Below are 72,089 nucleotides of genomic sequence, written 5' to 3' on the forward strand. Positions count from 1 at the left end.
AGAAATATATATACCATACATACTTTACTATAGGGAAAGTAAAGTAAAAATAGTAGAATATCAAACAGTATGCATATTTTGTTACTAAATTGGCTTTTTTAAACAAAGGCATCATAAAAGTAACCAGAGAAGCCTAAAAGAAGATAAACCAAAATGTTAATAGTATGTTTTTATGTATTTTAAATATTTTAATGTTGAATTAATTCTTTAATAAATTTTTTAATGTGAATAATGTTTTAATTTTAATAAAATATATTTAAATATATAAAAATAAATAAATATTAAAAGTAAATATTTCATTCTAATACAATATATTTAAATATATCACATGTTCCACACAAGAACTTGTACATGAATGTTTATAGCATTCATATTATGCAGCATAATGCGTAATAGTCAAAAGGTGCAAACCACCTAAATATCCATCGACTGATGAATGAATAAATAAAATCGGTATATCCGTACCATGGAATGTTATTCTACAATAAAAAACAATGAATTACTGATACACGTTACAACCTAACGAACTTTGAAAACATTATGCTAAGTGAAAGAAGGTAGTCACAAAAGGCCACATTTTACGTGCTTCTATGTATGTGAAATGTCCAGAATAGGCAAATCCATAGAGGTAGAAAGTAGACTGGTGATTGCCAGGGTCTGGGGAGAAAGAGGGCTGGGGAGTGAGTGCCCATGGGTACTGGGTTTCTTTGTGGGCTAATGAAAATATTCTGGAATTATACAGTGGTGATGATCGTACCACTTTGTGCAAACACCAAAAACCATTGAAATGTACACTGATTTTATGGTAGTGAATTATATCTCCATTAAAAATGGAAAGATATGCATATCATATTTACTGTGAGCAGTAAATAGTTCATTCAACAAATATGTAGTTTTTATAGAGATCTATACAAATGAGAAGCTGGAAGAAATCTACAAAGTCTACAAAGACGGTGGCATTTGTGAGGGGTCTTCAATGTGAAAGCATGGCAACAACTCCCCAAATTTTAGCAAGCATGACAAATTACTAAAGCTAATGTCATAATAGAAATAAAGACTTGGTTAATATGATTTGTAACATTTTTAACCTAACAAGGATTCATTTTTAAGCCAACCCAACTCGAGGCTAAAAATTTCTGCCAAATATCAGGTATCGATAAGCCCCCCAAAAAATGAGGAATTTTATAGATTTTATGTCTGTTTCTTAACCCAAATCTCTGATTCTCCTTCTAAATTTCCATTGCACAGAAGTAATGTCAAAATGATACCCAGGCATGCCAAAGCCTGCCGAGTGTAAATGCATTTTTATCTTTTGGAAATCACATCATTTTGTCTTAGCAGAACGTGCAGAAAAGCATGCATTCTTTATAATGTAAAGCACAGTGAGCTTTCAGCAGTCCAGTTGGTTTACATAATGGAATTTGCCTTGAGCATGGCAGCCACATGTTTGCAATCTCATCCATCTCGGATGCACATGTATCAATCACTTTTCATACGCTGTTAGAAAGAATGAAGAAAAGCTCTAATTTTGTCTCCTTTAATCAGTGTTTGTCTCAAGTAAAATTCAACACGGACTTTTCCCTTCTTCATCCACACAATCAAAAGTGAAATGTTTTTCAAAATATTTTCAGAAAGTGTGCCCATTTAAAGATTGACTTACAAACCTAGAGGTAGTGGATGGTATGAACAAAACATTGACTTGTTACCAAAAATACAGCTTCTCAGCTATTATGATGCAGTTACAAATGTATTTCCAAAGGTAGATTTTTCAACAAAGGATGCATTTTTTCAGCCATCGGCCTGGTCAACAATTTCTTGAGTAATTCCATTCCTCAAGCCTGTTGAACGTTTATACCAGGTACGCGTTGTGGTTCATTTTCTGTTTTCTTTCCATTCTTTTGATGGTTAATGTACATCTTTGCCTTGAATTGTAGACTGTCCAACCTCCAAAATTTGCTTTGACCTAACTTGCAGGGATGTCTTAGGTCTCTGTGCCACCATATTGTTTAACTAGCATACACATCATCCTTTAATACTCTAAGTACTATCAGAAAACAACAATGAAAGGTACAGGAGATCTTTTAAGATGGCACTAGGAAGTCATCCACATTACAAGCTCTTCTTAAAATTCTCCAGAGCCTCCCTCCACCACTTCTGGTTAAAGTCTTAAATCCTTAGCATGGTTGAAACCAGCCATCCTCTGGTCTCTGCTTAGCTTCCTTGTCCTCTTCCCACTTTACTTGACACACTCTAGAATGTAGTTGGACTCGCATTTCTCAAATGTTTAATCTCCCTTCTCTATTTTTTTAATGTTTTCTTCTCTCTGCGGGGACATCTATCTCTTCCCGGTTCTCTGAGTAATTCCTTCTTGCTCAAGATTCAACATTGGAAAACTTCATTCATCTTTCTTTCCTAATTAGCTGGTCTGAGTCAGATATGAAGGCCAATACCACAATCTTTTATCTTATCTTTCCTTTGCTCAAGATACTGCTTGTGCTTAATATTTTTTTCTAATTGAATGAATAGTGAACTAACAAACATATATTCAGCAGCATATGTAGTTTTAGTGGCAGCATGGGCTCTGGAACCAACTGAACTTAAATGCTTACTAGCTGTGCTGTTAGAACAGGTTTCTTCACCTCTCTTTGACTCAGTTTTCTCATTTATAAACTGGAAATAATATAACTTGACTGCCTCATGGCTTTAAATAAGTTCAAATGAGAAATTGCCTAAAATTATGCTCAGCACATTATAAATAATTCATAAATGTTAGTCTTATTGGTATTGTAATTATAATTACTAGTATTGTAAGGTGTGTGCCAGGAATATGAAGACTTGGTTTCATCTCCTCAAGGAACTTAAAATTCTTGTAAAAAAAAGAAAAAGGAAGACAAAAACAAATGAGGAATGATTATAAAATGTTGTAACTAATACAGGAAATGAACCAAAAGCTGTAAGTAGGATCCAAAAATTGCAAGCTCACAAAAGCTAAGATTGAATTATTGCAAAGTTAATGAAAACCAATTTTTTCCACTTTATCTTCTAGTAACTATTTGAACAAAAATATTTTTATTTTATTACATGTGTCATAAACAGACCAATTATTTTTTAAGGCACTGAATCTTAAATACTTACCCCAACCAAACCCCACCCCTTGGGTGGAGAATGAGAGGCCCTAGCCAAAACTTACTGTCTCGTGGTTTTGCTGTATTCTTTATAAAATCAACCAAAATGTAAGTATCCAAGTGAGTTTTTTTACCTCTGAAGTGTTCACCACCTAATATTAGGCACATATTTTAATCCATACAACCATTGCTCAAAATATTGTTGGAATTCATTTTTTGAAATGGCCTTCAGGATAACTTTATAAACAACAGAAGAAAATCTAAAATTTTAGTTAAAATGAACTATTTAATAAAATAGCATATGATACATCCTATACTCTTGAGAAGTTAAAGCTTGAAAAAAAATTTTTAAGCTTGACTAACAGACACATACCAAACATCACAAAGGCAGTAAGTACTTTAAATTACACAGATTGACTAAAAACGAGTGCTAGGCATTTCCAAATTTCAAACCACCCTCAAAAGACTGAGACTACAAATAATGTTCACAGACCTTTGAATAATGTTGGAGAAGTTGAAAAATTTGTCAAAGAGACATCTGTTACTCAGAGACTAAAAATTTAGATAAAATTATTTTAAGGAAAATCGTGCTCATTACTTTACACCCACACTGTTTGTAAATGTTATCCATGTATATATATAAGGAGGTATTAACAAGCATTAGAGAGTACATTGAACTACTTTTTCAAAATACTTGCTGCTCTTCATCCAGTTCCTTCCTACTGGCTCCCTCCCTGTTGGTCTCCTCCTTGTGGGAGGATTACACTACTCATTCCATGGACATCAGGCTTAGCCATGTGACTTGCAATGGCCAATGAAATGTGAGTGTAAGTAACATGGTTCACTTCTGAACAAATCCTTTCAAAGCCATTGTGTGGTTCTACCATTGGTCTATACTCTCTGCTCCTTCAGAATGAAGAAGACATGGGACAGAGCTATAACCAAGCCACATCCAATATGTTAAACAACTGAGGAATACCTCTTTGTTATTGTAAGCCTCTGAGATTTTAGGTTTGTTTGTTACTGCTTTATAACTTGGTCTAAACTGACCAAAATGCTACTTTTTGAGCAGGGGGAAAAAAGGAACTAAAGTGAATGGATAATTTGAAAGTGAAACCAATTCATTATAGCTTTAATATTTAGAATTCATGCCACTCCTCTCTCTTTGACTCCAGGGAACAATTCTTCTTATTATTTACACAGAACATTTTATCTCTATATGGTAGAATATACACTAGTCCTCTCACTGAATAAGCAAGTAACTAAAGACAGATGATATATCATCACCATAATAACCTGATGTTATGGGGAGTGGAAAGTAAATACAAACACCCAGCTCTATCAGGATCAGTGATGTAATTGTGCTATGAAGCATTTGCAATCTAAATGGAAGAGTGAATCAACAGATCTCAGATAAATTGAATTCAAGAAAGTACACACACTCACAAGGAGTATGCTTACTCTAGTGCTGGAAATGTTCTTTTAAAACTCATTTCTCAAAGCTGAAAGAAACTTAGGAAGTCAAAGTCAATGGATGTTTACCACAGTGAATCCTGAAACACAGTGAAACAAAAAAAGATTATGATGGCTGTGGATGACCCTACAACCACCTTTAGGAAAAATATGAAATACAAAAAATTTGTCCAAGGAAGATTCTGAAGGTAAAAAATTGGCCAGAATTTACAGCTAAGTGGATCAGCCTGCTGAGTTTCAGTATTTTTTAGAAGGATTTATATGTGCCAAACAAAAATAAGAAAAGAATGCATGTTTAAGTACCATTAACGTTTTGAGGTTTGAGAAAGGTAAAAATAAAATTGCATACACTGAACTTTAGTCCTGTTTCAGGTCTTATCAAATTTCAGAGAAATTTGTCTGCCAAAAAGATATCATCAGTAAAAGGATGGAGAGCCAAAGGCAGGCATGTAAGTTTTTCGTTAAATGTATTGAAGGAAAAAGTTTGCAAGCACAAACACGTCTGTCCTCTTTTCAAGTCTGAGATTGCTTACACTGTGCAGGAACAGATAGGTCAGGTAGGGTTTGTCATGCCCGGTGAAACAGGAACTGTAAACACTTGGTTCATGTGCCAGGGATTCTCACTCAAATTAATTTCATAGAATCTTCCTGCTGCATCCCTAAAATACTAAGCATGTTCTCCATGTTATTTAACTGTATTCAATAGGTTAATACCAATTTTCTTTCCCCCAAAACACCTAAATGCTAAATTAACCAGTCATTGATCCTTAAAGTGAGAAAGAAGTAGTGCCACCAGCTCCTGGCCACTAAAGTGTTCGAGCCTGAGGAAAACATCAAGGAGGAGAAGGTTGTCTCTAGGGTGTCTGCAGCCCTTTTCCATCTCCTCCCACCGGAGGACCAGCGTCACCTCCAGGGTGTAGCTTTTCCTGACCTAGTCCTCCTTTGGCCCTGACTTTGTTCTCTCAACTCTTCCACTGTTAAGACAACTGTCCTCATTATGATCAATCGTATTTGAAGTGTTGATTATATTTACCTTTCTCAAAAAAAAAAAAAAAAGGTGGGCATGGGGGGAATTTCCCTGAAGAATCTCTGGCTGAATAGAGGGAGTGCCTAGGGTAAGGTATAAAATAAGCATTATTATCCTTGTTTTCTAGATTAAGGCTAAAGGAAGAGGAAAGCCCACCTCATTAAGCACCAGTGTGTCAGGTATTATATTGGATGTCTTGCTTCCTGTTTCTAATATGGTCTTTACAATAATGTTAAGTGTAGGTGTTACTGACACCATGTTACAGAGGAAGAAGCCCAGTGAGGAATTAAGTACCTTACTCATCTTTCAGCTAGGAATGAAGAAAAGCTGACATCCAAGCCTCCTGACTTCTGTTTTATTGCTCTATCCAAGGGTCCAAGCCAAAGACAGCTCTTTCCTGTGGCAATTTCCGCTACACTGCACTTCTTACGTTCCCCATCCCCTGCATTTTAGTCAGCATCTTCCTGCACAGAACAAACATGGTTTTTACAGAAGTACATTCACCCTGTGTAAAATTTATTGGATACTCTGATTCAGAGCTAGTTACATTAAAAAAGAATCACAGTGTAATAACATTATATTTAATGAGGTGTTACATTTTTTTCATCCTTCTCTTGGTATTTCCGACATTATTCTCCTAGGTCAGGACACTGGTATTTTACCCCATGTTCATGGGTCAGTGGCTTATTTGGTCATGGTTAATGGTAATTGACATCATGAATCTATGAAACATGTCTGCCAATGTCACCTTATAGTAAAAATACTCTCCAACCTATTATTTGGGACTTTAAGAGACAGAAGAAAAAGAACCCTCCACGTACAAACGTCAGCTGGAGGACTGAACCCATGGAAGCTTCTTGGGTCTTGGAAATTAACTAAGTTAACGGAATCTTACTAGACCAGTAGAAGGAAGCCAGGACTAGGTTAAAATGCTGACTTTCTATAAGCTAAACCTAGTTGGGGAGTATAGTTCAGACCACATAGAAATTCTTTTCCTTCCCATTCTGGTTCTTTGTCAGCCCTCCAAATTCATCCCTCTTGCAATTAAACCTCCTTATAATCATGAGTCAATTTCTAAGTGCCCTGAGACTTCAAATACAATATGCAGCTTCTTAAAGTTTTTGCTTTCCTTGCAAAATTTATATTGGAAATTTATATTGGATCTGGGACACCATCTGGATAACACAATTGATTAGGGATGTAGCTCTAAACTCCTTGCTTAGCAATTTTACTACAGGTTATATTCCTTTTACCATGATGTTCAGCATGTTCTAGGAGGTTTTGGCAAATAATTATTCCCTTTCCACTACAGTTATGAAATGCAAGTAGGCTTTGAATGGACACAGTGGGGAAAAGTTGTCTAAAAAATCGAATTCTTTCAGGTAAGCCTTATTTTCCCCCCACTTCCAGCTGTCATCTCCTAGGAAAACTCTTGGCCCTAAGAGGCACTAAAAATTACTCTTAAGTAATGAATGCCAATCATTTAAAATAAATGATTGACTTTAAATAAAAATCAGTGACAAAGTATACAAAGTTTCAAAATAAAAATGCTAAAAGTAAATATTATCCTGGTCCCCATACCAGGTGGAACATGTAAAGGCAGTAAGCACTGATGTTTTCAAATCTTGGCAAACTTCATGGCTGCCTTCAAACTGCTTTGGTACTTCTAATTTTACATCCAGAGTCACTGCCTTATTCCCTTTTCACTGCTGCTACCATTTGTATGTTCTGGTCTTCTCTTAGGCATCTTTGGCCCTAAGGGTAAAGAAAAAGAAACAGCTCTTCTCTCTCCAAGCAGCTTAGAAATTGCTGTTTCTTTTCTTTTTTCGTGTCCCACCTTGACCTTTCCTCTACCACTGTCCTACTATTGGACCAAAGCTTTAAAATTAGCAAATAATTTTTAACATTTCTTTGGATCCATTCTCCTCTGTAAACTAAATTTTTCTAACTGAAGGGTAGTTGATTTACAATGTTGTGTTAGTTTCAGGTGTACCCAAAGTGATTCAGATATATATATATATACATACACACATATATATATATAAGAATATATATATATATATTCTTTCTCAGATTCTTTTGCATTATAGGTTATTACAAGATATTGAATATAGTTCCACGTGCTATACAGTAGGACCTTGTTGTTTATCTATTTTATATATAGTAGTGTGTATATGTTAATCCCAAACTCCTAATTTATCCCTTCCCCTCCCTTCCCCATTGGTAACCATAAGCTTGGTTTCTATGTCTGTGAGTCTATTTCTGTTTTGTAAATAAGTTCATTTATATCTTTTTTTTTAGATTCCACATATAAGTGATATCATATAATATTGTCTTTCTTTGTCTGACTTCACTTACTATGATAATATCCAGGTCCTTCCATGTCACTGCAAATGGTATTATTTCATTCTTTTTTATGGCTAAGTAATATTCCATTGTATATATGCCACATCTTCTTTATCCATTCATCTGCTGATGGACATTTAGGTTGCTTCCATGTCTTGGCTACTGTGAATAGTGCTGCAAAGAATATTGGGGTGCACGTATCTTTTACAATTAGAGTTTTTGTCTTTTCTAGATATACACCCAAGAGTTGGATTGCTGGATCATATGGTAACTTTATTTTTTGTAAACTAATATTTATATATCTCTTGATCTTAAATAACCACAATAAATTATTTAGTTGATATAAGTTATTTATTTATTTATTTATTTATTTATTTATTTATTTATTTTATTTATTTATGGCTGTGTTGGGTCTTCGTTTCTGTGTGAGAGTTTTCTCTAGTTGCGGCAAGTGGGGGTCACTCTTCATCAGGGTGCATGGGCCTCTCACTATTGCAGCCTCTCTTGTTGCAGAGCACAGGCTCCAGATGCACAGGCTCAGCAATTGTGGCTCACGGGCCTAGTCGCTTTGCGGCATGTGGGATCTTCCCAGACCAGGGCTTGAACCCGTGTCCCCTGCATTGGCAGGCAGATTTTCAACCACTGCACCACCAGGGAAGCCTGATATAAGTAATTTTTAAGACTCCTCATTACTTCTCTTCCCTTTTTCCACCAAAAGAAAGGCACAAATTTAGAATGATTTTCCCATAAGACTGATTTTCTTCTTCACTCACTCTGATATAGACTTAAAAATTGGTTCCAAAGAGGACTTCATGAAACAAATAGAAAGGCAACATGTGCCTCGTTGACTTCCTATTTTATTATTGGGACAGCAGGTTTAGATGGAATATTATTAGCCCACACAATAGTGTACCTGAAGAGAAAATAAAGAGCTGAGGGTTAGGTTATCAATTTCAATCTTGCTATGTTCATTTTCCACTGTAAAAAATTACTATAAAGTTAGGTTTAAGGCAACACAAAGTATTATCTAGCATTTCTTAGATTACAAGTCCAATCAGGGACAAAATCAAGGTGTCTGCAGGCCTGCATTTCTTTCTGGAGGCTCTAGAGATAAATCCATTCCTCGCCTTTTCCAGCTCCTAGAGGCCACCTGTATTCCATCACTCATGGTCCTTTCCTCCATCTTCAAAGCCAGCAATATTGCATCTCTAACCATTCTTCTATAGCCACATCTCCCTTGCTTTGACCAGAGCCAGGAAAGATTCTCTGCTTTTAAAAACCTGTGTGAATGCAGCCACTATGGAAAACAGTATGGAAGTTCCTCAAAAATCTAAACATAGAGCTACCATATGATCCAGCTCCTGGGTATATATCTGAAGAAAATAAAAGCACTACTTTGAAAAGATATATGCAAAACAATGTTCATAGCAGCATTATTTACAATTGCCAAGATATGGAAGCAACCAAGTGTCCATCAACAGATAAATGGATAAAGAAGATGGGGTATATATATATATACCACAAAACTAGAACAAAAAAATCTTAAAATTTGTATGGAGACACAAAAGACCCTGAATGGCCAAAGCAATCTTGAAGAAAAAAAAAATAAATGGAGCTGGAGGAATCAGAATCCCTGACTTCAGACTATACTACAAAGCTACATTAATCAACACAATATGGTACTGGCATAAAAACAGAAATATAGATCAATGGAACAGGATAGAAAGCCCAGAGATAAACCCATGCACCTATGGTCAATTAATCTATGACAAAGGAGGCAAGGATATACAATGGAGAAAAGACAGTCTCTTCAATAAATGGTGCTGAGAAAACTGGACAGCTACATGTAAAAGAATGAAATTAGAACACTCCCTAACACCATACACAAAAATAAACTCAAAATGGATTAAAGGGCTTCCCTGGTGGCACAGTGGTTGAGAGTCTGCCTGCCAATGCAGGGGACACGGGTTCGAGCCCTGGTCTGGGAAGATCCCACATGCCATGGAGCAACTGGGCTCGTGAGCCACAACTACTGAGCCTTCGCGTCTGGAGGCTGTGCTCTGCAACAAGAGAGGTCGTGATAGTGAGAAGCCCGCACACCGCGATGAAAAGTGGCCCCTGCTTGCCACAACTAGAGACAGCCCTTGCACAGAAACGAAGACCCAACACAGCTAAAAATAAATAAATAAATAAATAATTTTTAAAAAACGGATTAAAGACCTAAATGTAAGACCACACTATAAAACTCTTAGAGGAAAACATAGGGAGAACACTCTTTGACATAAATCACAGTGAGATCTTTTTTGACCCACCTCCTAGAGTAATGGAAATGAAAATTTAAAAATGGGACCTAATGAAACTTAAAAGCTTTTGCACAGCAAAGGAAGCCATAAACAAGACAACCCTCAGAATGGGAGAAAATATTTGCAGAAAAATCAACAGACAAAGGATTAATCTCCAAAATATATAAACAGCTCATGCAGCTCAATACCAAAAACACAAACAACCCAATCACATATGGGCCAAATACCTAAATAGACATTTCTCCAAAGAAGACATACAGATTGCCAACAAACACATGAAAAGATGCTCAACATCACTAATTATTAGAGAAATGCAAATCAAAACTACAATGAGATATCATCTCACACCAGTCAGAATGGCCATCCTCAAAAAAGCTACAAACAATAAATGCTGCAAAGGGTGTGAAGAAAAGGGAACCCTCTTGCACTGTTGGTGGGAATGTAAATTGATACAGCCACTATGGAGAACAATATGGAGGTTCCTTAAAAAACTAAAAATAGAATTACCATATGACCCAGCAATTCCACTACTGGGCATATACCCAGAGAAAACCATAATTCAAAAAGACACATGCACCCCAATGTTCATTGCAGCACTTTTTACAGTAGCTTGGTCATGGAAGCAACCTAAATGTCCATCATCAGATGAATGAATAAAGAAGATGTGGTATATATATACAATGGAATATTACTCAGTCATGAAAAGGAACAAAATTGGGTCATTTGTAGAGATGTGGATGGACCTAGAGACTGTCATACAGAGTGAAGTAAATCAGAAAGAGAAAAACAAATATTGTATATTAACCCATATATGTGGAATCTAGAAAAATGGTACAGACGAACCAGTTTGCAAGGCAGAAATAGAGACACAGATGTAGAGAATAAACGTATGGACACCAAGGGGGGCAGAGGGGGGAAAGGGGTTGGGATGAATTGGGAGATTGAGACTGACATATATACACTAATATGTATAAAATAGATAACTAATGAGAACCCGCCATATAACACAGGGAACACCACTTCGCTGTACAGTAGAAACTAACACAACATTGTAAAACAACTATACCCCAATAAAAAAATAATAATAAATAAAAAATAATAAAAGTGAAAATAAAAATATAAAACAAAAAACAGCCCTAATTAATTAATTAATTATAATTTTAAACCTATTAATTAAAATTAATTAATTTTTTAAAAACATTAGCTTAAGCCCACTTGCATAACCCAAGATAAATTCCCCATCTGAAAATCCTTAATATCACATCTGCAAAGTTTTTTTGGTTTGTTGTTGTTGTTGCTGTTATTTTGTGCCATGTAAGGTAACATATTCACAGGTTCTTTCTAGAGATTAGGATATAGATATGTTTGGGAGGCTGTTATTCTGCTTATCACACCAGCTATCAGTGCTTCATTCCCTACAGGCAAAGTCATACGTTAATTGCTTTATTTTGCAGTAAATCTAACTTTTCATAGGAAATCTCAAATCTGTCTCTAAATGCCATCTATTCTCACATAGAAGAGTTCCTTGGTGTATACCTTTGAGCATTCAAAAGCAGGCAGTTGCAACCACAATAACATTTAACCTGTTATGCAATGTTTGGTTTCCACTTGAAAAACATCTAAAGACTCTGCAGGAACTGGTTGTATTTCTGAGAAATTGCTGGTCCTTACTAGTTCTCAATCACGTGCTGCTCGTGTCTTACCTCACCCGTAGACTGAAGAGAGGTACATATTGTTGGGGAAGCTAGTAAAGTCGTCTTGTTCAGGCTTCAGAGGCGGCACCAAGCCTCTCTCTGACCAGACAATGACGCTAAAGCTGGCTGCATGCCAAACTGCTGAGCTACACCCAGGCCAGCAAGGGATGGCGCCAGCACACATATATACAATAGAATATTAGCCATAAAAAGGAGTGACACTGTGATGAAGAGTGGCCCCCGCCTGCCGCAACTAGAGAAAGCCCTCGCACAGAAACGAAGACCCAACACAGCCATAAATTAATTAATTAATTAATTAATTAATTAATTTTTTAAAAAAAAGGAATGAAATTGGGTCATTTGTAGAGACGTGGATGGACCTAGAGACTGTCATACAGAGTGAAGTACGTCAGAAAGAGAAAAACAAATATTGTATATTAACCCATGTATGTGGAATCTAGCAAAATGGTACAGATGAACCCGTTTGCAAGGCAGAAATAGAGACACAGATGTAGAGAACAAACGTGTGGACACCACTAGATAAAATGCTAGATAAGACAGAGGTTAGTCATGGGACTTCTTGCACCTTGAGGGTCTGGCCAGCCCCCAGAGATTAAGAACATTCCAACACTTACGAGTTAAAACCAAGGCATTTATGACAACAACCAGAGCTGCAAACTTGCAAGCAGGCTGATTGTTATCAGCCTGCAGCCTGGTGCTAAAATCCGGGCTCCTTCGAATGTCAAACTGAAGTCTCACCCATGCGGTGGACGCACAGCCTTCGCAACTGGGACTCCAGATTGCCGTTCAAGGGACTTCCCAGCGCTGCTTGGATCCCGATGTAGGTGCTTCCCCAATTCAGTGATGTATAAACCTCTGTCTTTACTATTCTTTCTCAGTTAGTTATACTATTCTTTTCTTAATTATTACAGTATTCTGTAATCTTTGTTAATTCAATAAACTCTCTCTAAATTCTTGTTTAACTGAGTGTAGAGTGGTTATTTTGCCAGCGAATCCTACGAACCTTGAAATGGAAAGCAAGGCTTTCAGCAAAATACACGTACAATTTGGCCATCAGATGTCTCCACGGGTGTCAATTTTACTCATCCTGGAAGCAGGAAAATTTAGCTACTTTCATAAATTTTCTTTCTTACATTGTTAAATTTTCTCTAAAATTTTGAGACCTCATTCACCTTTGAAAGTTCAGAATTTTCTAAACTTTTTAAGAATTAGATGCCTTTCCCAGACTTCACACTATTTTTTTCTCTTTATGGCCATTACCACCACACAAAAAGAAAGGCTTGTATTTTAAGGATAATTAGCCCAGTTTATAAAATTATTATTTGGAGGCTAAATACTGAATTTTTAGATACTTATCCTGAACCACAAATGTTAAAATTGACATTACTCTTTGTACCATACTATTACTACTGTATTTTCTTGCTGTTATATGTACCCTATTCTACCTTGGAACTCTAAGCCTGTAGGAAATTACTCTATGCTCTAAAATAAATATAAATACCCCAGTGAGGGAAGGAAATATAACACAACCCTTGGAAGAAGTAATTAATCATGTGCACAAAGAATGTAGAATGATATCTGGATTCTCCAAAGTCCAACACTTCTCAAACTTTTTGGCCTCAGCATCCCTTTACACTCTCAAAAGTCACTGAGGATCTCAAGGGGTTTTTGTTTATATGGGTTATGTTAATTGATATTTCTTATATTAGAAATTTAAGTTGAGAATTTTTAATATATATTTATTCATTTAAAAATAATTATAAACCCATTAAATGTTAACATACATGATATTTTTATGAAAAATAACTATAGTTTTCAAAAAAATATATTGAGAAGAGTAACATACTTCTACATTTTTGCAAATCTCTTTAATGCATGGCTTAACAGAAAGCAACTATATTCATATCTGCTGCTGCATTCAATTTGCTGCAATCTGTTGTTTTGGTTAAAATATGCAAAGAAAATTCAGCCTCACACAGAGATGTAATTGGAAATGGGAGGAATATTTTAGTAACCTTTTCAGATAATTGTGGATATTCTTCTTTGATACTATACCAAAACTCAGCAGGTGTATTTTTCAAAGGTTAGTTGCAATGAACTTTGCATACTCTGTGCACTCATGAGAGAATGTAAACCAAAAAAAGGTAAATAATGTTTTAGTATTATTATGAAAATAGTTTTGACCTCCCAGACCCTCTGAATTTCTCTCGGGAACCCCTGGAGTTCCCAGACCACCCTTTAAATCCCACTTCTATAGTCTGCTAGCTGCATTGGTTTGATAAGCAAACTCAAGCTTTCATTTTGTGACTCTTCCTTAAGTCAAAATAAGTCAGGACAGGGTGAAGGAGAATCACTCCATGTAAATAAAGATTTCTTCCTATATTACCCTCCCAAGATAAAGCATATGGACACAAAGAAACTTTTGGAGGTGATGGGTATGCTTGTTACCTTGATTTTGGTGATGATCTAATGGGTATATGCATATGTCCGACTCATCAAATTGTATACATTAAAGATGTGCAGTTTTTGTATATCAGTTATATCTCAATAAATCTGTAAAGGAAAATTTACAAAACAAAGAAGAGTTACAGAACAAACTTGATATAACCCATAAAAAAATAAAGATATTAGTCCTTTGAGAAGCTATAACAACAAAAATAATTCTGGAATTATCAAAAAAGGATGCTGGGACTTCCCTGGTGGTCCAGTGGTTAAGAATCCGTGCTTCCAGTGCAGGGGGGCGCGGGTTTAATCCCCGGTCGGGGAACTAAGATTCCGCATGCCGCGCTGCACAGCGGGAAAAAAAATGGCCAAAATTTTTTAAAAAGGGGGGGGATGCTAAAAGTAAATCATAGAAATCTGTCGTTCCTCATACAAAACTGGCTCATACACCTGGAATATTGTGAGCAATTCTGACTGCCCTATAAAAAGGGTTCTAGCTTTACGTAGTCTGTCTTCCTCTTTTCAGCCCTCTAAGGAGCTCTCACTTTTGCTAAACTGATTCCTTAGGGTTTTTTTAGACAGAATCAGGTGAGTGGCATGGGAGAAGAGCATGGGAAATTGGAGTGTCTGGGGCTAGGGGAGGAGTTTTCCCAGGTGAAGGACATTTGAAAAATAAAGGCCGATGCATCATGGATGGAAGAAGGGTGGGAAAAAGAATTTTAAAAAGCATTGATTTCCAGAGATGTAAGGGATTTAAGTTACTTTGGAACTAATTTTGGTTTCGGTACTGTGTTCTTTTGACCACAATATGCCCCAGACATAACCAACCACATTTTACAAGCATTCTCCCTGTGGGCTCATCCAATAATGCCCTTTGGGATTCCTTGTTAAAACACCTAGAATTCTTGGTTAATATTCCTGCTCTACCACATGACACTTTTCAGTATAAAGTGGTTACATTAAACTCTTTGGAGAGCCTCATAAGTTAGGTAACTGGAGCACAAGGAAGAATCTGTCATCAGATGCCTTTCACTAAGTTAATTATAGATAAAACAAACACGAAGTGGTTAGAAACAGAGGTTAAAATTTCACTCTCTTGGACTTTGCATAATAATGAATTAAACTGCTGGTCTGGATTGGCATTCTGCTGGGAATATGATTTGGAAACAGAAAAACCAGCCAATGAGTGGTCTGATTTTGATCTTGAAAGTAATATAAGGTAACACAAGTCCACCAAGACTTTCACCTCCCTTTGCTTTTGAAATGTTATTTGTGATAGGAACCATGCAAACAAATAAGAGAATCTATATATGTTTTCTCCATATGTGTATGGACGACAAATCACCTAAATACTTTATATTGGTTTGGCCAAAAATTTCATTCAGGTTTTTCCATAACATCTTATGAAAAACCTGAACGAACTTTTTGACCACCCCGATAATTTGGACACTGTGCAATTCCATACTGATTCGTTTCCTGAAAAATTAATATACTCTACAAATCCAGAAATCACATCACCTTAAAAAGCAGTCAGTACCAGGGAGGAGGAATAAGAGTAGGAGTGAAGAGAGAACACAATGGAAAAGAATCAGAAGATAGTGAGTGCTGCAAACATATGGAAAATGGAATGAAAAGAACCAGTTTTCTCTTTTTTCTGCTGGGAAAAAATTAAATAAGCTTGTTTCCATGTGTATGCTTCACATAAAATACATTTGCTATTTTTTAAGACTTCAGATAACACATTCCTAAACCAAAGCCATATCCAAATTCCAAGTTCTTCATTAAACAGGCTTTATGTTACATTGTTCATGAGAAAATTCTCCTTTTTTAACCTTTTTTAAACTATGTGGTTAATGCTTCCCATATTTCATGATAAGATTTTATAACTCCTTCCTTGTGCTGGTGACACTTTCACACTAAAAACACTCAGACTCCAGGGTCTTGTTATTTTTCACTTTTCTTCTACAGCCACTATAAACTCTAGACCCTAATTTTTAATATGTTCATATTCAAATATATTAGCTAAAAACTCTAGGTACATTTAATTAAAAAGAAGAAGAAAAAACAGGTCCTTACCACTCTTCCCTCTGTAATAGCCTCTTTTCCTTCTCGGCTACATGTCCTCTTAATTGTTTCAGAGGAGAAGGGAGAAGCTTTCACTGTTGCATACGACTTAGAAGTAAGAAAATATTCCATGTATATACAGAGGGCATTGCAGATATCATCAGTGCCTTCAGCACTCACTTTTCCCTATTCACCAACTTCAAATATCTGCAACTTCTGTATGAGGGGTCCTCTGGCTGCTGGAGTGTATTTGGCCCAGAAGCAGAGCAGGTCAGAGCAGAAACAGTGGGGAGTCAAGGTCCCTTGGAGCAGTCTTCAACCAACCACTGACTAGCTGACATTAGAGGAAAATCTCTCCAGCATCCTTGCCTTCAGGTGCAATAGCCCTGAGACCTGTTCTGCACCAGCGGTCCCCAACTTTTTGGCACCAGGGACCAGTTTCGTGGAAGACAATTTTTCTACTAACCGGTGGGGGAGGAGGGGGGCGGGGGGGCTGGTTCAGGCAGTAATGTGGGTGATGGGGAGCGGCTCACCTCCTGCTGTGAGGCCCGGTTCCTAACAGGCCATGGATAGGTACCGGTCCACAGCCCGGGGGTTGGGGACCCCTCCTCTACACAGCTTCTCGGAGGTCCCAGAGGGAAGGAGCCCTGGATGCCTGCAGGGGTTACCTGTTCAGTAACGCACCTCATACCAGCTTTCTTCCGTTCCCTGTCTCCATTCCCCACTCCATTCCCTCCCGAAAGAGATGACTTGCACTCAGATCCTCATCTCAGGATCTGCTTCTAGGAGAGCCCAACTTAAATCAGAAAGTATCATCAAAAAAGTGTTAGAAACTATTGACCTAAAGGAGAAGACTGATAGGAACAACTTCACTTTAATGCAAGTCTGTCTATGAGATAAACTCACACCAGAACGAGGCAGGTTAGAAACAATATGACAGGGATTCAGAAAAGCTTCAGAGGGAAGGTAATGTTTCAAAGAGGCCTTGAAGGATGAATACGAGTTCAGCTGGGGCAGAAGTGTTTAGAGGACATTCGAGGCAGAAGGACCGACAGAATAAAAACAAACAAATAAAAAAATACAATACACCCAGGGTGAGAAGGAAAATAATGAACATGAGGCAGGAAAGTGGTTCAGAATCTTGAATATGATACTAAATCTTCAAAACATAAATTTCACTGTCTGGGGAGAAAAATAACTGTTTGACCAGGGGATTAATACATTGCAGTTCTTTAGAAACCTAAGAGCAAAACATACAAGACAGATTTTCAGAAGTGATAGAAACAGTGTAAAATTTTCACATTTCTTAAGTTTATAATACAGCTAAGTGAAGGTTTGGGCTAGTATAGACCAATTGTGGCAAAGCTAATATTTTTGTGTATGTGTGTTTGCATAGATACATGCGTATGAATCTTGATGCTCTTTCATGAATAAAAGTAAGTTGTTAGGCAAAATGTACATTATGGTTTCAGATTTGTGAAACATGTCTGCGTGTAAATAAGCACGTTACTCTATAAAGCTGGTACTCTTCTGGTATTGCCCACTGCAATGAATGGCACCACCACATATGCAGTTTCCAGTCGGAAGACCAGAACTCGTCCTTAACATCTCCCTCTTCCTCAGTGGCCACACCACGCCCATCAAAGTCCTGTCAATTTCACTTCCCAGATCTCTCCATTTGTCTCAATTGTACATGTCACCATTCGGTTCAGCCACCATCAATCAGCTTTCACTGTAAGGACAGAAAGAGCAAACATTCACCCTTGCCCCTCTTTCACTCTATTCTCACAGCCCATCATGTCTCCCTTCCCAGCTTACAGTCCTTCATTTGTTCCCCACTGCCCTGAAGATAAAGGTCCAGCTTGATGTGGCCTCTGCCCACCTATTCAGGCTCATCTCTTTCAATGCCATCTAGCCACACTGGCCAACTTTCAATTCCCCAGAAAAACACTTGATCCCCCAATACCTCGAGGGCTTTGCCTGTACAGCTGACCCAGCTGAGGATCATATGTGTCATTGTCAAGCCACTATGGGACCTAATCATGACCCATATCAAGGTGATGTATTCTTGTTGACAGCTCATTTCCTGCAGACTACCCCTTCAAACCACCTAAGGTTGCATTTACAATAAGAATGTATCATCCAAATATTAAAATTAATGGCAGCAGTTGTCTTGCTAGTCTAAAATCACAGTGATCTCCTGCTTTAGCTATTTCTAAAGTTCTTTTTTTTTAAACATCTTTATTGGAGTATAATTGTTTACATTGTTGCGTTACTTTCTGCTGTATAACAAAGTGAATCAGCTATATGTATACATATATCCCCATATCCCCTCCCTCTTGCATCTCCCTTCCACTCTCCCTATCCCACCCTTCCAGGTGGTCACAAAGCACCGAGCTGAACTCCCTGTGCTATGCGGCTGCTTCCCACTAGCTATCTATTTTACATTTGGTAGTGTATATATGTCAATGCCACTCTCTCACTTCATCCCAACTTACCTTTCCCCCTCCCCATATCCTCAAGTCCATTCTCTACATCTGCATCTTTATTCCTGTCCTGCCCCTAGGTTCATCAGAACCGTTTTTTTGTGTTTTTTTTTTTAGATTCCATATATATGTGTTAGCATACGGTATTTGTTTTTCTCTTTCTGACTTACTTCACTCTGTATGACAGACTCTAGGTCCATCCCCCTCACTACAAATAACTCAATTTTGTTTCTTTTTATGGCTGAGTAATATTCTATTGTATATATGTGCTACATCTTCTTTATCCATTCATCTGTCGATGGACACCTAGGTTGCTTCCATGTCCTGGTTATTGTAAATAGAGCTGCAATGAACATTTTGGTACATGACTCTTTTTGAATTATGGTTTTCTTGGGGTATATGCCCAGGAGTGGGATTGCTGGGTCATATGGTAGTTCTCTTTTCAGTTTTTTAAGGAACCTCCATACTGTTCTCCATAGTAGTTGTATCAATTTACATTCCTACCAACAGTGCAAGAGGGTTCCCTTTTCAGCACACCCTCTCCAGCATTTATTGTTTGTAGATTTTTTGATGATGGCCATTCTGACTGGTGTGAGGTGATACCTCATTGTAGTTTTGATTTGCATTTCTCTAATGATTAGTGATGTTGAGCATCCTTTCATGTGTTTGTTGGCAATCTGTGTATCTTCTTTGGAGAAATGTCTGTTTAGGTCTTCTGCCCATTTTTGGATTGGGTTGTTTGTTTTTTGATATTGAGCTGCATGAGCTGTTTGTATATTTTAGAGATTAATCCTTTGTCAGTTGCTTCTTTTGCAAATATTTTCTCCCATTCTGAGGGTTGTCTTTTCGTCTTGTTTATGGTTTCCTATGCTGTGCAAAAACTTTTAAGTTTCATTAGGTCCCATTTGTTTATTTTTGTTTTTATTTCCATTTCTCTAGCAGGTAGGTCAAAAAAGGATCTATATATTCATTTCTTCACTGCTTTGTGATCCAAATCCAGATTACCCCCTAAAGCCAGAGATTACACAGATCTATAAAACAGAGATAAGTACAACAGTGATCTCAGGAATGAACTCAGAATGTTGCCATGTGATGCTACATTAAAATCAGATTAACCTGAATTAGATCTGGAATAAACTTTAAATTATTGTTAATATATACATCCCATGTGCCCTTCCTTCTTTCCTTATTTAACCCCCAGTTGTCCTCTACTTCTCAGCCCAACATCACTTTCTCAGAAAACCTTCCCTGGACCCGCAGATCAGGCCAGATCTCTCTGTCTGTTGCTCTCCTAACATTCTGTATTTTTCCTTTTCCATCTGCCATTACCTACCTGTGTGCTTATTTGATTGTCTGCCTCCCTCTCTTGACCATAAAGTCTATGAAGATGGTACATAGCACAGGCTTAAGAAATATGTGTTTAAAAAATTATTTTAATAAGTTAATTTGCCCCAGGTATCTCATTAATCATTTTAGATACTTTATCTATTTATGCCCATATACAGCTAAGAAAACTAAAGCTGAGACTCTTAAATAACTTTTTCAGTCAGTAATGATGGACCTGAAATTTATTCTCAAGTCTGTCTGACTTGAGCTGACACTCCTAGCCACCACCCTATACTGCAAGGAAGAACAGTAGTTTAACTATAATATGATATCACTTCTATGTGGAATCTAAAAAAAAATGATACAAATGAACTTATATACAAAATAGGAATAGGCCCACAGACATAGAAAACAAACTTATGGTTACCAAAGGGGAAAGGGGGTGGGAGGGATAAATTAGAAGTTTGGGATTAACAGATACTACTACCAACTACTACTACTACCAATAGATAACCAACAAGGATCTACTATATAGCACATGGAACTATACTCAATATTTTATAATAAACTATAAGGGAAAAGAATCTGAAAAAGAATAACTGAATCACTTTGCTGTATACCTGAAACTAACACAACATTGTAAATCAACTATACTTCAATTAAAAAAAAAGAATAGTAGGTAACATTTATGGAGTTGTGTTAGTATTGAGTTATTGGATCGTTTTTCTATTTCTCGAAATTTTCCGTTATATCATTGTCCTGACACCTCTTCAACAAAAATGTTTCTACTTGATGGATAAGTTTCCTAAGCTTTATCTTATCCAGATTCTAGTTTATTGATTAATTTCCTAGCATCCTTTTCCAACTTGGTTATTTGGCTTCCCACTGTACTATATTATATCATTCCAGATATATTTTTCCTATTCTTTGCTTATGTGATCTCCTAATTTTTACAAAGCTGCGATAAAGTAGGAAAATACACCCCCTAAGCCTTGTCAATTTTGTTCAAAATATATTTTCCTGGACAGGTAGGGTGTGGAGAGTGTTTTGGAATAAGGGCAGGAAGAGGTGATGTGATCAGGCTGAATTTTATGTAGAATAAAGACTAGGAAAAATCAGTTCCAGTTTGGAAACAATGAAACCAGATAATATTCCTAGTTGAAAGAACAAACATGATTAAAGAATGTCTACTGTGACATGGGACTGAGTGATACACAAGAGGCTAAACACAATCTTTATTTTAAAAAAAGAAAATAAACTATTTGAGAAGACTTACCCAAAAGAGAGTTCCGTGTAATGGATAAACGTGCATAATAACAGAATCACTATATATTTTAAATGTGCTGTTGTTTTCTTGATGAAATTAGAATCACTTACAATATATACATATACTTTGTTTGTTTCAAACAAAAGGTGGTTTGACGCTACAAAGGGTGAGGGCCCAGCAAATTAAGAAAATCAGGTCAACTTGATTAATGATGAGACAAAAGAGTAGATGGAAATACCAACACTTCTTGCATAATCTGTCACTGACTATGTACAGTAAGCTTAGGTGTGAGCCAGGGTACTGTGCTCACTCAAAGCCCTGTGTCTTTATCCCAGAGAAATTTACTTATGCCCCACATAGCTGGTTCCCCAAAAAAGGCAACTCTAGACACCCCATCCCTACTCACCCAAGAGTCCTGACCTTTTCATCTCACTTTCTCTTATGGCCTCCTCATCAGTTGACTTTATCTCCCACCCCTGCCCTTGCTTTGCACTTGAAGATCACTAGATTTGGGGCTCCTGTGCTTTTACCTTTTCCCAAGGTGCAGCTCTGCTCATTCTCTGGCTCTATTTGCTTGTAGCTGACTCTGCCCAATCAAGCCCCAGGGTACTCTCACTTAGCAGCTGCTCCACTCCCTGGGAGTGGGCAGTTCACCATGTATGAGCCATCATCCATGTAATGAAGTTTGAAGGAACACCATAGCTTCCCAACTGCCCACGTACATCCACTAGAAGCATCTCTGAAAATGCAGATGCTGTCAAAAAAGGAATACAGCCAATCTCAATTATTCCCAAATTTGCCCATGCACTAAAATTTATTTGTAACATCAAAATCAATATTCGTGGAACTTTTGTGTCCATTCATGGATATGCACAGAGAGGCAAAAAGTTTGACTTTCCCCACATATACATTTCCAACTGAGGTCAATCAAGACAATACTCTGCCTTCTTGTTTAAGCTCTCATACTATAAAACAAGTGTCCTTTAGCAGTCTAGTTACTGCCATGTTTTTCGTATTTTTGTGCTTTTGGTTGGTGATTTCACTGTTTAAAATGAAATGTACAGCATAAGGAATATAGTTAATAATAATGTAATATCTTTGTATGGTAACTAGACTTACCATGGTGATCATTTTGAAATGTGTAGGAACTTCAAATCACTATGTTGTGCATGAGGAACTAACATAATGTTGTAAGTCAATTATAATTCAAATAACAAACAAACAACTCATAGAAAAAGAGAACAGATTTATAGTTACCAGAGGCAGGGAAGGGGGGTTGGGGGGTTAGGAATATTGGATGAAGTTGGTCAAAAGGTACAAACTTCCAGTTATAAGATAAATAAGTACTAGGGATGTAATGTACTACATGATAAATATAATTAATACTGCCATATGTTATATATGAAAGTCAAGAGAATAAATCCTAAGAACTCTCATCACAAGGAAAAAAATTTTTTTCTATTTCTTTAATTTGTATCTATATGAGATGGTGGATGTTCACTAAATTTACTGTGGTCATCATTTCATGATATATGTAAGTCAAATTATTATGCTGTATACCTTAAATTTTATACAGTGCTGTAGGTCAATTATATCTCAATAAAACTGAAATCAGTCAATCAATAAACATATAGAATGGTTCCCCAAGCTTAATGCCAAAGTACTGTGTAGTATGTGTATTGAATAAATTTCATTTAAGCATGAGTTATAGTGCTGTTGGCCATGAGTTCAATGTTCAAGAATCAACAGTATATGGTAAATAAGGTATATTTAAACAGAAATACATTTAAAAAGGTTATACGTTGGATGGTTAATGAAAATATGGTGACCAGAGGCCCAAGAACTTAATCCTGTACCTCCCCAGGAGCAACACTTTAGTATTTGCTAATCCAGTGTTTGCAGAGACTTTATAAAACATAACTACCATAAATAACAAGAATCAACTATAACTTCATCACATTCAAGTCCTTGGGGATTAGGACACAGAATGGACAGTAATGTCAAAACCTAAAGCCCTGGAGTGTAGGTTTGGGTGGGCTCCCCCATGAGATCCTGCCTGGGGCAGGGAGTGTTGTGCCAGATGGGAGGAAGGCCCTGAACTTGGGAGCTGGAACTCTGGAGACAAACTTTGAGTTCTTCTCAACACTTCTTGAGTCCAACCCTATTCCTAGATTAATAGTATTACTAGTCTGGCCACTATGCTACATAAAATATCCATGGCAAATGAGGCATTGTATCAGAATTTTCATCTTAGTGTTTGACAATCTAGACCTGTACTGCCCAGTGCAGGATCCACCAGCCAAATGTGGTCACTGAGCACAAGACTGTCTGGTCCAAATGAAGAGGTACTGGAAATGTAACATATGTCCTGATATCAAAGACACAGTGGATTTTTTGTAAAAAGTAAAATATCTTGTGATAATTTTTATATTGACTACATATTGGAACATTTTTATATGGTGGGTTAAATAAAATGTACTAGTAAAATGAATTTCACCAGTTTATGTTTTACCTTTTTAAAATGTGGCTACTAGAAACTTTTTACATTTTATGATACTGTAGTTAACAATACTTCCATTGATTTTCAATATATTTTTCTCTGTGTTCCCACATTATCTATTTCCTTTTCACAAGATCTCAATTTAGAGTCTGCAAAATGGATAAACCAGTTCATTAGTAGAGAAAGAATTATGTCACTTAATACCTAATATCATGGTTGTGCAAAATGAAAAAAAAGACTAAAAAGTAGCAGTAAGGTTATATACTGTAAACACCAAAAATTTAGGTGTCTTAATAATGTATACATGAAGATATTCAATTATCCCTTTTAAAATAGTTCCTTGGACTGCCTGATGGTTAAAAAATGATCAGTCTTATCCAAGACTCCTATTGAAGATCCCTCTGTCAAAAATAATAGCTCACTTACCAAAAGGTAGAAGATGCAGAGATTCAGTTATGCAAATAAAGCCTGAATTATGGGCCTGTGGCCCTGCCCAGCAATCAGTCAATCAATCAATCAATCAATTGTATATATGACCCACATTATGCTTGCATCACACAGTGCTGATCTAGAACCAATAGCCGTGTTGTGAGAATTTATACTACTACATAGTAGTTAACACTTATCTCCTACTTATTCTGAGCCAAACACTGTCCCAAGTACAACTTAATTAATCTTCACAGGAACTCTCTGAAATACATACTACTGTCTTTCCTCCTTTTTCAGGTTACAAGATTGTGGCAAAGAAAGATTGGGTGACTTGCCATAGGTAGCACCAGATTTGAGCCAGATTTGACTCAGGTAATCAGCAATCACATTCTTAACCATTACATTCACACACACACACACACACACACACACACACACAAATAAATGTCTATTTGATATGGTCATCAAACCCTTGAAATAAAAATTACTTATTGGTAGAAAGAAAATATGGTTTATGCCTTCAGTGGCATTCTCTGAAGATATAAACAGACGAAAAGAAAGTCATTAACTTCCAAAAGTTAAGATTTTACAAGGGGAAAATGCTGAATCATCATGAGTTTTAGGGTATCGGTTCATCTTCAGTCTAGAACTAATGTAGAAGCAGAGGTCAAAAAGTAAGAAGAAACGCTTAAAAGCTTTTGCACAGCATAGGAAACGATAAACAAAACAAAAAGACAACCCTCAGAATAGGAGAAAATATTTGCAGATGAAGCAACCAACAAGGGATTCATCTCCAAAATATACAAACAGCTCATGCAGCTCAATATCAAAAAACAAACAACCCAATCAAAAAATGGGCAGAAGACCTAAATAGACATTTCTGCAAAGAAGACATAAAGATGGCCAAAAAAGCACATGAAAAGATGCTCAACATCAGTAATTATTAGAGAAATGCAAACCAAAACTACAAGGAGGTATCACCTCATACTGGTCAGAATGGCCATCATCAAAAAAATCTACAAACAATAAATGCTGGAGAGGGTGTGGAGGAAAGGGAACCCTCCTACACTGTTGGTAGGAATGTAAATTGATACAACTACTATGGAGAACAGTATGGAGATTCCTTAAAAAACTAAAAATAGAACTACCATATGACCCAGCAATCCCACTCCTGAGCATATACCCAGAGAAAAACATCGTTCAAAAATATACATGCACCCCAATGTTCATTGCAGCACTATTTGCAATAGCCAGGACATGGAAGCAACATAAATGTCCATCAACAGAGGAATGGATAAAGATGTGGTACATATATACAATGGAATAATACTCAGCCATAAGAAAGAATGAAATAATGCCATTTGCAGCAACATGGATGGACCTAGAGATTGTCATACTGAGTGAAGTAAGTCAGACAAAGACAAATATCATATGATATCGCTTATATGTGGAATCTAAAAAAGGTACAAATGAACTTATTTACAAAACAGAAATAGAGTCACAGATGTAGAAAACAAACTTATGGTTACCAGCGGGTGAGGGGTGGAGGGATAAATTGGGAGATTTGGATTGACATATACACACTACTATTTATAAAATAGATAACTAATAAGAACCTACTGTATAGCAGAGGGAACTCTACTCAGTACTCTGTAATGGCCTATATGGGAAAAGAATCTAAAAAAGAGTGGATATATGTGTATGTATAACGGACTCACTTTGCTGTACACCTGAAACTAACACAACACTGTAAATCAACTATACGCCAATAAAAATTTTTAAACAATAATAATAAAGTAAAAGACTCAAGAAAAAGTAAGAAGAAACAGCAAAAAAAGAAGAGCAAATAATAATAATAATAAAAGAGAATACTAAATAAAATTTTTAAAGAAGTGAAGTTTAAGGATAATATTTAACAAAAACTTTTAAAAAGTAGTGTACTGTGAAGTTCCACAGTTTTAGATGAACTAAGCTTTTCTAGGTAAATGAAAAGCTAAGTCAACAGGAATAAGAGTCTGATGGAAAAGGCAGAAAATTACTAAATGAATAGAATGGGCATTTGTAAAACAAAACTACCAAGGCTACCTGTATAAAATTTCTTGTTTGTTTTTTTGAAAGTCATCTGAAAAGTCTTTGGGTGAGTTTCCATTTATCAGCCAAAGGACATTAAAATCGTTCCTGTCCTGGTTATTTCTGGGAAGGAAGGCATCCATAAGATGTAGTGAAGGAGGCTCAACTCCCTTTTATACTCCAGACATCTGCATCTCCAAAACCTGCTACAAGTCTTGGAGATTTTATTTTTAAATGCTGGCAACAATTGGTCTACATGTCACTACACACTTGCATCTCAGCCATCTCCTCTGTCATACAGGGAAGCCTGGGGTGGTGGTAGGTGGTACAGCACCAAGCCACTTGCCTGGGAGTCAAAGACTACATTCTAAGTCCTTCTCTGTCACTTATAACCCCGGGGATCTTGGAACATCACAGAGTTTCCAAAGGTTTCATATCAAAACAGAGAGCGCAGAAGAAAAAGAAGACATATATATAGTGGTTAAAAATCAGACAACAATAACCCCAATAGTTTTTTTTTTTAAAGTCTAAAAACCTGGATAAAAAAGGGGTCAAGGACTTGAATAGACATTTCTCCAAAGAAGACATACAAATGGCCAACAAGTATATGAAAAATGCTCAATATGACTATCATCAGGGAAATGCAAATCAAAACCACAATAAGATGTCACCTCCCACCAGTGAGGATGGCTATTATCAAAAAAACAAAAGACAACAAGTGTTGGCAAGGATGTGGAGAAATTGAAACACTTGAGCACTGTTAGTGGGAATGCAAAAAAAAAGGTGCAGTCACTATGGAAAACAGTATGAAGATTCCTCAAAAATGAAAAATAAAACCACCATACAATTCAGCAATCCCAGTTGTGGGTATTTATCCAGAAGAATTGAAATCAGGATCTCAAAAAAAATATTGGCACTCCTATGTTCATTGCAGCACTATTCACAACAGCCAAGATGTGGAAACAACCCAAGTGTCCATCAAAGATGAATGGATAAAGAAAATGTGGTATATATCAATACATGCTATAGTAATTCAGCCTTAAAAAAGGACATTCTGCAATAATGCAAAAAAATGAATGAACCTTGAGGACATTAAGTGACAGAAGCCAGTCACAGAAAAACAAATGCTGCATGATTCCATCTATATGAGATACCTAAAATAGTCAAATTCATAGCATCAAAGAGTGGAAGGAATAGTGGTTGTTAGGGGCAAGGAGGAGAGGGAAATGGGAAGTTCCTAATCAATGGGCATAAAGTTTCAGATAAGCAAGATGAATCAGAGATCTTCTGCACAACATTATACCTATAGTGATATACAATAATGTATTATACACTTAAAAACTTAAGAAGCTGGGTCTCATGTTGTGCTCTTACCACCATGAAATGAAATAAAAATTCACCCTACAGTTATATATCAATTAATAAAATTATCTAACAAAAATTAAGCAAAAGCTACTAAAAAACAATAAATCTTTGCTCTTTGATTTCTAGTTTAAGACCTTGGCCACATTACCTCTGGGAGTCTATAAGATGGAAATAATCAAAGGATTAGTCTCCAAAATTCACAAACAGCTCATGCGGCTCAATATCTTAAAAACAAACAACCCAATCAAAAAATGGCCAGAAGACCTAAATAGACATTTCTCCAAAGAACACATACAGATGGCCAAGATGCACATGAAAAGATGTTCAACATCGCTAATTATTAGAGAAATGCAAATCAAAACTACAATGAGATATCACCTCACACCAATCAGAATGGCCATCATCAAAAAATCTACAAACAATAAATACTGGAGAGGGTGTGGAGAAAAGGGAACCCTCTTGCACTGTTGGTGGAAATGTAAATTGATACAGCCAATATGGAGAACAGTATGCAGGTTCCTTAAACAACTAAAAATAGAGCTACCATGTGATCCAGCAATCCCACTCCTGGGCATATATCCAGAGAAAAACATGGCTCAAAAGGATACATGCACCCCAATGCTCATTGCAGCACTGTTTACAGTAGCCAAGACATGGAAGCTACCTACATGTCCATCAACAGATGAATGAATAAAGAAGATGTGGTACATATATGCAATGGAATATTACTCAGTCATTAAAAAGAATGAAATAATGCCATTTGCAGCAACTTGGATGGACCTGGGGATTATCATACTAAGGGAAGTAAGTCAGAGAAAGACAAATATCATATAATACAGCTTATATGTGGAATCAAAAAAAAAGAATGATATAAATGAACTTATTTACAAAATGGAAACAGACCCACAGACTTAGAGAAGGAACTATGGTTACTAGGGGCGAAGGGTTGGGGGAGGGATAGATTGGGCGTTTGGGATTGACATGTACACACTGTTATATTTAAAATAGATAATCAACAAGGACCTACTATATAGCACAGGGAACTCTGCTCAATATTCTGTAATAACCTAAATGGGAGAAGAATTTGAAAAAGAATAGATACACGTATATGCATAACTGAATCACTTTGCTGTACACCTGAAACTAACACTACATTGTTAATCAACTATATCGCAATATAAAATAAACTTTTAAAAAAAGATGGAGATAATCATGCTCACTTCATAGGACAGGTAAAACAATAGAATGAGGTCATCTTTGTAACTGTCTAGCACTGTGCCTAGTAAGAGCCAAAAAGTGGTTTTTTTAAACAGTAGATGATACTAAAGCTTCTTTCCAGCTTAGACAGTCTATGGATATATAAGCAGCCAGCACTGCCTTCCATGCTGCGTCTTTTTTTTTTCCTGACCCACGTCTGTTCCTTATTAAAACACTACAGTGTTTTAGTGAAGGAAGAACTTAGTAATTTCGAGCATCAAAAAGCAAACCAACTGACACTAATGCCTCAGTGATGATTCTAAGTGTCACAAGAGGCTTCCATGTTTTCTGCTCAAGATCACACGTGTAGAAAAACTATCCAAGAGAGTTTCGAAACTCAGGTCCCCCCTCCAAGCCCTCTGACTCTACTCGTTAATAACTTATAAAGTTATTAACATGCTTATTATTTCTCTCTAATTTTGGTTTTCTCCAGCTGGAGTTATAAACATATCTCCCTGCTCAAAGCTCAAGGCCAAATGCAGGGTAAGACTATATATTCTCACTGCCAGAAGCCTCTGTTTTAAAAAAACTTCTCTGAAAAATAAAACCTTGTTTATAGGCTTTAGACCACGGCTGAAAAAAAAAAAAAAAAGTAATATGTAAATTAGACATTTTATAACTTTACAGCTAAATAATAAAGGCAGCACTCCAAACCTCAGCCAGACATTTACATAATTGCATTACTAGCATTCGTATGAGCCATAATGGAAGTTAAGAGGGAAATCTTGCTTATTTCCTATTAACTCCATAATAGAACATGACTCTCATTTGCCCTTATAAATAAACCTTAACCGTTGTTTTAAAACCAGACACTACACTTGGGTTCTTTTATGGTTCCTCGTTGCCATGAGGGGGCAGCAGCAAATTTCATAAGGAAAAAATGTTTAATGAAAAATTGTGGTTATTCCAAAAGAAGTGCACTAAATATTCAACTTTTATTATGTCTCTGCATTTGGTTTCCGGCTTTTGACAGAGCAGCTTCTCACTACACATTTCGTCTCTTTTTAAGATTAATTTCTTCAAGGTCAGTTTTTCCCAAACCTCTTTATGTACACACAGTACAGAGAATCGGCTGATACTCCTGACAATTCCATTCTGATTAATTAATTAATTTTAATTAATAGTTCTAGGGTATCCCTAGAGACAACCTAGCATGCACCCAATAAATGCATGCTAAGTTGAGTTGAAATTAATTTTATTCCATTTAAGAAAGTAACTGATGGCACATATCTTGGTTTGGGCGCAGATCCTGTAACAGAGCTTGGGTGCAGGTAGTTTATTTGGGGGGTGGTCTCAGGAAGCACAAGTCAAGCAGTGTGGAAAGTGAGCCAGGGAAGGGAGGTGAGCTAAACAGGGTGCATTAATGAGATGGGTAAGTGCTGTGCGGCAACTGGGCTCCAGACCCAGAGGGACACTAGGAAGGACCATATGAATGGAACTTCATAAATCCTAGGTGTTTCTCCCACGCAGCCATCTCTACTCTCCTGCTCTTATCCACCCATCACTGGCTACCCAGGAATTGCAGACTAGAGTGAGGACTTAGATTCTGCCAATTCTCAGGTTGGACACTGCCAATTCTATCATCTCCTGACCCCAGTTCCCACCTACTGTCAGAGGCAAGTCCAGGCACTGTCGCTCTTCAAATCAACATTCTCTGTTACCCGCAACCTATAGGTTGTTAATCTCATGTGAAAGCTTGCTTTTAAATCATTATGAATGACTCTTATGATCTGGTCTTCAATCCTTTGTGCTCATCTAGTCCCTAAAATAATTTCAAGATGTTATACCCCCTAGTTACAACACATTTTTAGGTTATTTATATGATTTTTATCAAAAGTTTAAGCGGTTGCTAGATGTGACTTTCAGGGAAATGTAAATATTGAAAGTCCAAAATAAAACTGTTACTCCACTCTTTTAAATGTTTCCAATGGAATCTAAATTCCAAAGGAATTTGATACACACCATTGTCCATTTAAAAATATAAATGTACGTGTATCTTGTTTTATAATGTTCCTTGAAGTCTTATTTCCATTCCATTTTCCCCATAGAACTTTATCCTAATACAATAGCATTATATTTGAAAGAATTTTGCTAAATATGCTTATCATAATTCCCTCAAAAAAAGGATATAAATTGACATTTTTAAAAATTTCCTGTGACCATACAGTTCAAACTTTTTTTTAATTTTTCTTCTGAAGAGTTCTCATAACACTTCTCATTTAGTACACAAGTAAGCAAAACAATACAAATATATTTTAATGTTGATAAATAAACAGAATAATTCAAATGCTAGCAGAAATTCATGTCAATAAAATGGACGGGATTGGTTTGTTTCTCCTAATTAGTTCATCTCTTCATAAAGGAATATTATTTTATTACTAGAATGAGACAAAGGTCAGCTCTAGTGTTATTCCTCATCTTAATAAATAGCACTGAAAGAACTTTTCAAAAAATAATAAGTAGCTGGGAATGGAATAGATTTTGTTATAACAACAGCCTTCAGTTCTTTGAACTTTTCCGGAGTTACATTCTAAACATAACATAGTAGTCTATCATCAAAGATTATTTGGAATAATCTTGAGTAAGTCTCATGATAATTTAAGAGCAATTTTGTTTAGGGTAAAGAATTAGAAGCCATCTGAGTTGAAAAGGATGTGTTTGCCAGTCATCAGAGCACTTTGCTTTCTCAACATCAGTATTTCACAGGGTCCCTTGCTTTGGCTCTTGGGAGTTTTTCCATCATAGCAAGAATAGGAGTGAATAAGAGGGGAAATGGGAAAAGAACAAGTGTGAAAAGTAAACAAGAAACCCTGCAGATGGTAAGTGTGTCTATAGACAGATCAGTTTGAGAAGAGGACCTAGGGAATTAAAGATCTGGAAGTCTGTGAACCCCCAGGGTACACACACACACACACACACACACACACACACACACACTCCAGTTTACAGTTCACTGGCTTTGGAATAGACTTCCTGACCCCCAAGTCCTTCTGAACCTTGCCGTGTGAAATTCAAAGGCCAAGCTTTTGAAACCTCAAAACTGAGAACTAACTCTTGGGTTTGGCTGTTTCACCCTTTGGACAAGTTAATAAAACTTTAATGCCCTGGCAGCTGCCTCAAAATGAGGGGGCAAATAGTTACCAGAAAAGGAAAAAAATACATTAGTTAACATTTCAAAGTTGCGCCTTGCCAAAAATAAAAAGAGCTTGCTCAAAATTACAAGTTAATAAGGTGCATCCTGGGTGCTATAGGAATCACCAAGTCAGAATAATTTGATTTGTGGGTAGATTTGTTGGTGACTTAAGATTAATGGAGAAGAAAAGAGGAGGGTCTTCTAGCAGAGGGCAATATAAGATAACAAAAGACAGGGATGCTGGAAATCACTAAGGATGTCAAGGAAAAGTGGAAAGAACAGCTTTGGTGATGTTCATATAACAGACAAGGTGGAGACAATACAGGAAAAGTTAAAGGGGGCAGCGAGGAGTCAATGGAGATTTCTGGGTCAGAGGATCACATGAAATGGCCATCTTTAATGACCTGTATCATTCATTACGGCTGATGAAATTTGGACCAGTGGTCACGATTTTATTCCACTTGCCCTATGTCAGGGAATCAAATAAAATCCACAGGTAGATAAATTCAAAAAAACAGCCTGGTAGGACTAGCCTTTGTGTAAATTTTCCAGTGATTGGTTTAGATTTGTGTGAATGTTAAATGTGCCTTTATTTTATGTGTAATGTGTATGCATACATATAATAATCTGAAACAATATGCAGCGATTTAATTATAACAATACATGTGTAGTTTCAGGCAGTCTGAGCCAATTTGTTCCTAAACTAATGATTTCTTTACTGAATAGTTTATTTATTGAATTCAGGGTGATTCCTTCCATAGTAGGGCAAAAGATCTCAGTTAGTATTGAATTACCATAGTTTTACCTGGGAATTCAAAAAAGAACAGCAATAAAATTTGTATCTTTTCTAAACAATAGCAATAATAATGATAAAGACTGTAGTCTTTTGTCTCATCCTGGCCTTGATACAAACAGATAGAGGCAGTATGGGACGCTTTTCTATCATGGCACAGAAATAAGTATTCTGAAAATTCCTACGGTAAAGAGAATATTGGCCCTTTTTCACAGAAAGATGTCCTATGAATACGTTAACTTTACAGGACAAAAGAGACTTCACAGATGTGATCAAGTCAAGGACCTTGAGATGAGGACATTTTCTTGGATTATCTGAGTGGACCCAATGTAATCACAAAGGGTCCTTAAAAGTGAAAGAAGGAGGCAAAAAGTGAAAGGGTCAGAGTCAAAGGAGGTGTGATGAAGGAAGCAGAGACTGGAGTGATGCGGAGCCACAATCCAGGGAATGCACGCGGCCTCTAGAAACTGGGAAAGGTAAGAAAACAGATTCCCCCCTAGAGTCTTTAGAAGAAGCCAGCCCTGCTGACACCTTAATTTTAGCCCAGTGAAACCCGTTTCAGACTTCTGACCTCTAGAACTGTAAGATTAAAAATGTATACTGTTGGGCTTCCCTGGTGGCGCAGTGGTTAAGAATCCGCCTGCCAATGCAGGGGACACGGGTTCGAGCCCTGGTCCAGGAAGATCCCACATGCCACGGAGCGATTAAGCCCGTGCGTCACAACTACTGAGCCTGCACTCTAGAGCCCGTGAGCCACAATTACTGAGCCCGTGTGCCACAGCTACTGAGCCTGCACTCTAGAGCCCGTGCTCTGCAACAAGAGAAGCCACCACAATGAGAAGCCCGCGAACCGCGATAAAGAGTAGCCCCTGCTCTCCGCAACTAGAGAAAGCCCATGCACAGCAACGAAGACCCAATGCAGCCAAAAATGAATTAATTTTTTTTAATGTATATTGTTTTAAACACTAAGTTTATGGTAATTTGCTCCAGTAGCAATAGGAAACGAATCAGTCTCCTAGTGAAATGACAGGTATTTTACAAATTAACTATGTAGGCATATCGCATATTAACTGTACATTAAAATCATATAATGACTTCTAAAATAAAATCCTTTTGGGGAACCCATGTACACTGTTGATGAGAATGTAAATTGGTGCAGCGACTGTGGAAAAGAGTATGGAGGTTTCTCAAAAAAAAAAAAAAAAAGAACTACCGTATGACCCAGCAATTCCACTCCTGGGTATATATCTGAAAAAAACAAAAACACTAACTCGAAAAGATACACACACCCCAATGTTCACAGCATGTTATTTACAATTGCCAAGGTATGGAAGCAACCTAAGTGCCCATCGACATATTAATGGATAAAGAAGCTGTGGTAGATAGATAGATAGATAGATAGATAGATAGATAGATAGATAGATAGATAGATGATAGATAGATGATAGATAAAATGGAATACTACTCAACCATAAAAAAAGAATGAAATTTTCCCATTTGCAGCCACATGGATGGACTTGGAGGGCATTATGCGAAGTGAAATAAATCAGACAAAGACAAATATTGTATGATATAACTTATATGTAGAATCTAAAAAATACAACAAACTAGTGAATATAACCAAAAAAGAATCACATATATAGAGAACAAACTAGTGGTTACCAGTTGGGGGTGGGGGGTGGGTGAGCAATATAAGGGTGGAGAAGTAAGAGGTACAAACTATTGGGTGTAAGATAGGCTTAAGGATGTATTGTACAACATGGGGAATATAGCAGTATTTTGTAATAACTAAATGGAAAGTAACCTTTAAAAATTGTATTAAATTTTTTAATTTTTTAAATAAAATAAAATAAAATAAAATCCTTCTTAAATAATTATCACTTATGACTTTTGATAACCCTAGGTAATCTAATGCAGATATGAAAGTAAGTTTATCACGAGTAGGCACAAAGGAAATTGAGAGAGGTGGGGAGCAGAAATTGGGGGTTATTAAAAATCACGGAGCCTACCTAAAGGGCAGAGAATTTATCAGCTATGCTTCTCTTTCCTACTCAAGTGGTCCTGTTTGCCCAGAAATCAATGAACATGAAAGAACTCATATATTTTCAGTGGGAAAATACTTGTTTTTTCCTAAATTCATGATGTAAAGAGCAGGATGAAAGGCCAGAGACCACTGGGGGTAGAAAAGCATTAGATTTAAAAAATGGATCCAATCCAAATGTCATGGGCATGAATTCTAGAGAGCCTAATGATTTTTGAAAAATATCTGTTAAGACTGCTCTTCATGCCAGGCTCCAGGGAGAAACCACAAGTAGGAATTGATCTGTTGTATTTTATAAAATCCAAATGCTGTTTTTCTGTTTTTAAATACTTTTAAAAAAATAGTAGAATCTGAAATAGGACACAAGGGAAGAAATTGAAACAGCACATTTTAACCTTCTCAAGCTGCCAGGTCACGTATATCTCCCCCTGCTCCTCCAGAGGGGGCCAAAAGGTGCCCACTCCCTGCCTTCCAGAGAGCTGGGACTCTTAGGGAGAGGCTATTCACACAGTGTCCAGTCCTAGACCATGTTTAAAAAATGTCCAGGAGTGGCCAAAGCCTTGGAATTAAGTGTGCACTCATTTAAATTCACTGAACTGAAAAAGAACAAGTGAGAAAAAGCCAAGGGAGCCAAATGCCAAATGTTTGTGTCATTGTTAACACTTTCTGGAAACTCTTTATTCGATTATAATTTCAGTTTCTCCCTCTGCTTCTCCCCAAAGTAACATGGGCCACAATGATCAGGTGGGGAAAAGCCAGTCCTTCTCCTTAAGTGACCTCAAAGTTAAGCAGCTGCTTAAGCCTCCACATCCCGCCTACACGGGCTTCCCATGAACTTGAGATTTCTACTCCTAAGATTTAGGCTTCAAGTGGGGATGTTTTTGATGGGAGCAAATGACAAGGCCAAGACAGAGGCCGTGCAAAGTTTGTGAATTGGGTTTGGAAATGAAGGGACTTCAAAGTACATAAGCCTCTGTCAAGTCCAGGAGCAATTCCTAGAAAGAGTGCATGCATTTTTATTGATAGCATTGGGAATATGCTGTCTCAGGCAAAGCTGGACCCCTCCTACTTCACTTGCAGCAAACCCAACAGCAGTTCTTGAAGACAAGTTACATCTCTGGAGAGCCTTCAGGTTGAGGTTTTTACAGGAGGGTGTGGCAGGTAATAAATAACCCACCTCTCCTTTGTCCAGGTTTCTAATTAATAAACACATAGGAAATAAGGCAAAAAGAAAAATGCAGATGGGGAGCAAACTATCATGTTTATGACCAATATAGGCTAAGCTGGAGAATACACTTAAATCTGAGGGACAAAGGGCTTCCTAAAACTGAACACAAGAATTAGACAGACCTGCCCAGCTGTATTAGTTACTGATTGCTGTGTAACAAATAACCCCAAAACTTAGCAGCTTTAAACATCAAACGTTTATTATCTCTCAGTTTGTGTGGATCAGGAATCTGGGTGCAGCACAGCCGGGTCGTCAGACTCAGTGTCTCTCACAAGGCTACAATCAAGGTGTTGGCCAGGGCTGTGGTCATCTAAAGGCTCACCTGGGAAAAGATTGGCTTCCAGGCTCCCTGGCTTCTGGCAGGAGTTAGTTCCTCACAGGCCGTTCGACTGAGGGCCTCAGTTCCTTATTGGCTGCTGGCCAGAGACATTAGTACCTTGCTCTATGATCCTCTCCACAGGGCTACTTATAACATAGAAGCTTGCTTCCCTCCAGAGCAAGGGCTCCACCAGAGAAAGAAAGAGAGGGCCAGCAAGACAGAAGTCACAATCTTTTTGTAACCTCATCTCAGAAGTGATATCCCATCATTTTTGCCATATTTTGTTTGTTAGAAGCACGTCACTGGGTTCAGCACACACTCAAGGGGGAGAGATTTTAAAAGGGCATGGGTACCATGAGACAGAGATCGTAGGGAACCTTCTCAGAAGCAGCCCACACTGACAGACACATCAGACGGCACTGGGAGTGGGCGGTAGGGCTCTCTCCACCATCCCAGCAGAAAAAACATCCACTCCCTATAAGCAGCTTGCCCCCAGGAGAAATGATAGAGGAAGGGGTATACTACACATGCTCTTTCACACCTACCCATTGGGTCAATAAATTCTGAATGAGTAAGGAGTAGTGGAAAGAGGCTATAAGCCTTGGGCTAATCATGGAGAGGGGAGGAAGGGGAAGGTGGAGGTCATTCCAAATGGCAAGAAACATCAGGAGTAAGGAATAAGCAGCTCCCAACACTCACAATGCCCTGTTTATATATGATGTCCATTTTACATATAAAGAAACTGAATCTTAGAGAGACTAAGTAACCCAAGGTCATGTAGATAGGACATGATGGAGCCAGAATCTATAAATACCGAATCCCTGAAAAAGTGCCTTACTCCATACTATAATTATAACTCCCCATATTCAGAATCTTCTTGGAACCAACTATTTGATGAAGATATACTTGCCAGTGAAAATATTTCAGGAATGAAACTTGATTGTTCTTTCCGTGTCCTGAAATGTCCCCTAAATCTGAAGTTTTATGACAGTCATGAAACAATAGCTCTGCCAGAAAATAAAATACGCACCTGACTTAGAAGCAAGCAGTCACTGGTGTCAACAGCTCCTGCCAGGGAAGGCTGCAGAACACCTCAGGACCATGCAGCTGGTGCTTCCAGCCCGAGACTCACCAGTAGCTAGCAACTCAGACAAAGGTGGTGACATCCAAAGGTTTGTCCAGAGTACATGGGTGGGATGTGTCACTCCTGATAACATAACAGGTCGCAAAAGCTCTGCTTTGAACTTAAAACAAGATCATTGCTTTCATCAGCTACCCAGTCTCCCCTGCCCTTTTGTTCTTTGATATAGGCTATAGATCAAAGATGGCGACACTTCACTTCCTGTCGCCTTTGAAGTACCAGGTCTGTACAACAGCTATTTCTAGCCTTACATGCTGCACAGAAATATAATCCATGTAGACCTTTGTGTCTTCAAGATTTCACATCCTAAGGAAATGGACAAAAAGAAAACTTTAACCAAATTATGGTCATATGTGTAATTCCATATTTAGTCTCATTTATTCAATGGATATTTGAGTGCTCATTGTGTGCCAGGCACTGTGATGTGTGATGAGGGTAGGAGATAAATAAAACAGAGAACTCGTGTGCCAGGAACACAGTCCAGTGTGGGGGGAAAACAAGTGGATTACCAAAAACAATGCAATGACTGCTATTGTAAAGGGATGTCTCAGGTCACCTGGGGTCTCCGAGGAGGGGCTCTACGTGTGAAGGGGATTCAAGAGGCAGAAGACTCTGAGTCATGGACATACCTGTGCATCTCTCTGAGACCCAGTTCAATAAGCTGCTCTTCCCTTGCCCAGAACTAAAGAAGGTTGTAGGCATGAGGCTTGGGGTGCAGAAAGGGACTAGACAGGGGTCCACAGGTCAAGATAAAGGAGTTTGTGTGAATAATGTTTCCTAGAGAGACCAGTGGAATGGATGACCGTCAACAACCTTCCTATACACCCAAAGCCTCTGAGATTCTCCACACTCCAGAGAGAAAGATTCCATCTGCACAAGCAAAACCTAGACTTTAGCTAAGTCCTAGGCATTATCCCCCTCTTCCAGGCGTCCCCCAGAAACCTATCTCTCCCTCAAGAACAAATGTTGCTTCTTGGCAATACCCAGATTCTTCTAGAATAAGGTCTATGCAAGATGGAGGCTTTCCTAGGGGTTGGTTTGCCCCCCTGCTCATTACCTCCCCCTTGACTGACACAAACGGTACAAATGGGCAGCAATGGTGTTTATACAAATTCCACAGTCTTCATTTACCTGGATGTAGCAGAATTCCTCTTAGGTAACATTGACTCTGTTTCTCATCTAAGCCTCCACAACAGCCTCCATTTGAATATCCCGTCAAGCACATGAAACATCTAGTAGATAGCCTTCCCTGGGGCACCCCTGCAAGTCCCCTTACGAGTGAAATCAGTGATGCAATCACAGCTTCTCTGCCGTTGAAATTGAACTTGAACTTGAACACATATCCTCTATTGTCACCTTACATTTTGTTCTCCTTTCTCTCTGAGTCACTAATGTTTTGAATTAAGTTCCCTACCCACTTCCCCACCCCCAGTTTTCTCACACACAGACATTTTTTCCTGTCCAACCTTTTAATAACCTGCTTGTTGTTGTTCCTAAGCCACTGTTTATTCTTCCCCTGTCACAGCACTCTCCCCACCCAATCCCCCAGCAATGGCAGCCTTATTGCTGATCTATTACCTCCTTCACACTAGTCTTACAGCAACCTCCATCCACAGCTGTCTGTTCTCTCATTTCTCGGTTAATTTGGGGGTTGAGGTGAGCCATGATCATATCTCCTTGATGGAGACAGTAGCATTAGATGCTGTAGCAGTCTTCCTATTACTGAAATACTACAGAAATGGCAATTTCTGAAACTAAGATAGCCATATCAGGAGCTCAAAATGAAATTGAGCAACCCACATCTTTGTTTCACAGACCTACCTGTTCATCTAGGGAACACAAAATAGGATTGTGTCCTTTTGAAGAAGACTGCCAAGTTTGCAAAACAGTGTGCTTGAGTTTATTGAGGACAATTCTGACTCACACACAGAGACACTGCGTTTATTTTTAAATGTCCATACAACTTTAAACTCCAATATTAGTGCACCATTGAAATCTTTTCATCTTCATCTTTTTTTTTTTTAATTTTTTATTTTATTTATTTATTTTATTTTTGGCTGTGTTGGGTCTTCGTTTTCTGTGCGAGGGCTTTCTCTAGTTGCGGCGAACGGGGGCCACTCTTCATCGCGGTACGCGGGCCTCTCACTATCGTGGCCTCCCTTGTTGCGGAGCACAGGCTCCAGACGCGCAGGTTCAGTAGTTGTGGCTCATGGGCCCAGTTGCTCCGCGGCATGTGGGATCTTCCCAGACCAGGGCTCGAACCCGTGTCCCCTGCATTGGCAGGCGGATTCTCAACCACTGCGCCACCAGGGAAGCCCCCATCTTCATCTTTTACATTTCTTTTACATCTTTACATTTTTGCAGTAGCCTGTCTGTTTTTGACAATAATCAGATATTCAGCAAGACAATTTGCTTTTTTTTCACATATTTACAATTTGCAATCATATTTACAATTTGCAATCATATTTACAGTTGCAAAAAGTTGAGTTGTTAAAATAATGTACCCTGAGCTCCTGATCACAACGAATGTTTATAAATTGATCATGTATCTACCATGAATTAGAGAGACAATGAGGAATTTGGGCATAGCCTGTGCAGTAATCCTGATCAAACCATACCACCGTTTTCATCTGCTCTAAGGTAGAATGCCACCTGAATGGCTCATTGAAATGAGGTCTCATCACCAGGCAGAGAAAAGCTGCATATCTTCAGCACAGCAGCTTCCATCCTTTCTAATGTAATAATATACATGTTAGCTTTAAGTGCAGACATCAAAAGTATAGTGCCTGCTCAGGAGGGTAGCCAATGTATCAATTAGACACTGCTGTGTAACACACCATCCCGAAACAGAATGGCCCAAACAACAATCCTTTATATAGTTCATCGTCTTAGTCCATTCAGGCTGCTCTAACAAAATTCCACAGACTGGGTGGCTTAGAAACAACAAAAACTTATTTCTCATAGTTTGAGATGCTGGGAAGCCCAAGACCACAGTGTTGGCAGATTTGGTATCTGGTGAGGACCTGCTTCCTGGTTCATAAATTGCATCATATGACAGAAGGACCAATGGATCTCTCTGGATCCCCTTTTATAAGAGCACTAATCCATTCTTGAGGGCTCCTCCCTCATGCCCTAATCACCTCCCAAAGACCCCACCTCCTAATGCCATCACACTGGGTGTTAGGACTTAACATGTGAATCTGGGTGGGGACACAGATGTTCAGACCACAGCACACATGAGTCTGCAGGACAGTGACCTAGACTAGCATAAGCTGAATGTTTTTACAATGGGCTGAGCCACCTCAGACACCTGGGGTCAAATATGGGTTTGTTACATGGCTCTGCTTCTAGAAGTTGGCCAGCTGTCAGCAGGGGCTCTTCAGCTCTGCTCCAGGGGGCCTCTTAGTCTCCAGTAGGCTAGTCCAGGCATGGTCTCACAACCTTGGCAAGTTTCCAGGAGAGACTAGAAGTGCACAGGTCTTTTGAGACTGTCTTATCTTTCTATTGCTACATAACAATTACCATGAACTTAGCACCTTAACACAATTGTTTATTAGCTCATGGTTCTGTAAATCAGAAGTTCAGCACAACATGACTGTTTGCTCTGGGCATCACAAGGCTGAAAACTAACCAGGCTGAGTTCTTGTCTGGAAACTCTGGGGGTGGGGTGGGGGGTGAAAATGTCTGCTTCCAATCTCATTGTTGGGGTCGGCAAAACTCAGTTCCTTGCAGTTGTAGGTCTGGGGTCTCTGTGTCCTTGCTAGCCATCAGCCAGAGTTCACTCTCGGCAAGTAGAGGCTACCCACACTCCTTACCCCAAGGCTCACTCCAGCCAGCAAGGGCACTTCAAATCCTCCTCATGCCTCAGATCTCTGACTTCCTCTGTCTCTGATCTCTAGACCCAGATTTTAAGGGCTACTTGATTAGATCAAGACCACCTGGATAGGGCTTCCCTGGTGGTGCAGTGGTTGAGAATCCGCCTGCCAATGCAGGGGACACGGGTTCGAGCCCTGGTCTGGGAAGATCCCACATGCCGCGGAGCAACTAGGCCCGTGAGCCACAATTACTGAGCCTGCGCATCTGGAGCCTGTGCTCCGCAACAAGAGAGGCCGCGATAGTGAGAGGCTTGCGCACCGCGATGAAGAGTGGCCCCCGCTCGCCGCACCTAGAGAAAGCCCTCGCACAGAAACGAAGACCCAACACAGCCAAAAATTAAATAAATAAATAAAAATCATTTAAAAAAAAAAGACCACCTGGATAATCTCCCTCTTCAGGATAACTGATTTAGGAAGTTAATTATATCTGCAAAATCCCTCTTATAATCAATCACAAGAGCGATGGCTCGTCATTTTCACAGGAGCTGAAAGCAGTCAAGGCAAGAAGATTACACAAGGGCGAGGGTCGCTGCAGGTCACATTGGAATTCTGCCCATGGTAGAGGCCTAGGCTCCACTGGCTCCTCAGCACATCTACCAGATTCTAAAGACCAAAGCAGGTCAGCCCAAATGCAGACAGTGGGGAAATAGATGCTACCTTTTGACGGAAAGAACTGCAAAGTCATATTGCAAGGAGGCATAGACACAAGGAGGGGTGAAGGGTTGAGACCATCTCTTGCAATCTGTCCCAGACAGCATGCATGAGTCTTGCTTACAGAGTCCAGCAGCAACACCTCAGTTGCTCCTGCTGCAACGAGGTGGTCTATAGAGCAAGCCTATTTCTAATTCCAAGCATGAGAATATGGATGGGCAGGCAGTAAATGTCAGAGCCACACTGCCCCTAGAAGTAGATCAGCCGCCTTTATTTTCTGGCTACTCCATTGCACAAAGCCTAATCTATCTTTGCCTCCTGATCTCTCATCAATAAAACACCAGGATGCTTTCACACCTCACTTCAAGGGCCACCAAGAGGGGGAACTTGTTGTTCCCAAACCAGAAACCTAAGTACGCTAATATCCTTTCTAGAAATCCTGTTGACTGCGTTTGCTCCCAAAGAAAAGAATGAGAGAGGCAGGTGCAAAGGAAATAAAAGCCACAACCAGTCCAGATGAGAAAGTCAAAACTGGCAGATAGATTTCCCTTCCCTTACTGATATTTCAACATTCACGGAGTTTTAAATCTTATCTGTATAATAAGTCCGCAGAATCCTCATCTCCCTTCCATGTGCAAAACTGAGGAGTTAAGGATGGTTTGAACAGGTTACCCATAAACTCAGAAGTAGAAAGAGACAAGAGTCCCAACTAATACAAAGCTAATACAAAAAGTTTTTTAGGAGGGAAAAAAGATTTTCTGTCCTCAGTCCTCTATTTATTACTAAATGTTTTTGAGGCTTTGGGGGCAGGGCCAGGGAAAACAAGATTTCAAATATCAGCCTCTTTTTTATTTTTTTAATTTTTGGAAGTGTTGAAATCCTGGCCTACTTGTGTTTAAATGGTTTTTCAGAGCTTAATTGGTTCGGAGAATGTTAAGAAAAAAAAAGATGGGTTGCTGTGTGATTCCTGGGCCACCTTGGAAATGTGCACCAAGTTTAGAATAAAAGCTCATAGGGCACAGATATTTGTTTTAAGGACTTTCAACAGCTGTTGAAAATTGTGTCTTTCTCTATGTACATCACTTTACGGCTCTCACAACTCAGCTCAATGGCTGAATTTACCAAGCTATGCATAATTTCTCAAGCCAGATCTGCCAAAATGCTCAGAAGTTTCCATTGCTGATTGGACTCTAGCCAGTAATGTACACCCAGCATCCAAGAAGACGAAGAGGGATGCTCAAAGTAAAGAGTCATCTTCAGGGAGAAATGCAGTCAAGAGCAGGCTGGAGAGAGACATGGAAAAGGGAATTGCACTGTGTTTTTATTTATTTGGAGATAGCATTATTAGAGGGTTTACAGATTGTTTTTTAGCTTCTTCAGATCATTGTTGAGGGTGGAGAGCTCAGAATAGCAATGATTTGCCAGCAGATCTGGGCCCCTTTTTACGCATTAATCCATTTTGTCACCTTCCCTTTATGTGTGTGTTCAACTTTCGTTCTCAAAAAACTATTCGCTTAGCTGGTGGTCTGTATTATTTCGACATTTAAGCAATAAAGCAGAATTTCTTTTTAAAAATCTGACTTTTTTTTTTTTAGTTAGGTTTATTGCCAGATCTCCCAAAAAGACAGCTGAAGTCTAGTAAGTATGCTGATAGCTATTATGTGGAAAAGGTGTTAGCAAACTTTTAGTAGGATGCAATGTTGCTGATGTATTTTTCTGACAATGTAAGGATGAGACAAGATAGGAAAGGAATGGGAAACTGTTCGTTGATATGGGCCTAGGGAGGACTCCCCTCTCGCTGTCTTCCTATTTCACATCAGTCAGAAAGATGATCACCTTGTGTCCACCTAGAGGGGTGGGATAAGCAGGGTGGGAGAGAGACGCAGAGGGAGGGGATATGGGGATATATGTATGCATATAGCTGATTCACTTTGTTGTACAGCAGAAACTAACACACCATTGTAAAGCAATTATACTCCAATGAAGATGTTAAAAATAAAATAAAAGTTGAAACTATGAAAAAAAAAAAAGGGAAGATGAGTACGGTTCCATGTCATATATGAAAGTTCTTAAGAGAGTAAATCCTAAGAGTTTTCACCACAAGGGAAATTAATTGCTCTATTTCTTTAATTTTGTATCTGTATGAGATGATAGATGTTCACTAAACTGCCTGTGGTCATCACTTTATGATGTATGTAAGTCAAATCATTACGCTGTACATCTGAAACTGATACAGTGCTGTGTGTTAATAACAGCTCAGTAAATCTGGTAGGAAAAAAATAGACAGTAAGTTGAGTATCTCTTTAAAGTGTAAATGCCAGTTGGGACAGTTAAATCTGTCCATCTCTGACACTTGGGTCTGCGTTTGAGACACCTTTCTGTGACACAGGAAACAGTTACATGGAGAGGCCAGGAGCCTGGGCCCTTACCTTTGGGGCTACTTATCCCAAGTTGCTGCCTGATCCCCAAAACAGGAGGGCCTAGGACCTAAGAAAATCATTCCGAGATGACCCTGATCCCCAACATTCTGCAGTAATAGCATTTCTTATCCCGTAATAATATACAAACTGACTCTCACATTTAAATGGCTCAAGAGGGAGGGGGTATAGGTATACATATAGCTGATTCACTTTGTTGTACAGCAGAAACTAATACAACATTGTAAAGCAATTATAATTCAATAAAGATGTAAAAAAAATTATTAAAAAAATAAATGGCATAGAAGCCCCATATAGCACAAGCACTTGGGGGCACCTGGGTTTACCATGGGGACAAAACAGACAGGACTGGTGCCCTCAAGGATCTTGGGCTCTAGTTATTTTAACGCATCTTGCTTTCAATTAGTTTTTCTTGATAGCATCATCAGAAAATGACCATTTTGATGGTATACAACCTTTTTGAGAACACCAGCTACATCCTGAAATATACGCACACTAGGTTGTAAACCATGATTAAAAAATAAGTAAAGGTCTTTTTTTCCTGAAGCTAATGTGTCTTAAAGTGAGAACCCAAAAAAAAGCTAAATTCGGAATTCACAGATACTCTCTTGAGAAATTAGGAAGAAGAGCAAAATAAGTTGACAGGCATGTTTTGTTACTCCATTTTGAAGACCTAAAAAGCTTCCTCTCTCTTAATTTTCTATTGCCAAACCACAGCATTTTCCTGTTTGGCATGAATGAAGAAAACAGGTCTTTCTCTTTTTTGTTTTTCCCACTGGGAATATGGAATGGGTCACTCAGTTATTGCAGGAAGGATTCGTGAGGACATTTCAAGCACAACTAATTAAAGAAGTGTTTCCTGATATTTGTATATTTGTATTTAACTACATTAGAAAGAACTAAATATAAAATGCTACAGACAAGAACAAACAGAATTACTCAGAATAGTGGGGGGGAAAGTAGTTTAAGCAAACGTTAAGAAGGTTTGGATAAAATGGGAGTTAAGCTGTCTTTTCCACAGCACTCTTTTTTAAACTTTGTCAGTTGGTAGAAAACAAAGTCTTCAATATTAAAAACAACTCTATGAGCAAAACATTGACCTGTCACACTCTAGAACTGGGCACGGTCTAAATAGAACTTTCTGCAATGATGGAAATGTTCTATACCTGTGATGTCCCAATAAGGTGGCCAACAGCCACATGTGAAATTCCATAAAAGTAACTAGAATTCAATAGAATTAACAATTCAGTTCCTTAGTTGCAGTGGCCACATTTTAAGTGCTTAAGAGTAACCTGGCTAGTGGCTACCATTATTGGACAGCACAGTTCCAGAATCTAGGAAAGACATTTACGTATGCACTGAATATACATATTCAAAGCTTGCCAAATAAGGGTGGAAATGGAAAATGTTTCCAAAAAACTTCTGTGGAGCATGAGGAAAAAAGGTCCACTTTGTATCATTTGGAGGATTTTTTTCCTCTTTCCATCAAGTTTCAGCCAATAATTAAAACAAGTTAGCAGAATTTTTGATACCAACGCCTTGAACAAATTCTTGAGTCTTCCCCTGGAGAATTCCCTTGATATGATTTTACACAACCTATCTGTAGAAAGTACACTTTCCAAGCACCCAATGTATGTTTTTCATGTGAATTCATTTCTCTGGTCCTTTGAGTATATTTATAATGGAAATTCCCCTTACATAAAGCCTATCTATATCTTAGTAACCACACTTTCCAAGGCTGTTCCATGAAGCAGGTTTCTCTATGTAGTTTTGTCTATTTCTGCAGCTCAGCCCACGCAATAAGATTTCCAAACTGGCAAGAAAGATAAAAACAGACAAAGTCCTTTACTGTACAGGTAAGCCTCTGGAATGTCTCTACTTTCCTATGAGAGCTGACACAAAGCAGGAATTCAAATGACTCCAGGTCAAGATTTGAAGGCCAACCACAGATTTCTGCCCACTTTTCAGTCCATGGGTATGATAGTCCACATATGTATGATGGAGTTTATTCATAAATTAATCCATACAATGTATATCAAGTGTAGTATGTGTGGATTTTATGTGACAGAAGAGATATCCTTAACTAGCTTCAGTTTCATGCTCAAGGTCATCACTTCTATAACGTTCTTATAACCTTAGAATTAAAGTGAGGCCAGAAGCTATCAAAAGCATCCTTCCATATATACCTTCCACAGAAGAAGTTGCTGGAAATGATTTGCTTTACTCTTCCGGGGTCTGCTCCAGTCTGGGCAGGTGGGAGACAGCCTAGCAGCTCAATTCCCTTCAAGGGAATCCCTTCAAGAGGGAAGACAGTCTGGGGCCAACCAGGGCTCAGGTCTGCCTTAAGGTAGACTTGAGATCATGTTTGCTGATTTCCACAAACTCATCATCTTTATCAACACCTGGACCATCTTCAACCAGAGATTAGACATTGGCCTTGAGTGAACTGTATTTGGATTTAGCCTCTTATGGAACCTGACTGTTGATAAACATATTAGTAAACACATCACCTTTTTGAAAATTGCTTAATGCATTTTATTACATATAGGGCACTGTTCATAAATGCATGTTTATGTGACCTCTAATATAATTATCAATGTAAATAATTCCCTAAGCTGGTTGTTTGCTTACTACACACATGCTTTACCTCCAAGTTACCTGAAGAGCATTTGCTCCATTACCTTCATACTTACTGGGCCAGTTTCGAAACAAGCGCAGACACAAATCCAAACCCTTATTCCTAAGGTTGAACCCAAGCCAGATGGGCCCCATGGGAAGAAATAAGAAAAATTGAAATAAGCCCAAGCCAACACTATGATTAAACGTGTCTCAAGCTCAACATTTTAGCTCAAAAAAAATGACACAAGGTCATGCTTGAAATATATATGAATTGTAGCAGCATGTAAGTGTGGGAAACCAAAAAAAAAAAGATGAGGGAGGGCAAAATGTCCTTAGAAGTGTTCAAACTTAACACAGGGAGTCTTCCACAGAGAGTTAGCAAGCCCAGGTTTAGACCAGACGTTGGCAAACTATGTACAGCCAAATCTGTCCACCTGCTTTTATAAATAAAGTTTTATTAGAACACGGCCACACCAGTTGGTGTACATATTGTCCATGGCTGCTTTCGGGTATAATGCAGAGTTATGATAGAGGTCATGTGGCCCAAAATCTGAAAATATTTACTGCCTGAACCTGAAGAGAAAAAATTTGCTGACCTGGTGTTTAGAGATTTTGCTGAAAACAGTCATTATTGGAGTTCCCAAAGCAATTATTTTTTCTGGTTAAAAATGAATGGGGGGAAAATTGAACTGTGTCTGTATGTCCCTTACAGAGCAGCATGTGTGCATCAGTCTAAAAGGCAGCTCTCAGTCTCATCACTTTGTTGCCATAAGTTCTGAGAACAATTATGTCTTTGTTAACGTTTGGTAAACTTATCTTTAGGAACTTCAAAGAAGGTTGGGTACATCTCTGAAATTGAATTTCAAAATAGGTTGAAATCTAAACTTGGGATTCTCCTGGTGGGTAGCTAGAATAACAATGTATTTGCCTAGAGGCTTTTCAAGGGGATGTTGCTGATTGGTACTTTGTCGTACAGGCCATGGAAGTGAACTTGAAAAACAGGCATAATTGCCTATCCAAGTTTTCACCATAAATAATCATTTTTTAAAAGGTTCCAGTAACTTACCCACTAGGAAAAAAAAAAAAAAAAAGAAAGAAAGTGGGACAATGATGGAGTGGCTTTGCTCCAAAATCATCATGTGTAATGTCATGCTGCCATCTGCAGTATTTTATTTCAGTATTTTCACCCAAACAGGAGAATTTTAATGAGCTCTATAGACATGTGGTCATTCTATTGAGGGAGAAACAGTTTGCCAGCACAACAGTAAGAGAAAGTTTTTGACCAATATTTTCCCTTTAGTCACGGTCCCGATTCCTTCCCACCCACACGCACCATTTTTAAGTTTGTTCTGTTTCTTGATGCTTTTGTACATGTGGTGATGTTCAATTTGAAAGTGAATCAACGTGCTGTACCTAGTAGAGGGGCCCTGAAACTGCTCAGAAATACTGTAATTCGGTGTCGGCTCACACGCATGCAACTGCTAAGGGGGCAGCAACGGGTGGGATGTGGCCACAGCAGGGGTGAGACCCTAACTCCAGCGAAGCCCAGTTTTTAAAAAAAAAAAATTTGGTAAATTTGGGAGTTAAGGAATCTACAGGGAGTACTATCTTCAGGAGGACACATACTAAAATTAGACTGATATGGAGAAGATCAGCACAGCTCCTGAGCAGGGATGAGGCACAAATTCCTGAAGTGTTCCATTATTTATGTATATTCTAAGGGGATGTATTCATTTGCTAGGGCGGCTGTAACAAAGTACCACAGACTGGGCCACTTAAACCACAGAAAATTATTGTCCCACAGTTCTGGAGGCTGGAAGTCCAAGATCAAGATGTCAGCGGGTTTGGTTTTTTTCTGAGGCCTCTCTCCTTGGCTTAGAGATGGCCGTCTTCTCCGTGTCTTCACAGGGTCTCCCCTCTGTGTGTCTGTGTCCTAATGTCTTTTTATAAGGGCATCAGTCATTAGATTAGGGCCACCTCATTGAACCTTAAATACCTCTTTAAAGACCTGTCTCCAAATACAGTTACATTCTGAGCTACTGGGGGTGAGGACTTCAACCTATATATGGAAAGAGGGGATACAATTCATTCCATAACAGGAAATAGGCGAAATAAAGTATTTGCTTCTAATGTTTGGATCTAAAATGAAGAGAATACAATAAGAAACAAGGCATTAGGATGCCCAGAAAGAGAAAAGGAAGGGAGAGAGGGAGGTGAAGGAAGGAAGGAAGGAAGGAAGAGAGGGAGGGATGGAGGAAAAAGCTTGAAGAATGGCTAGAGTCTAAATTGGTCCAAACAAGAGACCTTACTTAAGGAATTCGCCCCATCTATACCTACTAGGAGGAGGAAGAAGTCTAAAACAAGAGAAGACGGTGAAAACTGGATGATCCCAGCCATTAAGGCCACTCATCTTTGCCTGTTATGCCCTATACAGTCCAATAGTGTCTTGAAGCTGCAATGTCACTATGGCTACCAAATATTCTATTGCTCTGAAGCTGTCCAAGAAACCAGACACTCAGCAGATCCCAGCAAAAACTGCCCCCAGAAGTGTTCTTTTAAGTTTTCCCTGGAGATTTAATCCAAATCGAGCAAAATAGAAAAATATGGATTTGCTATTCTCGAGAGGTGTTAACGGTTCATTGCTGACCACTGTGGTCTGCAGTGTCTCTTGAAGACAGAATGTTTTGTTGCTCTTCCTGCCCTGATATAGTGGTTTCCACTAAAGCATCAGCCTGATATTTCACTGTTTGGCTGCTCCTGTACCACCGTAGTGAAGGACTGTTGTACCTATTCCCTAATCTATTATTTCTCTTAATAAATGGAGCAGCGGCCTCCATTTTTATGATCCCTGCTATGTGTACGACTTGGGCTAGGTAGTTTACATACATTATCTTATTTGATAATCACCTTTGCAAACTCTTCAACCGCTAAATGCACTTACAGAGGGCTGTTTTATACACAAATGGTCATAAAATGTGTAAACCATATGAACGATACTTTGGAACCATTTTGTTTTATGCTATTAGGAAAAGCCATAGACTGCAAATCAAAAAGAGTAAATTATGAACTGAACAGTTTTATGTTATTTTGTCTTGCAATTTTGCAGCAGTGGATATATTCTGGCCGTGAGGGTTTTAGACGTCAGTTCACATGTTGCTTAGTTGTTGTTGTTTTTTTTCACTGATAATTTTGAATCGTAAAATGCGTAGAGTCACAGACAATACAACATTTAGGCCCCCATCTAATAATCCCAGACAACAACTGAAGTATACCTAAAGCAGCCACTATTAGCAACAACAACCAAAAAAAGGATGTATTTTTCATTTATGGAAAAAAGCGCAAATAAACAATAATTGCTCCTTATAAGCATAATTCCAATCACTGCTACAAACGGGAAACACGCGTGATGGTAGGCGGTCCACTTAGCTTACAAGATGGAACCCTTTGGTGTAAACATTTTGTGGGGTAATACCGCTCTCTAGTGGTGCATACTAAGTACTTCACATTTAATTGCAAAGAGTCCCTATCTGAACCCTTGACAATGTTCCTGGTCTCCTTTTATCCATTTTATTACTCCTCTGATCTCTAATAAATACAGAGAATCTGATATGTACACATAAACATTGTGGAATCTACATGTTATTTAAACTTTATAAATGACGTTTTTCTAGGTGTTCAAACCTTAGACCAGGCCAAGAGGGAACTGCTCTGGCCCCGTGATTTAGAGAGGGTTCAGCTCTAGCTTTTCCTGGCTGTGCCCCTCCCTGCAGATCAAGGCGTTCTGGGACGCGCCCAAACCCAAGCCTTTTTCTTCCTGCTACCCGCCGCTATCTCACGTCCACCCCCAGTTCCACTTCCTTGCATCCTATTAATGCACCAGTGCTCTCATTTTGCCTGAGGTTTTGATGAATAACAGCAAGCTCCCGCCTCCCAGATATCATTTGCATTAGAGAAGCTTCCCGAAATACCATGACACACCCCTTCCCAGCAATAATAATGAAAGGGGATTTTAAGATACGAAAGCAGACCCATGGGATAACTTTTCTCACCCCTTCAAATCATACAGGGTGTCTGCAAGGACCCTGGAGCTTTTTCCAAACCTTAGACCTCTGCTGCTACCTTCAGGAAGTTTGTCGTAACTGCATGTTCTACCGGAGATGTTTACTTCATCAAAACTGTTACACAGAGTTTTAAGTTCTAGACATCTGCTGTACAACGTCCTGCCTATAGTTAACAGTGCTGTGTTGTGCACTTCAATAAATGTTAAGAGGGTAGACCTCACGTTGAGTGTTCTTACAATAAATAAATAAAAGCTATTTGAAATAGAGAGACAGAGGGAGGGTGAGGAGGGAGGGAGGAAGGAAAGAAGGAAGGAAGGAAGGAAGGCTGGCTACCAGAAGGAACCTATCTGAATCTTGTAACAGAGCCAGCTAAGAAAAGAGTGGCTGGCTGGCATCTATTTTATGGTATTTTACAAATCTTGTAACACTTTCTATTTGCTACTCTATCAAATAATAGAATAAGAAAAATAGCTAACATTACATCTATAATGTAGATATATATAAGTAATAAAAGCATATAAATATCCTCTTTTTTATGTATAACAAAACTATATGACCTAGATTATATATACACATCCTATAGTAAGAACAGCTGACACACTTACAAGGTGTTTACTATGTGGCTGGCAGGGTTCTCTGTACTTTATCATTGTTGCCATGTTTACACGTTTGTCTCAACAACTCCATGAGGTGGATACTATTATTAGCTCTCTCTATTTTACAGAGGAGTACACTGAGATTCTGAGAAACTCACTTGTCTAAAGTTCCCCTGCTAGTGACTAGTCGAGCTTGGATTTGAGCCGTGTATATCTGCCTTCAGAGTCTGCATTCCTCGCCACGGGGTGAACGCCTGTCATTTCAGTAAGCTGGCTGATAACGAGAAAGCATGATGCATGAAACAGGAAAAATTAGACCTAACATCACCCCTGTGTTCATTCACAAATATTGCTAGGCACTGAGAAAGCAGAGGTGAATAAGATAAGCAAAGCCTTGCTCAGTACCATACATGCTGATATGAAGAAGATCAACAGCAAATAGACGTTTAAAATAAAGGAATGTATGTGTGATAAGGACAGCTTATAAAATAGATAGCTATGTTGAGAATCACAGTAGAGTCATGTGATAGAAAGTGTCTGAGAAGTCGTTTTATATTGGGTGGTCGGAAAGAGGTAATATTAAGCTAGAGCCAATCTAAAAATTTAATCTAACTATATGAAATTCTGTGGAATTAGAGAGAGCATTCCAGAAAGATGTAAGAGCTGGTACAAAAACCCTGAGGGAGGGAAGCATCTCGACTTGCTTGAAGAGCACAAACAAGCCCCACTGTCAGGAGTGAAGAAGGGGAGGGAGAGGGTGGAGAACAAAGGTCTGAGAGCCAGGCATGGCTGACCCATGGAGGGTCTGCAATATTCCACACATGGGGATTTTATAGTAGGTGAGAAGACAAGCTTTTGGAAGGCTTCAAGACTATTATAAAAATCACCTGGCTGCCTGTGGAGAAAGGTGTGAAGGAGCAGAGAATACTCAGGCTGCCTGTGGAGATAGGTGTGAAGGAGCAGAGAATACTCAGTCTGCCTGTGGAGAAAGGTTTAAAGGAGCAGAGAATAGAAGGAAGCAGGATACCCAGTCAAAAATCACTTGCAAGAGTGCATCAGGATGTGAAGATGCCTTCAACTAGTAATGAGGACGGACACTTCTAGAGGGATCTGTCACGTATGTTGTGACCATGGAGTCTACAGGTGAAGCTGATGCTTTCAATATGGAAGTGAAGGGGAAGAGACAAATTGAAAATAATGCTTGGATATAGGGAATTGCTTTGGCCTGGGGAGGAAAACTTTATGAGGAAGGGCAGTAAGCCCAGTGCTATGTTGCAAGACCCGGGTGGGGAAGCCCATTCCGTCTTTCTGATCATGTGACTGTGGTCAAGCTACTAAACCACGCTGAGCCCCACTGTGCTCACCTGTAAAACTGCTCACCAGAGCCCTGGGCGCAGCTTCTCTGAGTCTATGTGGGATGTATTGCAGTTTGTACAGAATGGGTTTAAAACCTTACAAGCCCATGAGTAATGATAAAAATACACATGAGCTTACTTTGGGTGATCCTGTGTAAACACACACACACACACACACACACACAAACTGTACTTAACCTTCAAAGGAAATGTCCATAAATGAAGTTACATTCTGCAGTCACAATACTGCTACCACGTTACTGGTTTAAAATGAATTTTTAGGTTATGTAATTCTGAAAACGTTAGAGGAAAAATACCTCTAGACAACAGAAGTATCATCCACTTGTGGACGGATAGACCCTTTTTTTTTTAACATCTTTACTGGTATAATTGCTTTACAATGGTGTGTTAGTTTCTGCTTTATAACAAAGTGAATCTGTTATATATATACATATATCCCCATATCTTCTCCCTCTTCTATCTCTCTCCCACCCTCCCTATCTACCCTCCTAGGTGGTCACAAAGCACGAAGCTGATCTCCCTCTGCTATGCGGCTGCTTCCGACTAGCTATCAATTTTACATTTGGTAGTGTATATATGTCCATGACACTCTCTCACTTCGTCCCAGCTTACACTTTCCCCTCCCCGTGTCCTGAAGTCCATTCTCTACCTCTGCGTCTTTAACCTGTCCTACCCCTAAGGTTGTTCAGAACCTTTTTTTTTTGGATTTCATATATATGTGTTAGCATACGGTATTTGTTTTTCTCTTTCTGACATACTTCACTCTGTATGACAGTCTCTAGGTCCATCCACCTCACTACAAACAACTCAATTTCGTTTCTTTTTATAGCTGAGTAATATTCCATTGTATATATATGCCATATCTTCTTTATCCATTCATCTGTCGATGGACACTAAGGTTGTTTCCATGTCCTGGCTATTGTAAATAGAGCTGCAATGAACATTGTGGTACATGACTCTTTTTGAATTATGGTTTTCTCAGGATATATGCCCAGTAGTGGGATTGCTGGGTCATAAGGTAATTCTATCTTTAGTTTTTTAAGGAACCTCCATACTGTTCTCCATAGTGGCTGTATCAATTTACATTCCCACCAACAGTGCAGGAGGGTTCCCTTTTCTCCACACTCTCTCAGGCATTTATTGTTTGTAGATTCTTTGATGATGGCCATTCTGACCCATGTGAGATGATACCTCATTGTAATTTTGATTTGCATTTCTCAAATGATTAGTGATGTTGAGCATCCTTCCATGTGTTTGTTGGCAATCTGTATATCTTCTTTGGAGAAATGTCTGTTTAGGTCTTCTGCCCATTTTTGGATTGGGTTGTTTGTGTTTTTGATATTGCCCTTCATAAGCTGCTTGTAAATGTTGGAGATTAATCCTTTGTCAGTTGCTTCATTTGCAAATATTTTCTCCCATTCTGAGGGCTGCCTTTCCATCTTTTTTTATGGTTTCCTTTGCTGTGCAAAAGCTTTTAAGTTACATTAGGTCCCATTTGTTTATTTTTGGTTTTATTTCCTTTTTTCTAGGAGGTGGGTCTAAAAGGATCTTGCTGTGACTTATGTCATAGAGTGTTCTGCCTATGTTTTCCTCTAAGAGTTTGATAGTGCCTGGCCTTACATTTAGGTCTTTAATCCATTTTGAGTTTATTTTGTGTATGGTGTTAGGGAGTGCTCTAATTTCATTCTCTTACATGTAGATGTCCAGTTTTTCCAGCACCATTTACTGAAGAGGCTGTCTTTTCTCCATTGTATATTCTTGCCTCATTTATCAAAAATAAGGTGACCATATGTATGTGGGTTTATCTCTGGGCTTTCTATAGTGTTCCACTGATCTATATTTCTGTTTTTGTGCCAGTATCACACTGTCTTGATTACTGTAGCTTTGTAGTATAGTCTGAAGTCAGGGAGCCTGTTTCCTCAAGCCCCATTTTTCTTTCTCAAGATTGCTTTGGCTATTCGGGGTCTTTTGTGTTTCTATACAAATTGTGAAATTTTCTGCTCTAGTTCTGTAAAAAATGCCATTGTTAGTTTGATAGGGATTGCATTGAATCTGTAGATTGGTTTGGGTAGTATAGTCATTTTCACAATGTTGATTCTTCCCATCCGAGAACATGGTATATCTCTCCATCTGTTGGTATCATCCTTAATTTCTCTCATCAGTGTCTTATAGTTTTCTGCATAAAGGTCTTTTGTCTCCAAAGGTAGGTTTATTCCTAGGTATTTTATTCTTTTTGTTTCAGTGGTAAATGGAAGTGTTTCCTTAATTTCTCTTTCAGATTTTTGTCATTAGTGTATAGGAATGCAAGAGATTTCTGTGCATTAATTTTGTATCCTGCTACTTTAACAGATTCATTGATTAGCTCTAGTGGTTTTCTGGTAGCATCTTTAGGATACTCGATGTATAGGATCATGTCATCTACCAACAGTGACAGTTTTACTTTTTCTTTTCAGATTTGGATTGCTTTTATTTCTTTTTCTTCTCTGATCGCTGTGGCTAAAACTTCCAAAGCTATGTTGAATAGTGGTGAGAGTGGGCAACCTTGTCTTGTTCCTGATCTTAGAGGAAAACTTTTCAGTTTTTCACCATTGATAACGAAGTTTGCTGTGGGTTTGTCATATATGGCCTTTATTATGTTGAAGTAAGTTCCCTCTAAGCCTACTATCTGGACGGTTTTTATCATAAATGGGTGTTGAATTTTGTTGAAAGCTTTTTCTGCGTCAGTTGAGATGATCATATGGTTTTTCTCCTTCAATTTATTAATATGGTGTATCACATTGATTGATTTGCATATATTGAAGAATCCTTGCTTTCCTGGGATAAACCCCACTTGATAATGGTGTATGATCCTTTTAATGTGCTGTTGGATTCTGTTTGCTAGCATTTTGCTGAGGATTTCTGCATCTATATTCATCAGTGATATTGGCCTATAGTTTTCTTCTTTAGGGACATCTTTCTCTGGTTTTAGTATCAGGGTGATGGTGACCTCTTAGAATGAGTGTGGAAGTGTTCCTCCTTCTGCTATATTTTGGAAGAGTTTGAGAAGGATAAGTGTTAGCTCTTCTCTAAATGTTTGATAGAATTCACCTGTGAAGCCATCTGGTCCTGGGCTTTTGTTTGTTGGAAGATTTTTAATCACATTTTCAATTTCAGTGCTTTTGATTGGTCTGTTCATATTTTCTATTTCTTCCTGGTTCAGTCTCAGAAGGTTGTGCTTTTCTAAGAATTCGTCCATTTCTTCCAGGTTGTCCATTTTATTGGCATAGAGTTAGTTGCTTGTAGTAGTCTCTTGGATGCTTTGTATTTCTGCAGTGTCTGTTGTAACTTCTCCTTTTTCATTTCTAATTTTATTGAGTCCTCTCCCTCTTTTTCTTGATGAGTCTCGCTAATGGTTTATCAAGTTTGTTTATCTTCTCAAAGAACCAGCTTTTAGTTTTATTGATCTTTGCTATTGTTTCCTTCATTTCTTTTTCATTTATTTCTGGTCTGATCTTTATGATTTCTTTCCTTCTGCTAACTTTGGGGGTTTTTTGCTCTTCTTTAATTGCTTTAGATGTAAGGTTAGGTTGTTTATTTGAGGTGTTTCTTGTTTCTTGTGGTCAGATTGTATTGCTATAAACTTCCCATTTAGACCTGCATTTGCTGCATTCCATAGGTTTTGGATCATCATATTTTCATTGTCATATGTTTCTAGGTATTTTTTGATTTCTTCAGTGATCTTTTGGTTAGTTAGTAGTGTATCATTTAACCTCCATGTGTTTGTATTTTTTACTGTTTATTTTCCTGTAATTGATATCTAGTCTCATAGCATTGTGGTCAGAAAAGATACTTGATACGATTTCAATTTTCTTAAATTTACCAAGGCTTGATTTGTGACCCAAGGTATGATCTATCCTGGAGCATGTTCCATGAGCTCTTGAGAAGAAAGTGTATTCTGTTGTTTTTGGATGGAATGTCCTATAAATATCAATGAAGTCCATCTTGTTAATGTATCATTTAAAGCTTGTGTTTCCTTATTTATTTTCACTTTGGATGATCTGTCCATTGGTGAAAGTGGGGTGTTAAAGTCCCCTACTATGACTGTGTTACTGTCAGTTTCCCCTTTTATGGCTGTTAACATTTGCCTTATTTATTAAGGTGCTCCTATGTTGGGTGCATAAATTTTTATAATTGTTATATCTTCTTCTTGGATTGATCCCTTGATCATTATGTAGTGTCCTTCTTTGTGTCTTGTAATAGTCTTTATTTTAAAGTCTATTTTGTCTGATATGAGAATTGCTACTCCATCTTTCTTTTGATTTCCATTTGCATGGAATAACTTTTTCCATCCCCTAACTTTCAGTCTGTGTGTGTTCCTAGGTCTGAAATGGGTCTCTTATAGACAGCATATATACAGGTCTTGTTTTTGTATCCATTCAGCCAGTCTATGTTTTTTGATTGGAGCATTTAATCCATTTACATTTAAGGTAGTTGTTGATATGTATGTTCCTATTACCATTTTCTTAAATGTTTTGGGTTTGTTATTGTAGGTGTTTTCCTTCTCTTGTGTTTCCTGCCTAGAGAAGTTCCTTTAGCATTTGTTGTAAAGCTGGTTTTGTGGTGCTGAATTCTCTTAGCTTTTGCTTGTGTGTAAAGGTTTTGATTTCTCCGTCAAATCTGAATGAGATCCTTACTGGGTAGAGTAATCTTGGTTGTAGGTTTTTTTCCCTTTCATCACTTTAAATATGTCCTGCCACTCCCTTCTGGCTTGCAGAGTTTCTGCTGAAAGATCAGCTGTTAACCTTATGCGGAATCCCTTATATATTATTTGTTGCTTTTGCCTTGCTGCTTTTAATATTTTTTCTGTGTATTTAATTTTTGCCAGCTTGATTAATATGTGTCTTGGCATGTTTCTCCTTGGATTTATCCTGTATGGGACTCTCTGTGCTTCCTGGACTTGATTGACTATTTCCTTTCCCATATTGGGGAAGTTTTCAACTATAATCTCTTCAAATATTTTCTCAGTCCCTTTCTTTTTCTCTTCTTCTGGGACCCCTATATTTCGAATGTTGGTGCATTTAATGTTGTCCCAGAGGTCTTTGAGACTGTCCTCAATTCTTATCATTCTTTTTTCTTTATTCTGCTCTGTGGTAGTTATTTCCTCTATTTTATCTTCCAGGTCACTTATCCGTTCTTCTACCTCAGTTATTCTGCTATTGATTCCTTCTAGAGAATTTTTTAAATCATTTATTTTGTTGTTCATCATTGTTTGTTTGCTCTTTAGTGCTTCTAGGTCCTCTTAAACGTTTCTTGTATTTTCTCCATTCTATTTCCAAGATTTTGGATCATCTTTAATATCATTCCTTTGAATTCTTTTGCAGGTTGACTGCCTATTTCCTCTTCATTTGTTTCATCTGGTAGGTTTTTCCCTTGCTCCTTCATCTGCTGTGTATTTCTCTGTCTTCTCATTTTTTTTAACGTACTGTGTTTGGGGTCTCCTTTTCGCAGGCTGCAGGTTCATAGTTCCCATTGTTTTTGGTGTCTTCCCCCAGTAGGTAAGGTTGGTTCACTGGATTGTGTAGGCTTCCTGGTGGAAGGGACTGGTGCCTGTGTTTTGGTGGATGAGGCTGGATCTTGTCTTTCTGGTGGGCAGGACTGTGTCCAGTTGTGTGTTTTTGGGTGTCTGTGACCTTATTATGATGTTAGGAAGCCTCTCTGCTAATGGGTGGGGTTGTATTCCTGTCTTGCTAGTTGTTTGGCATAGCGTGTCCAGCACTGTAGCTTGCTGGTCATTGAGTGGAGCTTGGTCTTGGTGTTGAGATGGAAATCTCTGGGAGAGCTTTCACCATTTGATATTACATGGAGCCAGGAGGTCTCTGGTGGACCAATGTCCTGAACTCGGCTCTCCCATATCAGAGACTCAGGCCTGACACCAGGACAGAGCTCCAAGACCCTGTCAGCTACATGGCTCAGAAGAAAAGGGAGAAAAAAAAGAGAAAGAAAGAAAAATATATATATATATAATAAAGTTATTAAAATAAAAAATATTATTAAAAAATAAAAGATTTAAAAGTAATAAAAAAAAAGAAAGAAAGAAAGAAGAGAGCAACCAAACCAAAAAACAAATCCACCCATGATAACAAGCACTAAAAAGTATAGTAAAGAAAAAAAAAAGGACAGACAGAACCCTAAGACACATGGTAAAAGCAAAGCTATGCAGACAAAATCACACAAAGAAGCATACAGATACACACTCACAAAAACAGTAAAAGGAAATATATATATATATATATATGTTTTTTAAAAAAAGGAAGAGAGCAACCAAATCAATAAACAAATCACAAATCTACAATGATAATAAGCTCTAAATACTAAACTAAAACAAACATAAAACCAGAAACAAATTAGATGCAGAAAGCAAACCCCAAGTCTACAGTTGCTCCCAAAGTCCACTGCCTCAATTTTGGAATGATTCGTTGTCTTTTCAGGTATTGCACAGATGCACGGTACATCAGGTTGACTGTGGTGATTTAATCCACTGCTCCTGAGGCTGCTGGGAGAGATTTCCCTTTCTATTCTTTGTTCGCACAGCTCCTGGGGTTCAGCTTTGGATTTGGCCCCACCTCTGCATGTAGGTCGCCTGAGGACATCTCTTCCCCGCCCAGACAGGACAGGGTTAAAGTAGCAGCTGATTAGGGGGCTCAGGCTCACTCAGGCCAGGGGGAGGGAGGGGTACAGAATGCGGGGCAGGCCTGCAGTGGCAGAGGCCAGCATGACGTTGCAACAGCCTGAGGTGCACTGTGTGTTCTCCCAGGGAAGTTGTCCCTGGATCACAGGACCCTGGCAGTGGCAGGCTGCATAGGCTCCCAGGAGGGGCGGTGTGGATAGTGACCTGTGCTTGCACACAGGCTTCTTGGTGGCTGCAGCAGCAGCCTTAGCATTTCATGCCCATCTCTGGTGTCCACGCTGATATACACGGCTCACGCCTGTCTCTGGAGCTCATTTAGGCGGTGCTCTGAATCCCCTCTCCTTGTGCACCCTGAAACAGTGGTCTCTTGCTTCTTAGGCAGTTCCAGACTTTTTCCCGGACTCCCTCTCAGCTAGCTGTGATGCACTAGCCCCCTTCAGTCTGTGTTCACGCAGCCAACCCCAGTCCTCTCCCAGCCTCCGCCTGCACCAGCAGGTGAGCAGACAAGCCACTCGGGCTGGTGAGTGCTGGTCCGCACCAATCCTCTCTGAGGGAATCTCTCTGCTTTGCCCTCTGCACCCCTGTTGCTGCACTCTCCTCCGTGGTTCCAAAGCTTCCCCCCACCCCCCACCCACCCCCCATCTCAGCCAGTGAAGGGGCTTCCTAGTGTGTGGAAACTTTTCCTCTTTCACAGCTCCCTCCCAGAGGGGCAAGTTCCATCCGTATTCTTTTGTCTCTGTTTTTTTTTTTTTTCTTTTGCCCTACACAGATACATGGGGAGTTTCTAGCCTTTTGGGAAGTCTGAGGTCTTCTGCCAGCGTTCAGTAGGTGTTCTGTAGGAGTTGCTCCACATGTAGATGTATTTCTGATGTATTTGTGGGGAGGAAGGTGGTCTCCACATCTTACTCCTCCACCATCTTGAAGGTCCCTCCCACATAGACACTTTTAATTAGTTCTTTTTCACTTGACTTTGCCACTGTTCTGTACGCCAGTTTCCGTCAAGTATTGGACCACTTGGGCTCAATTCTTTTCCTCAAGTTATTTTTAGAGGTTTCTGTGAGGTTTCAGAATTATTGCTGGGATATCTGGGTTTCCTTAAGAAAATTCCAGGGAATCAAAAAGACTCTGAACATAGGGAATTAGAAATAGAGAAATGGAAAGACATATTCCATCCTCTGAGAAAACATGCAGAATTATCAATTATATGAATCTAAGCCCCACTTAAAACTTGGTCCCTCAAATATCATATGATATCTCTTATATGTGGAATTTTTAAAAATGCTACAATGAACTTCTATTTACAAAACAGAAACAGACTCAGAGACATAGAAAACAAACTTATGGTTACCAAATGGAAGGGGAGGGGTAAATTAGCAGCTTGGGATTAACAGATACACACTACTATATGTAAAATAGATAAACAACAAAGTCCTACTTTATAGCACAGGAAACTGTATTCAACACCTTGTAATAACCTATAATGGAAAAGAATCTGAAAAAGAATATACATGTATAATTGAATCAATTTGCTGTACACCAGAAACTAACACAACATTGTAAATCAACTATACTCCAATTTAAATAAATAAATAAAACTTGGTCCCTCTCTCCACTGTCAGAGGGAGACTGTCAGAGTGGGGTGGGAATATTCCTGCCCTGTTCCTTAGAACTTTCATAGAATTTCCACTTTCTGGTTTGCTTCCTCCAAATACTTGGAGGCAAGTGAATTATTCATGTTACCAAATCCACCAAATCATCCATATTTGAGCAAACTGTTTTAGATTTTTGATAAACCTTGTTGTGCAGTAAACATCATACATTTGGTGATCTAATTTTTTAAGACTTTTGAAGACCTGGTACTTTAGAGTCCTGTTGCAGTGTTAATTTGTGCACCCAGTAGTGGGCTGTATTCATCTATCCAAGTTGGCTCTACTTTCTAATATTTCTATTGTTGGAGATTCAGGCATTGGCCAAGAGATTGAACTATCTACCTCCTTGAAACCCTATGCCACCATCAGAAAAAAGAACATGATTTGTTTCTCAAAGTAAAAGTAATGATCAATATCTTTATAATCATAACAGTAGATACTTATATAGTGTTTTATATGTGCCAAACACTGTTCCACACACATATTCTCACAATAACTTATAAGGTTATTGTCCCATTTTCCAGAAGAAGAAACTGAGGCAAAGAAAGTTGAAATAACTTTCTCAAGTTCAGAGTTGCCTGCCTCCAGAGTCCATTTTAAGAAACTTGAGAGCACAAACCTGTTTCTTGGAATAAAGGAAACACAGCCAAAATTTCACACAAAATTTCTAACAGCATGTCACCTTTTATAAAGTTTAAAAGTCTAGAATGGCCAAATCTGAAAGACTGACAACTCTAAGTGCTGACAAGGATGTGAAACAACAGGAACTCTCATGCATTGCTGGTGGGAATGCAAAATATGGAAGACAGTGTTGTGGTTTCTTACAAAACTAAACATACTCTTACTGCACAATCCAGCAGTTTCTCACAAAACTATACATACTCTTACTGCACAATCCAGCAGTCATGCTCCTTAGTATTTACACAAAGGAGGTAAAGATGTATGTCCACACAAACACATGTTCATGAATATTTATAGCAGCTTTATTCATAATTGCCAAAACTTGAAAGCAACTAAGATGTCCTTCAGTAGGTGAATGATAAATAAACTGTGGTACAGCCAGACAATGGGATATTATTCAGCACTAAAAAGAAATGAGCCATTAAGTCATAAAATGGCATGGAGGAAATTTAAATGCATATTATTAAGTGAAAGAAGCCAATCGGAAAATGCTATGTACTATGTGTTTCCAATGATATGACTTCCTGGAAAAAGCAAAACTATGAAGACACTAAAAAGATCAGTGGTTGCCAGGTGTTGGAAGCTTGAGATTGGGAGGGGATGAATAGGTGGATCACAGATGATTTCTAGGGCAGTAAAAATACTCTAGATAAAACGATAAAGATGGATACATGACATTATACATTTGTCCAAACCCATTGGCTATACAAAACCAAGTGTGAACCCTAAGGTAAACTATGGACTTTGGATAATTATGACCTCCCAACATAGACTCATCAGTGATAACAAACATACCACTCTGGTGGAGAATGTTGATAACAGATGAGGCTATGGATGTGTAGGGGCAGAGGGTATATGGGAAACCTCTCCCTTTTTTTCCTATCAATTTTGTCATGAACCTAAAACTGCTCTAAACAAATTAGTATTTTTTTAAGTTTAAGGTTCCAGTCAAGAGGTGTGAATACCAATATTGTTAAGCACTTGGCAACCTTGAACTTGACCTTCAGAGTGTGACCCTCTAAGAGGCAATCTTACTGTTATAACAGGGTCTCTGTTCATAGTACCAAGAGGATGGTATTTTCAGAAGCAAGATGATTAAAACAGAGGATGGCTAAGAGGATATAGCTCTCAGCCAATTTAACTGATCCGTCTACCAAGAAATTAGAAAGAGTATAACCAGAGAGAGATTGTGCATCTTTTACAAGAACATCAAAGGTGTTTTTATGGCTTCATAACATTGATGTTTTCTCCCAAAAATTGGCATAATTTCTAACAAAATAGCAAACTGTATGTTTACACACCAAAATAACTAGTTGAGAAATAGAAATAATCAATAAGTCAGTCATTTTATCACTGCTATTTTAACTAACTCAGTTGAATGGACCATTGCTTTGTGAAGAAGTAGGTAATCTACTCTCACCTTGAAGGTAGAAGGACTAATGGCCAAGTAAATATTTCTGAAACAGACAGTGTATGAACTTATAGTATTTATAACCCGGTGAAGAAATACATTAATATATGAAGGGATTCAGGCATATATTAGGTTAAATTAAGAAAAAGAAAAGCACGTGGAAATCTTATCATAGAATGAGCTTTGGAAAAAAAGAAAAATCTTCTAAGTAAGTATGAAATTAGGTTCCCTTAATATTTTTTCATTTCTAGCTGTAAGGTTCTCACTTTGTGTACCACTGTTGTATAGAACATCACAGTACAGTATATGACAATTTAATAGATTAATTTAATAACTGTGGAAATAACCATTGATGTCTACTAGGCCAAACCCATTCTACAGATTAGAAAACAAAGTCTCAGAGAAGTTAAGTAACTTTCCAGGTCATTACTGCTCACTGGTATCAGGGCTAAGACTAGAACCTGGTTCAGTTTCTCTTATAAAGAAACAAAAGACTTCTTGACATCTGAAATATAGCCGACCCTTAGTTCTTAGTAACACCACTTTTCAGCCAGCTCTTCCAAACTCGCCATGTTTGGAGACTTCAAAGAGTCTTAAGATACATTAATTCACTATCTTGACACAGGGAAATCCTGAGACATTCTTCACCTAATACTTTTAAGGGCTGTTGGCTTCCTAGCAGACCAACGAATTCTTAAATGTTATTGAAAAGAACGAGACCTTATTTTGGATGACGCTTGTAAAAATATCTGCTGTTAAAAGGGACTTCGTTGAGCTTAGCATGACTGAAAGAGGAAGATTATTATAGGTACCATGCACTAATTAAAAACTCCATAGATTATTCTAGAAGGAGTAGACTAAATATATGTTTCTTTTCCTTTTTTTTTGAAATCATGTGACTAAAACCAGCCATCAGTTAAGGGTGGAGAGATGTTACACTCAAGATTTAAACAGAAAAATTAAAAAGCCAATTTTTAACACCTCTGTTCTGTTTATGACCACCATGAGCAAAAGTTTTGTTTAAAAAACTTTAGTTCACAGAAAGGATATAGGAAAGTAATAAATAGAACAGAACATAAAATTCTTTAAGTCTAAAAACAGTTTCTGATATCTTATTTGGAAAATGACTGGTTCCCGCTCAATCTTTTTTAATCTCTAAAATTAAATTGTTGCATTTAACTCCTGAAACCAATTTCTAATCTACATTTTCTCAGCTCCCATTTGCCAGTAAATAGGCTAAGCAAAAAAGTTCACTCTTAACAGAACTGGAACAAATAGAATTTGAAATAACTGAAAGTAACATCATCAGTCTGGTTACCTGGGTCATCTCAACAACCAGGAAAGAATCCTCTGATCCTCATGACAGTTAAAGGGACAAAATAAACAGCTGCTTTTTCAGTAAATAACCCCTCCCCAGGCTGTGCCTTGTCTCTGATGTCATAAAGTCCTTATAAGACATTTGTAACTTAGTTGTGACTGGATTCCAATCATAACTTGGACATAGAAGTGCCCTGTAATAATCTTGAAGCTTCAGAAAAAAAGAGAGAGAGAGAATCTATATAAAGGAAATAATAGGAAATGTAGACTAAGATTTACATATAAAGATGCTCTTAATAGCATTATTATAATAATAAAAAAACAGAAGTAATCTAAGTGGTCAATAAAAATCATCATCATCATCATCATCATGACCTTGAAGCTTCTTCCAGAAGCAAGTCTGGAAAATTATTATTCTTGCAATATAGATACATGTTTTCTTCTATTATAAAAAAAAGGAAGTGTTTCAATTAGAGACACGTGCTTCCATGATCCTGAGTGCATCTACCCCATCTAAAGACAGAGCCTCAGGACTTCCCTGGAGGTACAGTTGTTAAGACACGGCGCTTCCACTGCAAGGGGTGCAGTTCAATCCCTGGTCGGGGAGCTATGAACCTGCCTGGTGGGATCCATCTAAAAAAGTCAGTGGAATTACACAAGTTACTAAATATAGTCTGATATTCTTATGGAGCACGAAAGTAAAATAGTGCTTTCTTTTTATTTTTTTTTTTTTAGGATAGTATTTTTTCTGAAAGAAGAAAGTAGGCCTCTTGGATTTTTATCTGGCATTTTCTAAGATCATCCAGGACGTGTTTGGAGTGCAGTCCTGTTCACTTTCATTTCTACGAATCCCACATCAGAGGTTCTAAAACAGCTCAAGCCCTACGTGCAGCTTCTCTTAGTGCCAATGCCAGAGCAGCCCAAGGTCCCCTTCACACAGTTGGATGTGTAACCTCATGAACCCAAAACTTCACAGAGTACCTGACCCTCGTATGCAAATGTTATTTCCTGGAGTGAAGAAATGAATGGAAATTCACTTGGTACCAGCAGCCTGTCATTTCCTCTAGTAGCAAAAACTAAATGTATCTGAGGAAGTTCTGGTGAACCAATCAAAAGGGGGGGGGGCTTTGTTTCTGAACTTGGCTGAGCCCATCTCATGCCTTGTAAATGTCAGTGTGTGTACTTGTGAGCGTCTGACATTACTCAGCAGCACATACCGAAGGCCAAAAATTTGGCCAGAGCCAGGCTGATTAGCATGGATAAAAATATTCCATTTTATCAATATCCATTCTGATTGCCTTTTAGCCTGTGGGCAAAATGCTAAAGCTGCAGGATCTTTAGGAAGCATAAATTCTGAGAGGTTTTCCAAAAATCCAAAATGACACAACCTTACTGTGTAAGATGTAACCCTTCAACTTACGTTCTTATTTGTCTATTTTTATCCCAACAGATTCTTTTTGTAAGCCATGTAAGGCAATGCTCTCTCATTTACAAACATTTATAAAATGTAATCTAATTTAATTCAACAAATAGTTATTGAGAACCTATTACGTGCAAGGCACTTTGTCGGGCTCCATGGGGAATACAAGGTCAAACGTAATTATCCTCACTTTGAATTTGCCTGCAATGCAGCAAGAGTTGAGACCTTTCCTGAGAATGAGCTGCTCTTGGGCTGGGAAAACCATGATGCATGCTTTAGAAGAGGCATAAACCAAGAGCTAGAAGAGTCAAGGAAGAGATTAATTTTGCTGGCGAGGGTTGACAAAGGCTTCTTGAGGACAGAGGCATTTTGAGCTGGTCCTTTAAGAGTAGGGAGAGTTACCCAGGCAGAGCTGGGGAAGGCACAGCATGAGTATGCAAATACAGAAAGCACAGGGCATTAGAAAAATTCACGTGAAATCTTCAAGTTTCTTCCTTATCAGAGGGGATAAGTTTTCCCAAAATGAGAAGGCTAATGGCACCAGAATCATAGCTCCCACAATCTCTGCAATCAAGGAAATGTACTACAGTGGAGCCGTCTCTAAACAAGAGGGAAAATGTCATTTCTGCAAAATGGCCAAAACCACAAGAGTGATGATTTATACTGGAGGTAAACAAGGCTTAACCCTAACGTGGGGACAAGTTAAAGAGCTGTCCTCTGGGTATCATTTACAGGTACACACTAATGAAAATGTATGTACATCTCACTCTAGGCACTTTGCCTCACAGTCATTCTTTCTTTTTCAGCAACCCAAATCCTCTTGGTCCTGGATTTTGGCTTAGGTATCTCACACCCCTAAGAGATTTACCAAAAAGCTGTGACTCGTGGTTTCAACCATGTTTCTACCATGGAGTTCAGGGGAGTAAACCCAAGAGGTAAAATATCTTGGGTGGTCAGAGATTTGAGAGATTTGCCTAGGAATTACCTTTATTTTTACCTGTAAAATGATAGAGAACCACCCAGGGTTTATGAAGAGAGTGGATTGCCAAGTTTTGACAACACCAGATAGATGTCACTATGAAGGACAATTACATAGTCAATCCACAAGCGGTGACTCAGTACCCTGTGTCTATACACATATGAGATGATGAAAATCATGGCTGGAAATTACCTAGTAAGACTGAAATGAGAGCAATGTTCTTCTCAGAGCAATGACTTTTCTTTGTGAAGAAATGGCACTGCTTAAATTTCTTTATGAAGAAAGGATTGGTCCATCTATTAATGGGTTAAGATGACTAAGAAAGAAAGTGATAGAAAGAAAACAAATGATACGTTCTAGCAAAAGAAGATCATTGAACCAAATATTAAAATAAATGTGTTAAGCCCAATTCTTACATTTCTAAGGCCTGAGTTGTAGCAACTGAAATTAAGTAGGCCACAACAGGGCGAGATCTTCAAGATGGTGGAGGAGTAAGATGTGGAGATCATCTTCCTCCCCACAAATACATCAGAAATACATCTTCATGTGGAGCAACTCCTACAGAACACCTACTGAACGCTGGCAGAAGACCTCAGACTTCCCAAAAGGCAAGAAACTCCCCAAGTACCTGTGTAAGGCAAAAGGAAAAAAAAAAAAAACAGAGACAAAAGAATAGGGATGGAACATGCCCCTCTGGGAGGGAGCTGTGAAGGAGAAGTTTCCACACACTAGGAAGCCCCTTCACTGGCTGAGACAGGGGGGTGGGCGGGGGGTGGGGGGAAGCTTTGGAGCCATGGAGGACAGCGCAGCAACAGGGGTGTAGAGGGCAAAGCAGAGAGATTCCCGCAGAGAGGATCAGTGCGGACCAGCACTCACCAGCCTGAGTGGCTTGTCTGCTCACCTGCTGGTGCAGGCGGAGGCTGGGAGAGGACTGGGGTTGCTGCATGAACACAGACTGAATGGGGCTAGTGCACCACAGCTAGCCAGGAGGGAGTCCAGGAAAAAGTCTGGAACTGCCTAAGAGGCAAGAGACCACTGTTCGGGGGTGCACAAGAAGAGGGATTCAGAGCACTGCCTAAACGAGCTCCAGAGACGGCCGCGAGCCGCGGCTATCAGCGCAGACCCCAGAGATGGGCTTGGGATGCTAAGGCTGCTGCTGCAGCCACCAAGAAGCCTGTGTGCGAGCACAGGTCACTCTCCACACCTCCCCTACTGGGAGCCTGTGCAGCCCGCCACCGCCAGGGTCCCTTGATCCAGGAACAATTTCCTCAGGAGAACACACGGCACAACTCCGACTGTTGCAACGTCATGCTGGCTTCTGCTGCATCAGGCTCACACCGCATTCCATACCCCTCCCTCCCCCCTTAATCAGCTGCTCCTTTAACCCCCTCCTGTCTGAGCGAAGAACAGAGCCCTCAGGTGACCTACGCGCAGAGGCGGGGCCAAATCCAAAGCTGAACCCCGGGAGGTGTGGGAACAAAGAAGAGAAAGGGAAATTTCTCCCAGTAGCCTCAGGAGCAGTGGATTAAATCTCCACAATCAACTTGATGTACCCTGCAACTCTAGAATACCAGAATAGACAACGAACCATCCCAAATTTGAGGTGGTGGACTTTGTGTGATTTTGTTTGTATAGCTTTGCTTTTACCATTTGTATTAGGGTTGTTTGTCCATTTTTGGGTTTTTTTTTTTTTTTAGTATACTTTTTTAGCACTTGTTATCATTGATGGATTTGTTTTTTGGTTTGGTTGCTCTCTACTTTCTTTCTTTCTTTTTTTTGTATTATTTTTAAATTTTTTTAATTTTTACTCATTTTTTTTATTTTAATAACTTTATTTTATTTTATATTATTTTTTTCTTTCTTTTTTTCTCCCATTTCTTCTGAGCCATGTGGCTGACAGGGTCTTGGAGCTCTGTCCAGGTGTCAGGCCTGTGCCTCTGAAGTGGAATTGCCAAGTTCAGGACATTAGTCCACCAGAGACCTCTGGCTCCATGTAATATCAAATGGTGAAAGCTCTCCCAGAGATCTCCATCTCAACACTAAGACCAAGCGCCACTCAACGACCAGCAAGCTACAGTGCTGGACACGCTATGCCAAACAAATAGCAAGACAGGAATACAACCACACCCATTAGCAGAGAGGCTGCCTAAAATCATAAGGTCACAGATACCCCAAAACACACCACTGGACGCACTCCTGCTCACCAGAAAGACAAGATCCAGCCTCATCCACCAGAACAGAGGCACAAACCCCCTCCACCAGGAAGCCTAACACAACTAACTGAACCAACATTAGCAACTGGGGGCAGACACCAAAAACAACGGGAACTATGAACCTGCAGCCTGCGAAAAGGAGACCATAGACACAGTAAGTTAAACAAAATGAGAAGACAGAGAAATACACAGCAGATGAAGGAGCAAGGTAAAGACCCACCAGATCAAACAAATGAAGAGTAAATAGGCAGTCTACCTGAAAAAGAATTCACAGTAATGATATTAAAGATGATCCAAAATCTTGGAAATAGAATGGAGAAAATACAAGAAACGTTTAAAAAGGACCTAGAAGAACTAAAGAAAAAACAAGCAATGATGAACAGCACAATAAATGAAATTAAAAATTCTCTAGGAGGAATCAGTAGCAGAATAACTGAGGCAGAACAATGGAACATGGAAGATAAAATAGTGAAAATAAATACTGCAGAGCAGAATAAAGAAAAAAGAATGAAAAGAATTGAGGACAGTCTCAGAGACCTCTGGGACAACATTAAATGTACCAACGTTCGAATTCTAGGGATCGCAGAAGAAGGAGAGAAAAAGAAAGGGACTGAGAATATATTTGAAGTGATTATAGTTGAAAAATTCCCTAATATGGGAAAGGAAATCGTCAATCAAGTCGAGGAAGCACAGAAAGTCCCATACAGGATAAATCCAAGGAGAAACACGCCAAGACACATATTAATCAAACTATCAAAAATTAATACAAAGAAAAATTATTAAAAGCAGCAAGGGAAAAACAACAAATAACATACAAGGGAATCCCCATAAGATTAACAGCTGATCTTACAGCAGAAACTCTGCAAGCCAGAAAGGAGTGGCAGGACATATTTAAGTGATGAAAGGAAAGAAACTACAACCAAGATTATTCTACCCAGCAAGGATCTCATTCAGATTTGATGGAGAAATCAAAAGCTTTACACATGAGCAAAAGCTAAGAGAATTCAGCACTACCAAACCAGCTTTACAACAAATGCTAAAGGAACTTCTCTAGGCAGGAACCACAAGAGAAAGAAAAGACCTTCAATAACAAACCCAAAACAATTAAGAAAATGGTAATAGGAACATACATATCGACAACTACCTTAAATGTAAATGAATTAAATGCTCCAACCAAAAGACATAGACTGGCTGAATGGATACAAAAACAATACCCATATATATACTGTCTACAAGAGACCCACTTCAGACCTAGGGACACATACACACTGAAAGTGAGGGGATGGAAAAAAATATTTCATGCAAATGGAAATCAAAAGAAAGCTGGAGTAGCAATTCTCGTATCAGACAAAATAGACTATAAAATAAAGACTATTACAAGAGACAAAGAAGGACACTACATAATGATCAAGGGATCAATCTAAGAAGAAGATATAACAATTGTAAATATTTATGCACCCAACATAGGAGCACATCAATAAATAAAGCAAATACTAACAGCCATAAAAGGGGAAATAGACAATCATAGTAGGGGACTTTAACACCCCAATTTCACCAACGGACAGATCATCCAAAATGAAAATAAATAAGGAAACACAAGCTTTAAATGGTACATTAAACAAGATGGACTTAATGGATATATATAGAACATTCCATCCAAAAAAAAACAGGATACACTTTCTTCTCAAGTATTCATGGAACATTCTCCAGGATAGATCATATCTTGGGTCACAAGTCAAGCCTTGGTCAATTTAAGAAAATTGAAATCGTATTAAGTATCTTTTCCGACGACAATGCTATGAGACTAGATAACAATTACAGGAAAAAAACTGTAAAAAATATACAAACATATGGAGGCTAAACAACACACTACTAAATAACCAAGAGGTCACTGAAGAAATCAAGGAGGAAATCAAAAAATACCTAGAAACAAATGACAATGAAAACACGATGACAGAAAACCTATGGGATACAACAAAGGGAGTTCTAAGAGGGAAGTTTATAGCAATACAATCCTATCTCAAGAGACAAGAAACATCTCAAATAAACAACCTAAACCTTACACCTAAATGAATTAGAGCAGGAAGAACAAAAAAACACCAGAGTTAGCAGAAGGAAAGAAGTCATAAAGATCAGATCAGAAATAAGTGAAAAAGAAATGAAGGAAACAATAGCTAAGATCAATAAAAACTAAAAGCTGGTTCTTTTAGAAGATTAACAAAATTGATTAACCACTACCTAGACTCATCAAGAAAAAAGAGGAGAAGACTCAAATCAATAGAATTA

The 72,089-nt window shown here is 38.6% G+C and overlaps 1 non-coding gene and 1 pseudogene across 1 annotated transcript; both read left to right on the forward strand.

Moving 5' to 3' along the window:
- Nucleotides 1–18,503: 18,503 nt before the first annotated feature.
- On the forward strand, nucleotides 18,504–25,937 carry LOC118894541 (annotated as a pseudogene).
- A 23,097-nt stretch (nucleotides 25,938–49,034) lies between these two features.
- On the forward strand, nucleotides 49,035–49,141 carry LOC118895118. The gene has a single exon (XR_005019886.1). It is a non-coding gene; the product is annotated as a U6 spliceosomal RNA (small nuclear RNA).
- The last annotated feature ends 22,948 nt before the right edge of the window (nucleotides 49,142–72,089 follow it).

Source organism: Balaenoptera musculus, chromosome 4 (genome assembly GCF_009873245.2).
Source record: "Balaenoptera musculus isolate JJ_BM4_2016_0621 chromosome 4, mBalMus1.pri.v3, whole genome shotgun sequence".
NCBI lineage: Eukaryota > Metazoa > Chordata > Mammalia > Artiodactyla > Balaenopteridae > Balaenoptera > Balaenoptera musculus.